Source organism: Jaculus jaculus, chromosome 9 (genome assembly GCF_020740685.1).
Source record: "Jaculus jaculus isolate mJacJac1 chromosome 9, mJacJac1.mat.Y.cur, whole genome shotgun sequence".
NCBI classification, from domain to species: Eukaryota; Metazoa; Chordata; class Mammalia; order Rodentia; family Dipodidae; genus Jaculus; species Jaculus jaculus.
In genome coordinates, this window is record NC_059110.1 from 34,209,004 (window position 1) to 34,281,092 (window position 72,089).

Consider the following 72,089-nt stretch of genomic DNA (forward strand, 5'->3'; position numbering starts at 1 on the left):
TGAGCTCAGACTGCTCTGCATACCTTTGATATGCAAATCAGATCTACCCTCAAACACACCTTAGGGTTGTACCCCAAGATCCACCCCCAATGACACTTCCTCCAGCCAGGAAGCTGGAGACCCACATTACAAGCTTTAATAAACCACCTGATTCCATGGGGGACATACATTCAAACTACAACACTGTATGTTACAATTTGTATATGTTCACTTCCTTCCCTCCCTCTGTCCTTCTTTCATTCTTTATTTTCTGAATGTACTTTGGTATACTGTTGATTATAAATTGAGTATAACAAAATAATTACAATACAATGGCAGTGTCAGACATTAATACTGATAGTCACTGTTTTACAAGCATGACGTGGGATTCTTGGAGTCTAGTTGAAGTGTTCTGTGCAAAATTATCTGTGCCATATCACCTACTCTATTTCTGAATACTTTGAATATTCAGACAGGCACCACTGAGTACTATAGAGATCCTCTCAGTGAAAATATTGCTCACATTTTGCTGTTTAGTTATGTCACTTTTATTAATTTTGCTTATAGACCTGTGACTAGAGAATAAGCTAGCACTTATTAAATAATATAATTTGTTAGGACTTCCACAGAGAACTGGTGGAAATTAAGCAAACAATCCAAAGTAAAAATGGACTAATTTAAATTTTTTCCACATCAGAAATCAATCTTATTTATGTTAACTACTAAGTGGCAGCATGCACATAGTGTCAAATTTAATGATTACATTTTGGTTTGTGACTCTTATTTTGTTTGTAATTTATAAGAAAAAAATCACCACCATGAGATTTACCACTGTTCTGTTTTCATTTATATATTAATGTATATTAAATTGGAAAGATTTAGTTTTTTAAAAATTCTCTGCATTTTCCTATAGTCTCATCCTTGATGTAACAAGCCAAACACAAGTATATGCCAGATTTCTTTGACCTTTTTCTTAAAGCATTCTGTATTATGCCTCATAAATTCTCTGCCACTCTTTTTTAGGGGCAGTGGTTGTAGTGGAGGTGGAGATAGAAATGAAAGTAGATGATAGGAAAGGGTTTGCCACTAAGCTCTGAAAATCTTATCCCTTTTACAAGCAGGTCACAGCTGGTTCATTCCGGGGACATGGACAGAGAGGTCATACTGATATAGGTTTTATGGGTTCAGGAGGAATCTCCCAAACTTACGAACTCCAATTTTAGGTCCTTATCTTATTTAGCAAGGAATTAATAAAATAGACTCATGAAGGAAAAAGTATGGATTATTAAGCTTACTTAAAGAGAAATCACAAATTGTAGGGCTTACTCAAGGGAAATTGGAATCTAGGAAATGGGTGGAGCAGAGGCATAAGCACATGGAAGATAGGATCTAGGAGCTTATGTAAAGGGACTTAGAAGAAACACACACTCTCATTGAAGGCACAGCATAGTTCATGAGGTTCATTTAAGAGAAATGGAGATCTAAGAAGTGGCTGAAGCAGGGCCACAAGCACATGGAAGATAGGACCTAGGAGCTTAGGTAGAGAGATTTAGAAGAAAGAAACACTTGTGTGGAAGACAGTATCCTCCTTGAGCCTTCATGTAGAAAAAAGTTAACAGTAAGTGGTGATGGTTTAAGAATAGCAGAGAGAAATTATCAAAGCAGAGATGAGGAAATTTAGATGATAAGTGGGTAGTAAAAGTTAGGCGAGGCATGGTGGCACATGCCTTTAATCCCAGCACTCAGAAGGCAGAGGTGATCATGGTGAATTTGAAGACACCCTGAGACCACATAGCGAATTCCAGGTCAGCCTTGGCTAACGCAAAACCCTACCTCAAAAGAACAAAATAAATAAATGGGTTACACCTATGACTACCCAAAATTTAGAGAAATTTCCCAGGTAGTTGGTCCAAGACACAAAATTAGGATACACTGGTGGGCCAGCAAGCTCCAGTGATCCTCCTTTCCCAGCTCCTCCAGTGTTGGATTGCAGCCATGCCTGGCATTTACACGGGTACTGAGAATTGAACTCAGCTTCTCATATATGAGAGGCAGACATTTTACCAACTGAGCTATCTCCCCAGTCCTTCCAACTGTATTTTAAATGTGAGATTTAGCCATATGAATATGCTTTCCTTGACTATTTCTGTCAATAGAGCTAATGAAACAAGGTTGAAAATAAGATGGGACAGCAGTATTTTAATAGTATTAGAAACATTCCTTACTTGGTATGCATTCATGTACAATTTTAAATTTTAATTTAAAATATTTATTAAGCACGTTTTATATTAAAGGGACTTCTAAAAGTAATGGCAATGATTTCTTTTTAAGAAGAAAGAAGGATTAAAGGCACTTTCTTGCCAAACCTGATGACCTGGGTTCAAATCCTCAGTACCCACAGTGGTTTGAGGCCCGGGTCCCTGCATTAGAAAGTTGTGCAGTCTATTGGTGCTCTGAAATGTTAGCATAATGTTGCTGTTATTGTCCTCAAACATAATATGTCATTGTGAAATGGTATGGTGAGAGCTAGTATGAAGCAGTGGTCATTTTTGTAGCTCAATCTAGAGTCACTGGGGTGAAGGAAAGTCAGACCATAAAGAGACACAGACGGTTTAGTGAGCTTCCCAAAGGCAATCTTGATCTGATCAAGAATGTAGAGTCACACGAAGAATAACACCAATTGATTACTTATCCAATAAACATGTATTAACTGCCCACAATGTATCACGGTGGGAGATGTGTGTTGGCCCTTGAGGAGTATGCATGTCACAATCCTTGAGTCCTAAGAAGCAAAACAGAGGAATCACTGGGGCACGTTGTGGTTATTTCCTGCCCCCTCTTCCAAGGTATTTTGAGTGAATCATACTGCTGATCTTTAACCAGTGGGAAGGTTAATGGACAATGCATTTCCTAATGTTAAGTGTTTCTTTTGTGAACTGATGTTTGTCTATTTGTAAGATAGACCACAAAGTGGTATAGTGGGAACTCTAAGCCGGTGCTGAAAACTTGCTACTGTGGAAAATAAAGCAAGCAAGTCAGTAACTTCATTAGACTATAATGAAAGTTAGAGAGAAGTGTCAAAAATGGCTGAGCAGAACAAAGGGATGGCTTTAGCAACAAAGAGGGACGGTACTTCTCTGGTGGCAGACAAGTAGGCACTGGGTTTGTTCAAGCTTTTCTAGAGACTTTGAGCATCAGGAGAATTTGGCTTCCTCCCCAACTCTAGGGGTGAAGCTTGGTTTGTCCAAGACAAATATGGTAATTCCTTCTCTCTGCCAAGTGATTCATTTTGGCATGGGCAAGTGACAGAACTGCAGAAAGTGAGATATGAAGGGACATCAGTTGGGTAACTTCCGGGACAGTTTTAGCTGCAGTTATTTAGGGATGCAGGTAAAAGAATGTGACCTCTTTTTGTTTTGGCTTTTAGATGTTTGGTAAAGGGAGTAACATGTGAAGCTGCTCCGCCCACTTGCTGCCACAGGACAAGCCTGAGAACACAGGTCTACGTTGTGATGACCCGAAATGCATGAACCACAGTCACGCAGGTGTAATGGGCTGACCACCTGCTAACGTCGTTCCTACCTGGCCAGAGCTCGGAACTCCTGCAGAACAGGAAATGCCTTGATTAAACCAATATTGTTTCAATTAGTTTTTTTTTTTTTAACTTGTTGAGGCTATAAGCACTGTAGGAAAGGAAAACCTTTCCTTTGTCCTTTTAGACTCAATATTCAAGGGTCCTGGAAATTAAATTGTCAAAGGGCAGATTGATGAGGAAAGGCATATATGCTCATTCTTTCCTTTTCATAATTACCTTCATTGAGGAATGGCTGCTATTCAAACAGGTGTGCATGTCGCATGTAGACAACTTGTTGGTTTGAAGTATATACTCATGAGACTTCATTCCTACAGTAAGTGTTTAGCAGCTGCTTTTGCAAAAAAGGAATTGACTTCTCAACAAGGAAACGAAAATCAAGATGAAAGCTTGCATCCCTGTCTGCAATTTGTATCTCTTGTCATTGAGACAGACTTGCTGAACACCGCCCACAGGTGCATGTTAATCACTCGACAAGTGTCTGTGTAAAAGCTGGCCAAACCTAGCCTACCTCATACCCTTCAAGGGCAATTCCTCTTTTGCAGTCATCCCTTTCCTTTCTCATCCTTTCCTTTCGTATCTCATCCTAAGCAGGCTTGCCCTGACATTTTGGGTCTGTTCCACTCTGATTTTCTCAATAAATCTTTGCCTTACTTATGCCTGTGTGTCTAATTTTTCAGTCACAAGACAAAAAACTTGGCAGGATGAAAATCTGCAATAATTCTTCCCAATAAATGTCTTTTTTTCCACATAGTTGTCAACACTTATCTTTTTTCTTTTTAAAAAATAATAGTCAACCTGACAAGTGATAGGTATTCTTTTATGGTGGCTGTGATTTGCATTTCCCAGACCATTCTTGTATTTCTACATCTTTATAGGAGAAATGTCCATTCAGGTCTTTTGCTCATTATGGTTTTGTGATTTTTCAAGGGCGGTTCTGAACTGACAGTGATCCTCCAACCTCTGCCTCCCAAATGCTGGGATTAAAAGTCTGCAAGTACAGCCTGCTTTTTGGCCATTTTTAATAGTTTGTGTGTATGTGTGTTGCTGTTGAGTTGTCTGGCAACATAAGCACCTAATATATTTCAGATCTAACGTATTTTGGACCTTAACCTGTGTAAGATGTGGTTTGCAAACACTTTGTTCTGGTCTGTGCCTCTGTGTCTCTGGTGCCATGCAGAAGCGTCTCTTTCTGCATTTGTTGCCTGGGCTGTTGCTGTCGTAGCTGAGAAGTCATTGCCAAGAGCAACGTCAAGGAGTTTATTCCGTTTCCCTCCAGGAGTGCTACAGATCCACGTCTTAGTTTCTTAACTCTAACCAACTTAGAGTTGAGTTCTTTGGTGTATCTATCCTTTTCTTCCTCCTTACTTTCTTCTCTCCCTCCCTCCTTCCTTTCTTGGCACATGGGTATCCAGGTTTTACACCATGGTTTATTGAAGCGGCGCTCCTTTCCTCATGGTACATTCTTGTCAGTCTTGCTAAAGATCCGTTGGCCATGTATATGTGGATTATATGACTCATTTCAGTGATCTATGTGACTGCTTTTATGTCATTATTATCTTTTTTGACCACTTACCTTTAGAGAACATATAAATGTATATATAAATGCAATTATATATTAAACATTGATATGTTTTGCAATGCTGCTAAATTAATTTGTTGTTTTTCTTTTTTTAATTTTTGCTTATTTGCGTATGTATTTGGAGCCTAGATTTTTCAATATGAGATCAAGTAGATAATTTTATTTCTTTATGTACAAACTGAATATATTTTGGTTCTTTTCCTTATCTAATTACTGTGCTCCAGAACTATGTTAAATGCCTGTGGAATAAGAGGATCATCCTTATCCTTGCCTTGTTCCAGATCATAGAGAGAAAGTTTACAGATTTTTACTACTGAGTATGTGCGTAAGCTGCGTGTTGTTTGGTAAGCACTTTTTTTTCTTTCTGAGACAGCCTCCCACATAGCTCAGGCTGGCTTTGAACATGCTTGACAGCTGAAGAAGCCCTTGAATTTCCCATCCTCCTGCCTGCAACTCCCAAGTCCTAGGATATAGGCATGTGTCACTGTGTCCTGTTTATACAATGCTAGACATGGAATCCAGGTTTGTGATGCCAGGCAAGCATTCTACCAACTGAACCACAACGTGTGCTTCTGTAAATATGTAGCCAGTACTGTATTTTGTTCATCTCACGGATTACTTGATTTTATATTGCATATTTTAACCAATTTTTGTTTAATATTATTTTTAATATTTTTGTTTAAATTCTGTGCTAAAGAATGACATAATCACCACCATTACTGTATCACCTTAGTCTGTGTTCCTATATACACTTACCTTTACATTTATAATCCTATGATTTCAGATTCCTTTGCAATATCTCTTAATTTCAAATGGAATACTTCACTTTTTCATCTTTTAAAAATATTTTTATTATTTAATTTTATTTATTTGCAAGCAGAGAGAGATAGAGAGGAGACACATAGAGAGAGAATGGCACGTCAGGGTTTCCAGCTACTGCAAATGAACTCCAGACTCATGTTCCCCTCGTGCATCTGGCTTTTGTGGGTCCTGAGGAACTGAACCTGGGTCCTTTGGCTTCACAGGCAAACACCTTAACTGCTGAGCCATCTCTCTAGCTCCACTGTATCATCTTTCGTATGACAGATCTAGGGGTGATGAACTTTTAGTTTTTGTCTAATTAAGTCTTTATCTGTAACTTAAAAATACTTATTTGGGGGCTGGAGAGATGGCTTAGTGGTTAAGCGCTTGCCTGTGAAGCCTAAGGACCCCGGTTCGAGGCTCGGTTCCCCAGGTCCCACGTTAGCCAGATGCACAAGGAGGCGCACGCGTCTGGAGTTCGTTTGCAGAGGCTGGAAGCCCTAGCGCGCCCATTCTCTCTCTCTCCCTCTATCTGTCTTTCTCTCTGTGTCTGTCACTCTTAAATAAATAAATAAAAAATGAACAAAAAAAAAATTAAAAAAAAATACTTATTTGGGATAGTCAGTTTTTATCTCTTATCAGTTTGACTTTACCATCCTACTTTCTTTCAGCCTTCAAGATTTTTCAGGGCAACATCTGTTGATAGTGCCACAGCGGTCCCTTTTAGATGATGAGTCCCATTCTTTTCCTGCATTTACTTTTTATTTATTTTACTTTGTGTCTTACTGTGAATGTCTTATGGATTTTCTGGGGCTTCTCAAATCTGGATATTTATTTCTTTTTCCATATTTGGGAAATACTTATTCCTAATTTCCCTAAAAAGCTTTCTGCCCTTTGAACTGTTTCTCAAACTCCCACAATGTGTAAACTGCTTCCCTCTGTGATTTTTCCTATGTCTCCTAGGTTTTCTTCATGGTTTTTCATTTTTATTCCCTTTGTTCCTCTGAATGGGCAATTTCAAATGACCCATCTTTAATCACATGTATTTATTCCTTCTTTTACTTGACAGAGCATGCTGCTGAAATTCTTTTTTTTTTTTTTTTTTTTGGTTTTTCGAGGTAGGGTCTCACTCTAGTCCAGGCTGACCTGGAATTAACTCTATAGTCTCAGGGTGGCCTTGAACTCACGGCGATCCTCCTACCTCTGCCTCCCGAGTGCTGGGATTAAAGGCGTGCGCCACCATGCCTGGCTCTGAAATTCTTTATTAATGTTTTTGGTTCAATCATTTATCAGCTTTCGAACTTCTACTTTGGTATTTCAATGGTTTATATATCTGTGTGTGTATGTGTAACTTATTATTTTTGTTCATGGATTAGTTTCCTGATCTGTTCACTTTTCTGTGTTCCCTTTTAACTCACTGGACTGTGTGTGTGTGTGTGCGTGTGTGTGTGTGTGCGTTTGATGTGTGGTATATGCATGTGTATGTGCTCTTGCTGCAACTTGCCTTGTGCTCTGAGCAGAACATTGGGTGACTGGCTCCATTGTTCTCCTGCCCATTTTTATTTTAGCCAGAATATCTTACTGATACCAGAGATTGTTGTTTTTCATGAGACTGAGTGATCTTTGGTCTCTGCTCTCCTTTGTGGGATGAGGTTACAGGTACAGTGTGGACATGTCCAGCAATTGGATCTATCTGGAGATTTGAACTTGGGCTCCCTCAGGCCCTTATCCTTGCAAGGGAAGTGCATTAAACAGGTGAGCCAACACTCCAGCCCTGTTTTGAAATCTTAAGAAGGGGCTAATGAGATGGCTGAGCTGTTAAAGACACTTGCTTGAAATCTCAAGCAGCTCATAAATCACTCTTCCATCAGTATCAATAACTAGAAGATAGCACATGTCCTTGATTGTTTAAGCCCCTTTGTATGTATGGCCATGCATTCAAAATGGAAATCATTTCAAGTCCTTACAGGCTTGTCTTGTCAGAGAAAATACTTCATCGGTTACTCCAGTCAGAGATTTTGGTGGGTGGTTGGATTGGTAGGGGACAGAATACTTGTTATCATACACAGATAGGTGTGCCTAACACCTGAGTCTATAAATGCAAGGTTGCTGTTGGTTTTCAGGGGAGTGGGGGTGGTGTCATCCATGGTGAACTTCAATATTCATTTTGCTCATTCTTTCTTCCAGGAGAACCTGTGGTCAAAGGAGATTTCAGGAAATTGGGAATGACAGTGTGGGTGGAGTAAAGCTGTCCTTCCTACTGTCATTGTCTTTCTCATTTCTGTGCTTTACCATGCATGTTCTGTCACCTGCCTTCTGGACTCTGGGCTCCTATTCAGGCACTTTTCTGTGGCGGGGTCAAATCAGTGTTTCTGTGTAGGGATGAGGGCCAGAAACTTCTGATCTACTACACTTCTGATATTGCATTCTCATATTTTATCTCACTTACATGTTTATGTATACTGCATCTCATAAGAAAAAAAAAAGCCCTAGAAGTACGTAGGTCCATGGTGGGAAATATATATGATCTATTTGAACAAAGGGCCATAAACTGTGAAGAAGGAGAGGGTACTTCCTAGTGATAGTAAATTGTAGGAATATAACAACTCATACCCTGAAATCATAGGCTGTTGTAGGCCAATATCAGTTCTAGGGATGAGTCACTCTCTTCTTCCCCCCAAAGAGCTGATGGACAGTGGTGTTTATGAAGCTCACATACTATTAATAATATTCTTTTTTACCCACTAGTCAGTAAGGTGGTTACAGGTGATTGAGAAATCAAGCTAAAACTGAGCTAGAACCCATCTACTTCCTGGACAGCTGCCACAGTACTAGAAGGTGTTAATATAGCTGCTAAGGATGAAAAGTCATCAACAGTCTAAACAAGAAGTGGACCCTACAAACTAACACAGTCAACCAGCCAGCAAAGTTGGGCTCATGGGTGTAATAGTGGCACATAAGTTATGGGGTTAATCTTCTCTCTGATGGGATTTAAGTCTGGCTTGTTTGCAGGAAATTCATACTTAGTATACAATACTAAAACCCGAGTCAAAAGCCTATGGTTTGGAACAACATGGACCCCAGAGGGAAGCTACCTTTGTTCTTTTACTAAATGGATATATTATGCTCATCAAAATGCCCACTGAATGTGTATATTTATGTTCTTTGATTATGCTGTTCTCACTTCTGGTTAGAGAAGCTTCTTTTTACAGATGGCAGTGAATACCAGGGAGATGTAAGACTCATCAAGATGATGATCAGAAGAGAAAGCTTGGTGCTTAGTACTGGTGTAGTATCTCTATCACACACACACCAGTGCTAAGGGAACACTGCAAAGGAAAATTTACAGAAAAATATCAGTACTGCCCTCACTGCTAGCCATAGAAGCTTCTCTATGAAAATAGCATTAGACACTGACGAGATTCAGAATTCATCAAAGCTGAAAATATGAGGCTGTCAAGAGCTCAACCCTTAATAAGACATCCCATGGATAGGCAGCTCATAGACTCCAGATAGAAGCCTTAACTGCTCTTTGGCTAAGAAGAGTGAGCACACACATCAAAAAGTCTCTATGCATTTTCCCATTCATGCAAGTTCCTTTACTTTTGGTTGGTGAGTATGTTTTATTTCACAGATGGCAGAGAGTATAGGAGAGATCCAAGATTGTCCATATGACAAGAAAAGATAGCTAGTTAACTGCCTGTTATGAGACAGGTCACCTCTACCACATCTGCTGAGGTTCAGGAGACAATGTAGAAGAAAGAGCGACATGAGTCCAGCTCTCCCTGCTAGCTTAACAATCACCTCCTGGGAGATGGAATAGACATTGTGGTCACTCAGAACTCATTAAAGTAGAAATCTAGAGGCTACAGACAACTCAGAAAACAAACATACCTGCAAAGACTCAGAGGACATTGCCTAAGAGAGGGCAGAAATCTGGTAAGCCACAGAATGAATAGGAATATTCTGAGGCATACCCACTGACCATTACAGAGATGGGCTGAGACCTTCATACCTCACAGTGAATACCAATAACCCCACTGAGGAGGGCCCTCAGTGGAATGAGAGTGGAGGAGAGGGGATATAAGAGTATAATCTTTAAATTTTTAAAAAAATTTTATTTGAGAGAAAGAGAATGGTGGAGGGCGGGGAATGAACACATCAGGGCTTCTAGCCACTGCAAACGAACTCCAGAAACATGTGCTACCTTGTGCATCTGGCTTATGTGGGTACTGGGGAATTGAACCAGAGTCCTTCATATAAGGAAGCTCTGGGTAAAAAGAGCCCTTCCTTCTTTCCACATTGCTGCTGGAACTGCTTGCTGCCTTCCAGTGTGGATTGACGACCAGTGTGGACTGAAGACCTACGTGGATCGAAACCCAGCCGCTCCTAAAGAAGCTCCAGGTCTTCTGGCACCATCTGCAGTGCCAGATTGGGACTTCTGAGGCATCAGGCCATGTGGGCTGAGCAGCTACCAGGTTCCTTGATTCTCAGGCCTGTAACTGCTTTGTAATTTCTCTGTTGTTGCAGTCAGGTTTGCACTGCTGACAGTAATCATGTAACTAAGAGCAGCTTGTGGGGGGAAAATATGGCTTATTTTGGCTTACAGATGAAGGGAAGTTCCATGATGGCAGAGGAAAATGGTGGCATGAACAGAGGGTTGACATCACTGCCTGGCCAACATCAGGTAGACAACAGCAATAGGAGAGTAACACTGGCAAGGGGAAACTGGCTACAATACCCATAAGCCCACCCCCAAAACACACAGCCTCCAGTAGGCACTAATTACCAAACTCTATCACCTTGGGACCTAGCATTCAGAATACCTAAGTTTATGGGGGACACTACCACAATCCATCCCTGGCCCCAATAACTGATAACCATCCATGATATAAAATGCAATGCATTCAGTCAAACTTTAAAAGTCCCCAAAGTTTTTATCAATCCTAATGATGTTCAGACATCTCCACCCCTAAAAAACCTTATTGGCAAAGAATAAACACTCATATTGCAAATGATGGCATTGGGTATAGCAAAGAAATATTCAAGAAATACAAGATTTTTATTTTTATTTTTTATTTTATTTATCTGACAGCGACAGACACAGAATGAAAGACAGATAGAGGGAGAGAGAGAGAATGGGCACGCCAGGGCTTCCAGCCTCTGCAAACGAACTCCAGATGCATGCGCCCCCTTGTGCATCTGGCTAATGTGGGACCTGGGGAACCGAGCCTCGAACCGGGGTCCTTAGGCTTCACAGGCAAGCGCTTAACCGCTAAGCCATCTCTCCAGCCCAAGCAATACAAGATTTGAACAGGGCAAACATCACACTCTGTAGCTCCAAGTCCAAACACTCTAGCCAGTAACATATCTCCAAGTTCGATAATTCTAACCACTTAATGTGTGCTCTTCACCTACTTCCTGGTTTACCCCTCCCCCACCTCCTGTGGGCTCATCATCTACTTCCTGATTTGCCCCTCCCCCACCTCCTGTGGGCTCATCACCCACTTCCTGCTCTACCCCTCCCCCCCCAAGCCACCCTATTGGTCAAAGTACCAGCAGGACATCACAAAGACCAATGTGTCCTAAGTGCCAAGAGACCCTCCTGAGCCTCAGGGCTTCTCTGGAGCCACAACCTAGAGAAGCCTGGCATGAGCTCACCTGAGACTCACTGCTGTGGATATTTACTTAACTACTAAAATTATTCAGTATGGATCGCTTTCTGAAGCAGCATGGCCATCTACCCTGCCACCAGCCCTCAATGGATCGTCCTTCTCAAGTCCCCTAGATGGTCAGGCTGCCGCCCTGTCTGGCAAACATAGCCCAGGTAGTCCTGCCAGAGTCAAGCTGGATGGTTCCCCTCAAAGAACCTTTGATGGTCACCCTGCTGCCTGCCGCACAATGCCCCAGTACACCTGCAAGAGTCAAGCTGGATCACCCCCCTCCAAGTCCCCTGGATGGTCAGCCCACCCCACCTGCCACAAAATGCCCTGGTATGTCAGCAAGAGTCAAGAAGGATCATCCCCCTCCAAGGCCCCTGGATGATCAGCCTGCCCTGCTTGCCACACAATGCCCGGGTATGCCTTCGAGAGTCAGGTTGGATCATCCCCCTCCAAGTCCCCTGGATGGTCAGACTGCCTGGCAAACATAGCCCAGGTATTCCTGACAGTGACAAACTGGACCATCCCCCTCCAAGACCCCTGCATGGCCACCCTGCCCTGCCTGCCGCACAATGCCCATGTACACCTGCAAGTCAAACTGGATTGTCCCTTCCAAGGCCCCTAGATGATCAGCTTGCTCTGCCTACTGCACAATGCCCAGGTACACCTGCAAGAGTCAAGCTGTATTGTCCCCCTCCCAGAGCAGCTTGTGGGGGAAAAAAAGAGTTTTATTTTGCCTTACAGATTTGAGGGGAAGCTCTATGATGGCAGGGGAAAACGATGGCATGAACAGAGGGTGCACATCACTTTCTTGCCAACATCAGGTAGACAACAGCAATAGGAGTGTGTGCCAAACACTGGCAAAGGGAAACTGGCTATAATACCCACAGCCTGCCCCCAAAACACACAGCCTCCAGGAGGCCCTAATTCCCAAATCTCTATTACCTGGGGACCTAACATTCAGAACACCTAAGTTTATGGGGGACACTACCACAATCCATCCCTGGCCCCCATAAACTGATAACCATCCATGGCATAAACTGCAATGCATTCAGTCCAACATTAAATGTCCCCTAATTTTTATCAATCCTAATGATGTTCAAACATCCCCATAATCCAAGGTCCTTTAAGTGAGCCATAAAACCCACCAGTAAAAAACCATAATGGCAAAGAACACTCATGCTGTAAAAATGGCATTGAGTATGGCAAAGAAACATTCAAGCAATACAAGATTTGAACAGCGCAAACATCAAACTCTGTAGCTCCAAGTCTTAAAACTCTAGCCAGTAACACCTCTCCAAGCTCGATAATTCTAACCACTTAATGTGTGCTCTTCACCCACTTCCTGTTTTACCCCTCCCCCACCTCCTGTGGGCTCATCACCTACTTCCTGCTGTACCCCTCCCCCCACAGAAGCACCCTATTGGTCAAAGTCCCAGCAGGACATCACAAAGGCCAACGTGTTGTGTCATAAGTGCCAAGAGACCCTCACGAGCCTCATTGCTTCTCTGGAGCCACAAGCTAGAGAAGCCTGGCATGAGCTCTCCTGAGACTCACTGCTGCGAATCTTTATGTAACTGCAAAATTATTTAGTATGGCTGGCTTTCTGAGGTGTCGTGGCCATCCACCCTGCCACCAGCCCTTGCTGGGTTGTCTCCCTCCAAGACCCCTGAATGGTCAGCCGGCTCTGCCTTGCAAACATAGCCCAAGTAGTCCTGCCAGTGACAAACTCGATCATCCCCCTCCAAGACTCATGGAGGGTGAACGTGCCCTGCCTGTGCCACACAATGCCCTGGTACACCTGCAAGAGTCAATCTGAATAGTACCCTCCAAGTCTGCTGGATGGTCAGCCTAAACTGCCTGCTGCACAACACCTGAGTACACCTGCAAGCGTCAAGCTGGATCCCCCCACCCCCCAAGTCCTCAGGATTGTCAGCCTACCCTGCCTGGAAAACACAGCCCAGGTACTCCTGCCAGGGACAAGCTGAATCATCCCCCTCCAAGACCCCTGGATGGTTGGTCTGCCCTTCCTGCTGCCCAATACCCTAGTACACCTGCAAGGGTCAAGCTGGATTGTCCCCTCCAAGACCCCTGGATGGTCAGCCTGCCCTGCCTCCTGCACAATGCTCAGGTACTCCTGCAAGATTCAAGCTGTATTGTCCCCTTCCAAGTACTCCTTTCAGGGACAAGCTGGATCATCCCCCTCCAAGACCCCTGGATGATTAGCCTTCCCTGCCTGCTGCACAATACCCCAGTATACCTGGAAGAGTCAAGCTGGATCGCCCCCCCTCCTAGTCCCCAGGATGGTCAGCTACCCCTGCCTGGAAAACATAGCCCAGGTACTCCTGGCAGGGACAAGCTGGACCATCCCCCTCCAAGACCCCTGGATGGTCATCCTGCCTTACCTGTCACACAATGCCCGAGTATAAATGTAAGAATCAACCTGGATCATCCCCATCCAAGTCCCCTGGATGGTCAGCCTTCCACACAATACCCGAATACACCTGCAAAAGTCAAGCTGGATTGTCCCCCTCCAAGAACCTTGGATGGTCAGCCTGCCCTGCCTAGCAAACATAGCCTAGGTACTCCTGCAAGGGACAAGCTGGATCATCCTCCTCTCAGTCCCCTGGATGGTCAGCCTCCATGCCTGACAAACATAGCCCAGGTACTCCTGGAAGGGTCAAGGTGCCAGGGTCTAGGCCTGATTTCCATCCTGCATTTCCACACACTGTCCTGGGTAGCCTCCAAGACACAGGTGCTATTCTCAGGGAACCAAGAGTCAAAGCTTATGATAACCATTAACAACTCTGGCCCCACTTTGCTTCATAGAACAGTGAGCATCCCTCCTCCTGGGCGAAAGGACACCTGGCCACCTTCCCTCACAGTGCACCTGGGACAAAAGGCTGAGGAGTCCATGACAGCAGGACATTGCCCAAGCCATCTTCAAAAGAACACAGAGGCAAGGGCCAGGGGGGATACAGAAAAAGGGGGGGGGAGAGATGAAGGACCACAGGAAGGAGGAAGTAGTGGGGATAGAAAAGGAGGAGGAAGATAATGGGGAGAAAGAGCATAAAGATGAACTAAAGGTGGGGAAAATGGGGAAGAAGAAGAAGGTACAAGAGACAGGTGTCCCAGATGGGAAGAAAAGTGGCTCATCTGGCCTTGGTGACATGCAAACCACAGATGGCCAAGGAAGAACCTGCTTCTGTTAGAGGGTGCGCTGGGCACAGCCCCACTGGAGTTGTTCAGACTCCTGGGCATTCTGCTGCTCATGCCCTGCAACGTCCTGACCCAGTGCCAGCCCGCCCTGCAGTCCACGAGGCAGTGGCCAGGGCAGCGCCTCAGCCGGCTCCACAGGCAGGCTGTGCAGTTTCTCATGGGCCAGGGAAGGACACGGAAAGTCCAGAACGTCGTGGAGGAGCTCGAGCGAGGTGTGCTGAGCCCAGAGACGCTCTTCAGAGAACCCTCAAGAGAAAGGCCAGTCCCCCCGCAACAGCGCTGCCTCCCCCGCTGCCGCTGCAGCTGCTCTGGGGCCGAGGGGCACTGCCAGTGCGGCCCAAGCTGCCCTGTTTGGACCTCAGGCAGTACCTGCTGACCTTGCCTAGGAAGCAAAATCAAGCCCGCCCTAGGGACATAAGGAGGGTGAAATTACGGGAGATGAGGAAAGAGTCAGTGGTTCACGGCAGCTCTCACTGCCCCTTGGTCTGCTGGGTCTGTCCTCTCTCCTGCTCTCTTTCTTTCCTTCTCCATTTCCACGCTGCCCACCCCAGCTCTTTCTGCTGCGCTCCCCATCTGTCCATCAGTCCCTATCCATGGTGCCTGTTCTCTGCCGCCTCCCATTTCCCACCTCTCTAACTCCCTCAACTTTACCCTTTGCTCTTGAAGCCCCCTCAAACCATCAGCAATGTCCAAACCTGATGCAAATAGATCCTGCTCCCTGTTTTCTTTCCCACCTCTCCTCTGGCCTCTTCCTGTAGCAACCATATAAACTGGAGGGCGAGGTGGCACCCTTACCACCGGCATGTCCCACAAAGGCATGCCAGTAGGCACTAGAGCCCTTCAAAATGGGTTTACCCACTGCCTTCCATGGACTGATGGCCAGCAAGGTTGTGTAAATGATGAAGGCAGTGGGCTGTACAAAAATAATATCAAAAGACAATGAACTGAATGGACTAATGCACCCTAATAATAACTCCACACAAAAAGTATCTAAGGACTTCCGGTTAAGATGGCGGCGTAAGTACCACGCCAAAGCAGCCTAGGGGGGAAAAAAGACCAAAAAAACTCAGCAAAATACACACTTTTACTAAAAAGTGAGGTGTATAGGAAATTGAAGTAGCAGCGGAGAAGTATAAGAGTTCCAGAGCATCCAGAGCCTGCACAGGCAGGAAAAGCAGCTCTGGCAGCTCGGCCAACTGCCGCGGCCATGGCGCACCAGAAAGCCGCCAGGCTTGGCTCCAGCCACAGGAAAAGCCAGGTGTGGGCGCTTCCCCTCACACCGCGCTCTCCGCAACTCAGGAAACGTGAGGGGAGAGCGGCAGTGAGCAGTGGAGGAGCAGACCGCGAGGTAGAAGAACGCTTGGAGCAGCGAGAGAACCAGAGCAGCTGTGGCTCCCTCCCCTCCCCCACCGCCTGAGCCCAGCTCCGGCGAACAGAGCAGCGGCCCGGGACCCGGCCACGCCAACTTGGGCTGACAACGGGACCCAAGCAGGAGCAGAGTTCAGCAGCAACATCAGCGGCTCCAGCACCGGTAACAGCGGCCCCAGCAGCAGCAGATCCAGGAGTGGCAGCAGCGGCAGACTCGGCAGCAGCAGCTTCAGGGGGAGCAGCGGCAGTGGACACAGCAGCATCAGCTTCAGCAGCAGTGGTGGCTCCAGCAGTGGCAGCTACAGCAGCAGCAGAGGCAGCAGCAGCGGTGGGTCCAGCAGCAACACCTTCAGCAGCAGTGGCTACAGCCCAGCAGGGGCAGCTTGAGCAGCAGCAGTTCCAGCAGCAGGGGTGCTGATCTGCAGGGCCACACTTGCCAGGCTCGGTTGGCCCCGCAGGAAAAGCAAGTGCCCAGCTCCAGAAATCAGAACAGCAGCCCGACCACCCAGGCAGCAACTTGACTGAGACCAAAATCATCCAAGGTAACTGGGATTGCACCAGGGAAGGGTCTCACTTGGTCACAAGCTGACTTGGATCCCTCAACAGACCAGAAATCTTAACCTTTTTGTTGATAGAGGATCTGGTCGTTATAATAACTACTCTTGCATACATACTCGGGGCTGTTTTTGATTGAATGTGTACAGTGATTAGTTAAATTTTAGAATCTACCTGTATTTTATTCCACTTAGCCTGCTTGAATACTCCTATAGCAGGGAAACTCAACCCCTAAGAACATCTTTGTAGATACTCTGAGAGTCTTAAGAGCCACACCTAACACCTTAAGGTTCTACCCTGAAAATATATTACATCAAATCAATTGATACAGCTAAGAATACACAGCTAGCTAGAAAATCCAAGCATTAACTTAATCCAAGATGCAAAAATATATACATTATAACACAAGAAACACTAAAAAGCAAGATGATATAAATCCACCTAAAAGTATTAATGCATCAGAAATGTCCTCCAGTGAGAAAGAGTTAGAGGAAATGCCTGAGAAAGAGTTCAAAAGAATGATTATAAATATGTTCAAAGAGGTCAAAAACACATCAAAACAATGAAGGAAGAAATCAAAGAGGAAATCAAAGGAATCAAAGAAGATGCAGGACACCAATTTAATGAAATAAAGAAGGCAATACAAGACATAAATAAGGAAATAGAAATAATAAAGAAAAACCAGTCAGAATTACTAGCAATGAAGAACACAGTTAATGAAATAAAAAACGCTGTAGAAAATCTCACCAGTAGGATGGATGAGGGAGAGGACAGAATATCTAAGCTAGAAGACCAGGTGGCAGACCTAATACAGTCCAACAAAGAGAAAGACAAACTTATAGAAAAGTATGAGTGGGAATTTCAAGATATTCGGGACACTATGAAAAGATCCAATATAAGAATTCAGGGAATAGTAGAAGGAGAAGAACTCCAATCCAAAGGCATAGTAGGCGTCTTCAACAAAATCATAGAAGAAAATTTCCCCCAAATTGGGAAAGAGGTGCCAAGGCAGATACAGGAAGCCTTTAGAACCCCAGCCAGACAAAACATGGAAAGAACCTCTCCTCGCCATATTATAATCAAACTTCCAAACACACACACAAAAGAAAAAATATTGAAAGCAGTTAGAGAGAAAAATCAAGTTACCTACAAAAGCAAGCCCATCAGGATTACAGCAGATTATTCAACACAAACTTTTAAAGCCAGAAGGGCTTGGAGTGATATATTCCAAGTTCTGAAAGATAACAACTGTCAACCAAGGTTACTTTATCCTGCAAAGTTAACCATTCAAATAGATGGAGAAATAAAGACATTCCATGACAAAAGCAGGTTAAAGGAGTATTTGAAGACAAAACCAGCTCTACAGAAAATACTTGATAGAATCCTCCAGGCTGAAGAAAAGGAAAAGCACACATATAAGGAACCTAGAAAAAACAAGCAATACTCAAATACTAGTTAACAGAAGAGAGTACAGGTAGAACCAGAAACACACACACACAAAAAATGACAAACATAAATACACACCTTTCAATAATATCTCTTAATATCAACGGCCTCAATGCCCCAACGAAAAGACATAGATTTGCAGACTGGGTTAAAAAGCAGGATCCTACAATTTGTTGTCTCCAAGAAACTCACCTTTCTACAAAGGATAGACATTATCTTAGGGTGAAAGGTTGGAAGACGGTGTTTCAAGCAAATGGGCCTAGAAAACAAGCAGGGGTGGCTATCCTAATATCAGACAGGGTAGACTTTAGTCTGACGTTAGTCAAGAAAGATAAGGAAGGTCACTTTATATTGATTAAGGGCACACTCCAACAGGAGGACATTACAATCCTAAACATATATGCACCTAACATGGGGGCTCCAAAATTCGTCAAACAAACACTATTAGAACTAAGGTCACAGGAAACACCAATGGTGGTGGGTGACTTTAACACCCCACTCTCATCAATTGACAGGTCATCCCGGGAAAAAATAAACAGAGAGGCATCTGGACTAAATGAGGTCATAGAAGGAATGGACTTAACAGATATATACAGGACATTTCATCCAAAGGCTGCAGAATATACCTTCTTTTCAGCAGCACATGGGACATGCTCTAAAATAGACCATATATTAGGACACAAAGCAAATCTTAACAAATTCAGGAAAATTGAAATAATTCCTTACATTCTATCTGACCACAATGGAATTAAACTACAAATCAGTAGCAAGAAAGGCTATAGAGCATACACAAAATCATGGAAACTAAACAATACATTACTAAATGATGAATGGGTCAATGAAGAAATCAAGAAGGAAATCAAAAAATTTATAGAGTCAAATGATAATGAGAACACAACATACCAAAATCTCTGGGACACAATGAAGGCAGTTCTAAGAGGTAAATTTATAGCCTTAAGTGCCTATATTAAGAAATTAGAAAGGTCGCAAGTAAATGACCTAATGCTTCGCCTTAAAACCTTGGAAAAAGAAGAACAAGGCAAGCCAAAAGTCAGTAGACAGGAAGAAATAATAAAGATTAGGGCAGAAATTAATGAGATAGAAACAAAAAGAACAATCCAAAGAATTAATGAAACAAAGAGTTGGTTCTTTGAAAGGATAAACAAGATTGATAAACCCTTAGCAAATCTGACCAAAAGAGAAAGAGAAGAGACACAAATTAATAAAATCAGAGATGAACAAGGTAACATCACAACAGATGCCAGAGAAATTCAAAAAATCATAGGGACATACTATAAAAGCATATACTCCACAAAGTATGTGTGATAGTTAAGGTGTTGTCAACTTGATCTGTTTAGTAATCCACAGGCTGCTTCTAGGAAGGATCAACTAAAGGAGGAGGTCTTTCTCCCAGGGTGAGCCCTTCCCCCAGAGTGGGCGGTCCCGCTCAGAGAGGGACTTGATATAAGGAAGCTCTGGGTAGAAGAGTTCCCTTTTTTCTTTCCTTCCTTCCACTTGGCTGCCGGAGCTGCTCCCTACCTTCTAGCGTGGATTGAAGACCAGTGCGGACTAAAGACCAACATCTACTGAAGACCCGCGTGGATCGAAACCCAGCGGCTCCTCAGGAAGCCTCCAGGCTTCCCCGCTCCTCAGGAGGCCTCCAGGCTTTCCGGCACCATCTGCAGTGCCAGGTCGGGACTGCTGAGGCATCTGGCCACGTGGACTGAGCAGCTACCAGGTTCGGTGATTCTCAGGCCTGCAACTGCTATTGGACTACTGTAAGCTAATCCAATAAATTCCCTTTATAAAATAATTCATTCTAGTAATTCTGTTCCTCTAGAGAACCCTGACTAATACAGATTTTGGTACCAGGAGTGGTTCTAGAGAAACAGAATTGTAAGGATGGATTTCTCTAATGGGCTTAGTGCTATCTGGGGTTGGTTCTCCAATTTCAGTGCTACCAAAGGCCCTACTGGTGATAAGGAGAGTGCCTGTACTGGAAATAAAGAGGGCACTAATAATCCATGGTGTGAACTTTTTAAAGAACTCCATGAGATAGATGTATTTGGTGACCCTGACTCATGTCTTGTGAGGAGCAAGGAATTTAGTGACTCTGTATTTAAAACATTTGAATATTTGTGGAAAAGTAAGACCAATGATGAGGCTGGTTGGTTGCTTTTAGCATCTCTAGACAAAGTACTGAGGGAACAGCAGAAGCTCAAAAAGGAAAATTCCAAGCTTAAGACCCACATACATGATCTCAAGGTTTCTAAAGGTGCCCTGGAGGAGAGTCTCCTCTCTAGCCAGAACAGGGCTCAAATTGCAGAAAACCAAACCCAAGCTCTCATTGTGAGATTAGCTAACTTGCAACGTAAGCTTAAATCCCAGCCTCACCAACTATCAGAAGTTAAAGTGAGGGCACTGATTGGAAAAGAGTGGGATCCTGTGACTTGGGATGGTGATGTGTGGGAAGACCCTGGAGAACCTGGGGACATTGAAGTGTTAGATTCTGAAGATGTTTTGGATGAAAATATGACCTGCCCTCCCTTAGCACCAGTTGTATCCCCACCCCCACATCCTGAAGGATTATCCTCCCCACCCTTGCCTGGGGGAATTCATTCCTCTTTGTCTGAGGAATCAGCAGAAAATGCTGGTGATTCTCAGTTCCCACCCATCTTTGCCTCTAGGCCTATAACCAGACGAAAGGCTAGGCAGGCTCCTAAAGGTGAGATAGAAAGTGTGACACAGGAGGAGGTGAGGTACACTCCTAAAGAACTTCAGGAGTTTTCTAACTTGTACAGGCAGAAGCATGGGGAATATGTGTGGGAATGGATTTTAAGGGTGTGGGATGATGGAGGAAGGAACATAAGATTAGATCAGGCTGAATTTACTGAAATGGGCCCATTGAGCAGAGATTTTAGATTTAATAATGCAGCTCGTGCAGTTGGAAGGGGTGCCAAGAGTTTATTTGATTGGTTGACTGAAGTATGGCTCCAAAGATGGCCTACTGTGAATGAGCTTGAGCTGCCTGATATCCCTTGGCTTAATGTCGATGAAGGGATTAAAAAGCTCAGAGAACTTGGAATGCTGGAGTGGATTTGCCATGTAAACTCATCTTTGCCCCCACAATGGGAGCGACCAGAAGATGTGCCCTTCACTAAGACCATAAGAAACAGATTTGTGAGGGGAGCGCCAGCATACTTAAAGTCCTCTATCATTGCTCTTTTATGTAAAGAAGACCTCACAGTGGGAGCTGCAGTTGCTGCATTAGGTGATTTAGATGCAATGGGCATAACTGGATCTCGGGGTAACAAGGGCCAAGTGGCAGCGCTGAATCGCCAAAGGCGGGGTGAACGTGTTTTTCATAATAGACAGCATAGGCAAAATTATGCACATAAAGGTATGACTCGTATGGACCTTTGGCGTTGGCTGATTAATCATGGTGTTCCCAGAAGTCAAATAGATAAGAAGCCTACTGAGTTTCTTCTTGATCTGTATAAGCAGAAAAGTTCCACAGCAAGGGGACATAAAGCCACTTTGAATTATAGCAACAGAGAATCAAGGCCTCTTAATCAGTTTCCAGACTTGAGCCAGTTTACAGATCCTGAGCCCCTTGATTGAAGGGTTGGCCGGGTTCCCTTGGGGAAGGACCCCCCTACAATTGCCAAAAGTTTCAATATTAAACTTACACCTATCCTTCCTCAGAGGGACCTGAGGCCTTTTGCTAGGGTAACTGTACACTGGGGGAAAGGAAATAATCAGACCTTTCGGGGCTTACTGGACACTGGCTCTGAATTGACATTGATTCCAGGAGACCCCAAAAAGCACCATGGCCCTTCAGTTAAAGTAGGTGCTTACGGAGGTCAGGTGATCAATGGAGTTTTGGCGAATGTTAGACTGACAGTGGGTCCACTGGGTCCCCGAACGCATCCTGTGGTTATTTCCCCAGTCCCAGAATGCATAATTGGGATAGATATACTTAGCAGTTGGCAGAACCCCCACATTGGTTCCCTGACTTGTGGAGTAAGGGCTATTATGGTTGGAAAGGCCAAATGGAAGCCATTGAGGCTCCCACCACCAGGGAAAATAGTGAATCAAAAACAATATCGCATCCCTGGAGGGATTTCAGAAATTAGTGCCACTATAAAGGACTTGAAGGATGCAGGGGTGGTGGTTCCCACCACATCTCCCTTTAACTCTCCTATTTGGCCTGTTCAGAAGACAGATGGATCCTGGAGAATGACAGTGGATTATCGGAAACTTAATCAGGTGGTGACTCCAATTGCAGCTGCTGTACCAGATGTGGTTTCTTTACTTGAGCAGATTAACACATCTCCTGGTACCTGGTATGCAGCTATTGATCTTGCAAATACTTTCTTCTCCATACCTGTCCATAAGGACCACCAGAAGCAATTTGCCTTCAGCTGGCCAGGTCAGCAGTACACCTTTACTGTTTTACCTCAAGGTTATATTAACTCTCCAGCCCTGTGTCATAGCTTAGTTCGCAGGGACCTTGATCGCCTGTCCCTTCCACAGGGTGTCACATTGGTCCATTATATTGATGACATAATGCTAATTGGATCAAATGAGCAGGAGGTGGCAACCACTCTGGAGTTGCTGGTACAGCATATGCGCATCAGGGGATGGGAAATAAATCCATCCAAAATTCAAGGACCTTCCACCTCAGTGAAATTTCTAGGAGTTCAGTGGTGTGGGGCATGCAGGGATATTCCTTCTAAGGTGAAGGACAAGTTGTTGCATTTGGCCCCTCCTACCACTAAGAAAGAAGCACAACGTCTAGTGGGCCTATTTGGATTTTGGAGACAGCACATTCCTCACTTGGGTGTCTTACTCCGTCCCATATACCAAGTGACTCGGAAAGCTTCTAGTTTTCATTGGGGCCCAGAACAAGAGAAGGCTCTCCAACAGGTGCAGGCTGCTGTGCAGGCTGCTCTACCCCTTGGGCCATATGATCCAGCAGATCCGATGGTACTTGAGGTTTCAGTGGCAGACAGGGACGCTGTTTGGAGCCTTTGGCAGGCCCCCATAGGTGAATCACAGCGGAGGCCCTTGGGATTTTGGAGCAAGGCCCTGCCATCATCTGCAGACAATTATTCTCCCTTTGAGAGACAGCTCTTGGCCTGCTATTGGGCCTTAGTGGAAACTGAACGTTTGACAATGGGCCATCAAGTTACTATGCGACCCGAGCTGCCCATTATGAGCTGGGTGTTGTCTGACCCACCAGGCCATAAAGTTGGACGTGCACAGCAGCAGTCCATCATCAAGTGGAAGTGGTATATACGTGATCGGGCTCGAGCAGGCCCTGAAGGTACGAGTAAGTTACATGAGGAAGTTGCCCAAATGCCTATGGTTGCTACTCCTGTTGCAATGCCTTCTGTCCCCAAGCATGCACCTATGGCATCATGGGGCGTGCCCTATGATCAACTGACTGAGGAGGAGAGATCTAGGGCATGGTTTACAGATGGTTCAGCACGTTATGTCGGCACTGCCCAGAAGTGGACAGCTGCAGCATTACAGCCCCTTTCTGGGACAACTCTGAAGGACTGTGGTGAAGGGAAGTCTTCACAATGGGCAGAACTTCGAGCAGTGCATATGGTTGTGCATTTTGCTTGGAAGAAAAAATGGCCAGATGTGCAGTTATACACTGACTCATGGGCTGTGGCCAATGGTTTGGCTGGATGGTCTGGGACTTGGAAGGAGCACAGTTGGAAAATTGGTGAAAAGGACATTTGGGGAAGGTGTATGTGGATAGACCTCTCTGAATGGGCAAAGGATATAAGGATACTTGTGTCCCATGTCAGTGCTCATCAGAAGGTGACCTCACTGGAGGATGACTTTAATAATCAAGTAGACAAGCTGACCCGTTCTGTGGATAGTGGTCAACCTCCTTCCTCAGCCACCCCTGTCATTGCCCAGTGGGCCCATGAACAAAGTGGCCATGGTGGCAGAGATGCAGGCTATGCATGGGCCCAACAACATGGACTTCCACTAACTAAGGCTGACCTGGCTACGGCTACTGCTGGGTGCCAAATTTGCCAACAGCAGAGGCCGACTCTGAGCCCCCGATATGGTAGTATTCCTCGGGGTGACCAGCCAGCAACCTGGTGGCAGGTTGACTACATTGGACCTCTTCCATCATGGAAAGGGCAGCGTTTTGTCCTTACTGGAATAGACACTTATTCTGGGTATGCATTTGCCTTTCCTGCACGTAGCGCTTCTGCCAAAACTACCATCCGTGGGCTTACAGAATGCCTTATCCACCGTCATGGCATTCCACACAGCATTGCTTCTGACCAAGGAACTCACTTCACTGCCAAGGAAGTACGGCAGTGGGCTCATGATCATGGAATTCACTGGTCTTACCATGTGCCCCACCATCCTGAAGCAGCTGGCTTGATAGAACGGTGGAACGGCCTTTTGAAGAAACAGCTACAGCGCCAACTGGGTGGCAACAGCTTGGAGGGCTGGGGGAGTGTCCCCCAGCAGGCTGTCTATGCTCTGAATCAGCGTCCTATATATGGTACTGTTTCTCCTATAGCCCGGATTCACGGGTCCAGGAATCAAGGGGTGGAAATGGGAATGGTCCCACTTGCCATCACCCCAAGTGACCCATTAGCTAGATTTTTGTTTCCTGGTCCCGCAACCTTACGCTCTGCTGGACTACAAGTCTTGGTCCCAGAGGGGGGAGTGCTTTTGCCAGGAGACACAAAGAACATTCTATTGAACTGGAAGCTAAGACTTCCCCCTGGTCACTTTGGGCTCCTAATGCCCTTGAGTGAACAGGCAGAGAAAGGAGTTACAGTGATTGCAGGGGTGATTGATCCAGATTACCAGGGGGAAATTGGGCTGCTCCTCCACAATGGCGGTAAGGAAGAGTATGCCTGGAGTGCAGGAGATCCTTTAGGGCATCTGTTAGTGTTACCATGTCCTGTTGTCAAAGTCAATGGACGACTGCAACAACCCAATAGAAGTAGTGTGATAAATGGCCCAGATCCATCAGGAATGAAGGTATGGGTTACCCCTCCAGGTAAAGAACCAAGACCTGCTGAGGTGCTTGCTGAAGGTGGAGGGAATACAGAATGGGTAGTAGAAGAAGGCAGTTACAAATATCAGCTAAGGCCACATGATCAGTTACAGAAACGAGGACTGTGATTGCAATGTTTCTGTCCTGCCTTGATAACAGAGTGTTATATCTACACCAATATTAAGATTGTATCATTAGCTAAACTGTTGAATTTATATTAGACCCATTGTATTAGAGACTAAGCTTGTGTTGGGGGGAAGATTTTGCGGTTCCGGTTGTACGTGGGATAGTTATGCGATGTTAGGCGGAATTATGAGCTTGTTACTGTTTTCATTTGGAAATTAAGTATGATGTAAGGAGACATGATTTGATGCCAAGTTGACAAGGGGTGGACTTGTGATAGTTAAGGTGTTGTCAACTTGATCTGTTTAGTAATCCACAGGCTGCTTCTAGGAAGGATCAACTAAAGGAGGAGGTCTTTCTCCCAGGGTGAGCCCTTCCCCCAGAGTGGGCGGTCCCGCTCAGAGAGGGACTTGATATAAGGAAGCTCTGGGTAGAAGAGTTCCCTTTTTTCCTTCCTTCCTTCCACTTGGCTGCCGGAGCTGCTCCCTACCTTCTAGCGTGGATTGAAGACCAGTGCGGACTAAAGACCAACATCTACTGAAGACCCTCGTGGATCGAAACCCAGCGGCTCCTCAGGAAGCCTCCAGGCTTCCTGGCTCCTCAGGAGGCCCCCAGGCTTTCCGGCACCATCTGCAGTGCCGGGTCGGGACTGCTGAGGCATCTGGCCACGTGGACTGAGCAGCTACCAGGTTCGGTGATTCTCAGGCCTGCAACTGCTATTGGACTACTGTAAGCTAATCCAATAAATTCCCTTTATAAAATAATTCATTCTAGTAATTCTGTTCCTCTAGAGAACCCTGACTAATACAGTATGAAAATCTGAAAGAAATGGATGATTTCCTTGATCTATATGACCTACCTAAATTAAATCAAAATGAGATTAATCACTTAAATAGACCTATAACAAACATGGAGATCCGAACAGTTATCAATAATCTCCCAACTAAAAAAAGCCCAGGCCCGGATGGATTCACTACTGAATTTTGCCAGACTTTTAAGGAAGAGCTAACACCACTGCTTCTTAAGCTTTTCCAGGAAATATAAAAAGAAGGAATTCTACCAAACTCCTTCTATGAGGCCAGCATCACCCTGATACCAAAACCAGGCAAAGATAGAACAAAAAAAGAAAATTACAGACCAATCTCCCTCATGAACATAGATGCAAAAATTCTCAACAAAATATTGGCAAACAGAATACAAGAGTATATCAAAAAGATCATTCACCCTGACCAAGTAGGCTTTATCCCAGAGATGCAGGGATGGTTCAACATACGCAAATCTATAAATGTAATACATTACATAAATGGGTTGAAGGACAAAAATCACATGATCATCTCATTAGACGCAGAGAAAGCATTTGACAAAATCCAACATCCCTTCATGATAAAAGTCCTACAGAGACTGGGAATAGAAGGAACATATCTCAATATAATAAAGGCTATTTATGACAAACCTACAGCCAACATATTACTAAATGGGGAAAAACTGGAAGCTTTTCCACTAAAATCAGGAACAAGACAAGGGTGTCCACTGTCCCCACTTTTATTTAATATAGTTTTGGAAGTCTTAGCCATAGCAATAAGGCAAGAGACACACATAAAAGGGATACAAATTGGAAAGGAAGAAATCAAGTTATCATTATTTGCAGATGATTCTATACATAAAGGACCCTAAAGACTCTACTAGCAAGCTGTTAGAGCTGATCAAAATCTACAGCAATGTAGCAGGATACAAAATAAATACACAGAAATCAGTAGCCTTCATATATGCTAACAACAAACACACAGAGGATGAAATCAGAGAATCACTCCCATTCACAATTGCATCAAAAAAAAAATAAAGTACCTTGGAATAAACCTAACAAAGGAAGTAAAGAATCTATACAATGAGAACTTTAAAACACTCAAGCGAGAAATTGCAGAAGACACTAGAAAGTGGAGAAACATCCCTTGTTCCTGGATTGGAAGAATCAATATTGTGAAAATGGCAATCTTACCTAAAGCAATCTACACATTTAATGCAATCCCTATCAAAATTCCAAAGGCTTTCTTCATGGAAATAGAAAAAACAATCCAAAAATTCATTTTGAATCACAAAAAACCTCGAATATCTAAAATAATATTGAGCAACAAAAAAGAGGCTGGTGGTATCACCATACCTGATTTTAACCTATACTACAGAGCCATAGTAACAAAAACAGCATGGTACTGGCACAAAAACAGACATGTAGATCAGTGGAACAGAATAGAGGACCCAGATGTAAGCCCAAGTAGCTATAGCCACCTGATATTCGATAAAAATGCCAAAAATACTCATTGGAGAAGAGACAGCCTCTTCAGCAAATGGTGTTTTGAAAACTGGATACATATCTGCAGAAGGATGAAAATAGATTCTTCTCTCTCGCCATGCACAAGAATTAAGTCCAAATGGATTAAAGACCTTAACATCAGACCGGAAACTCTGAAACTGCTAGAGGAAAAAGTAGGGGAAACCCTTCAACATATTGGTCTTGGCAAAGACTTTCTGAATACAACCCCAATTGCTCAGGCAATAAAACCACAGATTAACCACTGGGACCTAATGAAATTACAAAGATTTTGCACCACAAAGGACTCAGTGAAAAAAGCAGAGGCAACCTACAGAATGGGAAAAAATCTTCGCCAGCTATATATCTGATAGAGGACTAATATCTAGGATATACAAAGAACTCAAAAAGTTAAATAATAAGGAATCAAACAAGTCAATCAAAAAATGGGCTATGGAGCTAAATAGAGAGTTCTCAAAGGAAGAGATACGAATGGCATATAAGCATCTAAAAAAATGTTCTACGTCACTAGTCATCAGGGAAATGCAGATTAAAACTACATTGAGATTCCATTTCGCTCCTGTCAGATTGGCCACCATCATGAAAACAAATGATCATAAATGTTGGCGGGGATGTGGAAAAAAAGGAACCCTTCCGCACTGCTGGTGGGAATGCAATCTGGTCCAGCCATTGTGGAAAACAGTGTGGAGGTTCCTAAAACAGCTAGAGATTGATCTACCATATGACCCAGCTATAGCACTCCTAGGCATATATCCTAAGGACTGATCTCATTTCCTTAGAAGTACGTGCTCAACCATGTTTATTGCTGCTCAATTTATAATAGCTGGGAAATGGAACCAGCCTAGATATTCCTCAACTGATGAGTGGATAATGAAGATGTGGCACATTTATACAATGGAGTTCTACTCAGCGGTAAAGAAAAATGAAGTTATGAAATTTGCAGAAAAATGGATGGACCTGGAAAGTATTATACTAAGTGAGGTAACCCAGGCCCAGCAAGCCAAGCGCCACATGTTCTCTCTCATATGTGGATCCTAGCTACAGATGATTGGGCTTCTGCGTGAGAATGAAAATACTTAGTAGCAGAGGCCAGTAAGTTAAAAAGGAGACATAAAGGGTAGAGAAAGGAAGGGAAGAGGATACTTAATAGGTTGATATTGTACATATGTAATTACAATGAATGTAATGGGGAGGTAATATGATGGAGAATGGAATTTCAAATGGGAATTTGTGGGGGTGGGGAGGGAGGGAATTACCATGGGATATATTTTATAATCATGGAAAATGTTAATAAAAATTAAAAAAAAAAGTATCTAAGAAGTTACTGATCATTAGCAATGTAAAGACAAACAAGGACTCCCTTTGAAAGCAGGGAGAATTGGAAGGTGATGTATTCCATGGATTCAATACTGTAACAATTATTTTCTATAGTTCACCAAATCTACATTGTTCTGGTTTGCACAGTTAGGATCACTGTTCTCTTTTTCTGTCTTATACACATACATTCATTCTCTCTCCCTCCTTCCCTCCCTCCCTCTCTCTCTCTCTTTCTGATGGAAGATGGATGAGAGCAGAGAGTGAATTTTCACTTTAGGCACAAATAATAACCATGTGTTGATTGTATATTGGTTGATCAGTAGTGCCCTGTCTGCCCGAGCTGAATAATCTTCAAAGGGGAATTCCTTGCACCAGCCTGGGGGGAAGAGCTATAATGTGGGACAACACCCAGAAAGACAAGAAGAAACCCAGCAATTTTACATCTGCCAACTCATCCTCAAGTGGAAGTTAGAAATCTCAGACAAAATGTAATTGGGGAATGTGCAAAGTAGATGGGGATGGATGACAGAGGTGGTTGTTCCAGATTACATACAATCATTCAAATCAAGCCACTTCTTAAATATTTTTGAAAAGGTTCTGACTAAAGATTGTCATGAGTTATATAACATTGTATGAATGTGTTCATGTGTGCGTGTGCATGTGTGTGTGTTTGTGCATGCACATGCATGCTGGCATGTGTTGTGGTGCCTTTTCCTAAAAGAAAGAGGAAATGTTTGCATTTATGTAGAAGTTTCAACAAAGTACAATCAGTTTTACCTCTGATCTAGGTTAACTACAGCTGCATGTAACAATAGAGTCCAAGGAGACATGAATCTTAAGGACAGTGGCTTGCACATCACACTGTCCCACTACAGCAGTGACATTCTGTCCATCAGCAGGAGGAGAAAACATCAGTGTTTGACAACACTGAGGTGGTTCATAAATATCTATGAAATTAATTTCTGTTGGAACTTCACAGAACTGCAAAATCAGCCAGATTTGAGCAGGTCTGGTGGCCAGGGCCATGACAGGACATTTCCATATTAAATACAACCTCTGTCATTGTCCATCGCCAGCCATAGAAAAGGAAGCATATTATCTCAGTCCTCCTATGTTCTGATGATAAACATTCCTTATCTAGGAAAACTGAGATGTATATATACTAGAGCTCATGAAATATCCCATTCTGGGACAAGAGTTGGAGTAGGTCAGGGATAGGAAGTAGGTTCAGATTGTGCTGTGAGGAACCTGCTCCTTGACCTTAATAATTCAGTTGATTCTATCATAAAGTGGTACTTGCAATGGAAACAAAATAGTGAAAATCTTGTGTTTGCAGCAGATAAATGGCAATGTAGACAGGAGGAGTTTCAGAGAAAAACACCATTGATACTTTTAAAAAACAAAACAAGGACTGGAGAGATGGCTCAGTGGTTAAACACTTGCTTGCAAATCCTGATGAGCTGTGTCTGATTCTCCATGGTTTATATAAAGTCATATATACAAAATGTGTGTGAATTTGGAGTTAGTTTGCAGTGACAATAATAGGTGGGCAACCAATTTGTTAATCCACGGGGGGGAATAAAGCTGACTTTGTAGTACAGGTCACTCCTTGAGCATTCATCCCCTTCAAAAGAGTCTACATTCTTTCTCTTGTTCCATTACAGGTCAGCCAGCCCAATCTGAAAGGTTGTAATTGAGAAAGGGGCGGAGTTAGGGTGACTGGGCACCTGAAGGTAAAAAGCACAGGGAAGTTTGCACTTGCTACAAATCTAAGGTGATCTCACTTATTACCTCTTGCCTGCTACAAATCTAAGGTGATCTGACTTATTACCTCTTGCCTAGATCTCTATAGACCAGTTTTCCGACAAACAATCAGGACCCCTCAGGAGAGAGGTCTTTCACAGAATTTAAACATTGTGGTTGGTCAGCCCCCAAAACTTGGTGCCAGGGCTAACCTCTTCCTCTTCCTGAGAGAGCCCCTAGTCCTAAACAACCATCTGGCCTTCTGGTTCACCTAGGCCAAAAGACAGCCCTCTGCCCTAAGTTTGTAAATACCTTTGTAAGATGAGGGCTCTAATCTGATCAGCTAAGAACTTCCAGTTGTGGTTAAGTATTTCCCTTGGCTAGGCCTGGGCTTGCTCAGCCCAGGCTCAATCCCATGCCCAGCCAGGAGGGCCTCATAACCCTTACTCTGTTCTTTCTCCCCTCCAGCTTCCTACATGGCAGGAGCTCCTTCAACTGTCCTTTTTTTTTCTTTTGTTTCTATGCATTTTTTTTCCCCAATCTATATTTGGTCACATGGATTCCTGAGTTCCATGTGGCCCACATGGGTTTTGGGGCTCCACGTGGTGTACTTCTCTTGTCCCCACTTTATTTTCCCTTACCTTCCAGCCTTCCCCTTTCAGCACTCCTTTGTAAAATCTGAATATAATGTGGTATTTTAAAAATCATTCTCTTGAGTCTGGAATTGCCAATTCTTTGTTAGTTTGAAAATATGAACTCATGGCTTGGGGTTCCAGGAAGCACCCCAGAACCCAAAGTTCCCCATTACATAGTCTTTCAAACAATAGCAGCTGAATGGGCAGAAGTTTTGTCTCAAAGATTTCATTTTTAATGTGCCATATCCCTCTATTCATAAAAGTTCATTTCTATGCATTAAAACCCTACACAAGTTCTCAGGACATGGGTTCAACAACAAGCATCTCACACAAACCTCTTCTAGCCCAGTCCAGGCCAAGCTCTTTCTCGCCCTCATAAGCCAAAACCATGGTCCATTAAGCTGTATTTATAGCACCGCAAAGGTATCTCTTAGGCCATGATCTCAAGTTCATCTACATCTTCCTACAAGCCATTCCAAAAGGCCAAAGCCACAGAGGCTGGATTCTAGCAGCAACAATCCCACTCCTCTGGTACCAATTTTACTGTTGCAGTTAGGTTAGCATTGCTGGCAGAAAATACCTGAGGAAGGAGGGAGGAATAGAGGGAAAGAGGGAAGTTTCTGAGGAAGTGGTATAAAGTAGATGAGGCTTTAGCTGATGTTAAAGGTCAGAAGCAGATACTGAGAGAAGATGAGAATGCATATGGAGCAAGAAAGAACAGAGAAAAGTGAGGAGGAGGCAAGGATGGAGGAAGAGGGAGCCCTGATCCCAGACAGGCAAACTGGGAAGCCAAGATCTTAGCAGCTTCGTCTGTTCCTACAACCAACACTAATGAGTGACCTAATTGCTTTCCCTGGCCCAGTGCCTCCTGGGCCCCCAGCCACTTACAACAGCCACATATACATCTTCAGGCTGAGTCCTTCATAGGTGGATGTCTTGCCACTCTCAGGGCCAAAGAACAATGAGCTGGGTCACTGGCGGTTAGGGGCAAATACTGGAGGTGTGGGCAAACATTTTGGGTTTCAGTGTACCTGCCTCTAGGCCCAGCCTGCCTCTGATGCTTACCTGGTGACATAGGCGGTGGTAGAGGACACGCTGAGGGTGCTGACCATCTGCCGCAGTAGATGGATCTCCTGCAGGGAGGGAGGCACAGTGAGCTGGCACCCTCTAGCCTTCCCACCAAGAAGGGACAGTCCTATGCCTCCCTGTGCACCCTCCTTCCCACTAAGAAGGGATAGTCTGTGCCTCCATGTGCACCCTCCTGTGAGCAACTGCAAGGGGAGGTCTTTTCAGGAGGTCCCATATAAAAGTGAGGGGTGCTTAAGAGATTGCTCAATGGTGAAAGAAGCTTGCTGGCCAAGCCTGCTAGCCCAGGTTCAATTTCCTAGTACCCACATAAAGCCAAATACACAAAATGGCAAATGTACCTCAAGTTCAGTTGCAGTGGCCAGAGGTCCTGGCATACCTATTCTCTGTCAGTCTTTCTCAAAATTAATTAATTAATATTTAAAAACCTAGTGAGAGCTGGGTGTGGTGGCACATGCCTTTAATCCCAGCATTCAAGAGGTGGCGGTAACAGGATCACTGTGAGTTCGAGGTCACCCTGAGATTACGTAATTGAATTCCAAGTCTCCTTGGCCCAGACTGAGACAAAAAAAGAAAAAAAAAACAAAAAAACGACAAAAGGGGTAAGACTTGGAGCATGGGCAGAGCAAACTTCACAGTGGGGTTCAGCTCTCCCTGGCTTTTTACAATGTACTTCTAGTGGGTGGCTTTCTGTCCTTTTTCCCTCATTTTGATATCTTTTCAGAACCTATTTTATTATGTAAAGTAATATCTGAGTGTCTGTTATGAAAGTGGAATTGTTTTGTTTATATTTTATAAAAGAATAACTTTAGACTTCACTGACTTTGTAAATATAAACCCTCTTGTTTCATAGATAACTGGTTAAGAGAAGTTAATTTATGGTTCCCCAATTTAAATGTGTACTGTTATTATAGTTAGAATTTTTCATTTTCTTTGACTCTGGGAATTTCATCAGAATTGAATTATATAATAAAACAATGAATTAATTAAAAGGTGCTTCATTTTTAGCTTCTAGGTTCTCAAGAAAAATATAAACAAATTAGATTTAACATTCATAGTTAATATGAAGATTACCATGTAATTGTCACTATGTAAGTATTGAGAAATGTTGAAGGGAATGGAGAGAATTTTATGAGACTGTAACTTAGAGTTTATGCTATGAACTTATGGCAAAAATGAAGGAGTTGCTGAAGATGAAGGGATTTTTCATTTTCTTTGTAATGAGATTAAGAGATTTGATATCACATCAGCTCCCTAACAATGGTCACACTTGATTGAACACACAGTAGGACTCTTTCAATTAAGCTTAACGTAAAAATCAGAGATACTCCACCACAATGATTTATATATCTAATGAGTGTTAATAATAAGTACAGTTAAATCTTGTTTTCCCAGTGAAAAATCTGAATTAAAGCAGAATAAGGATGACATAGCTGAATTTGTTGTTGTTGTTTGTTTGAGACAAGGTTTCATAGGCCTGACTGGCCTCCAACTCACTATTTAGTTGAGGATGACCTTGAACATCTTTGATCTGCCTGTCTTCAACTTCTGAGTGACCACTGCAAATATGCTGCCACCTGGTTGTATGTGGTGCTGAGACCTCTTAATCCAAGGCTTTGTGCATAATACGCAAACAGTGTACCAGTTGAGCCATGGCCCCTTGCTCTCATTCTTTTTTGGGGAACAAAGAATCTCTAGGCCACACTGACCTCGAACTCAGTATGGAGCTGAGGATGGCCAGCACCACACCTGGGCAGAACCCAGGGCTCTGTGCATGCTAGGCAAGCCCTTTACCAACTGAGCCATGTCCCTAGCCTGCATGCGTCTTAATAAAACAGACGTGGTAGTCTTGAAGTTTTGAAAGTGAACTGTAATTTCTTGACCTCTGTCATTTAGTGTGGTGGGGTTTTTTTGTTTGTTTGGTTGGTTGATTGCTTTCTTTGGATTTCTTCAAGACAGGGTCTCAGTTGACCTGAACTCACCCTGTACTCTCAGGCTTCCCTTGAACTCACAGTGATCTTCCTACCTCTGCCATGCGAGTGTTGGATTCAAAGGCATTGACCACCATTTCCAGCTCAGTTAATGTTTTAAATACAAACATTTTTTGACTTTGTGTTCTTTGTTTTATTTATTTACTGGCAATCAGAGAGAGAATCAATCAGCATGCATAGGCCACTTTGTGCATCTGCCTTTATGTGGGCACTGGGAATTTAACCCTCTGCTTCTTAAAAAAATAGAAACTTTGGGGGAGAAGTATGCAATAAACTTTGCAGAACAGCATATAACAACACAGATTATCTATAAGTATACTCAATTTGCCTACTTCCCAAAGGTAAAAAAGTCATCTAGTAATAATATAATACATTTCTTCTAGTTATGCACTGAAGCTTTTAATTTGATGACATGAACATGTATAATGCTTAGATACAAATATATCACTGAGTACTAACTGGGTTGTGGTTCTATCCTTGAGAGACTAGCTATTAAAAAGGTCAAAAGAAACATAATTTAAATGACTTTACTTCCTAGAGAGTTTGTTTCCATTTGGTGACAGGTAAAGCCATGCAACCCGCTGCTCTGATGGCTGCATTCTCTTTTGAAGGCTGAAACTCAATTACACAATTGTCGATGAGCGTTGGGGAAGAATATGGGCCCATTTGCTATCAGCACCTTATGAGAACTGACACAAGAGAGAGATCAGCACATTGTTCTAAGTAAACCAGTATTCATGTAAGCCAGATGCACAAACTGGAAAATTTGTCTGGGGTTCAATTATACTGCCTGGAGGCCCTGGCACACCTATTCATTCTCTCTCTTCCAAAATTAATTAATTAACCACTGAGTCTTCTCTCCAGAAAAGGCTTTAGTTGCTTTATGTTTTTTTTTTATTTTTTTATTGAGGTATGGTTTCACTCTAGCCCAGGCTAACCTGGAATTCACTATGTGATCTCAGAGTGCCCTCAAACTCACAGTGACCCTCCTACCTCTGCCTTCCAAATGTTGGAATTAAAGGTATGTGAACCCACCTACCTTTTTTTTTTTTTTTTTGAGACAAGGTCTAACTCCATAGCTCAAGCAGGCCTGGAACATGCAATCCTCCTGCGTCAGCCTCTCAAATGCAGGGATAACAGGCATGAGCCACGACTGCATCCTTCTTCTGTTTATAAAGGAAATTAAGTCAATGAGAGGATGGGAAGTTGGCTCAGCCATTACAGGCATCGGGGAGATTGGAAGCCACCCCACAAGGTAAAGAGTCTCCCTGCAGACACTTACTCATCACAAAGAGGGAGGCTCCACCTTAGACAGCACAGCACAGCTCACCATGTGATCAAAGAGAGCTCTGCCTGGCCTGGGGAGAGACAGCTCAGCAGTTAAGGCACCTGCCCGCAAAGACTTGTGACCCTGGTTCAATTCTCTAGAACCCACGTAATGCCAGATGCACAAAATGGCTCATTCATCTGCATCTGTTTGCATGACTTTGCATGCCCATTCCCTCTCTCTCTCCTTGCAAACAAATATACTAAAAAAGCAGACATCAGACACTAACTGCTCAGATACCTACACACCAAAACACAGGCTTCTACATGAAGTGCCCAGCCGTGGGTATTTGTTACCTAACAGACTAAGGTGGATAAAGCAGTGACCTCCACACAGAGGAGCCAGCCTGCATACTTCCAAAATGCCAAGGTCATGGAAAGAGATAGCCAGGTGCTACTCCTGGTGAAGGGGGCCCAGGGTTCCAAAGGCCACCGAGATCCTGGATGACAGCAGGACAATCAAACCAGCTACAAAGGACACTGATGGAACATTAATGGTCAATGCAGCTGAAATGGGAATTGTTTAGGATGCGGGCAATGTTCAAGTCCCCATCCTGGACAACCACACTATGTTGTCTCAAAACACAGTACTGTTCTCAGAAAATGTACAGAGGATTTAGGAGCACAATGTAGATAAGGTGCGACAGTACAGCAAGTATAGTACTAAACCACGTCCAAAAGACAGGGATTTCAAAGATGAGAGGGAGGGAGGAGAGGTTGAGATAGAGACAGAGGCAAAGAGATAGACAGAAAGAAAGAGAGGCAGAGAGAACAGTGGTAGTCAGAGGCAAGGAAAAATGGAGAGAGAGAGAAAGAGATTGAGAGAGGAAAATTACTGATGCTAACCAGGCTTGGTAGTTTGGCCTATAATCCCAACAGTAGGACTCCTGATGCAGGAGGATGACCATGAGTTCAAACCCAGCCTATTAAATACAGTGAGACTGCCTCAAAAACCAAATAAAACTATACACACACACACACACACACTTTTTCAATAAAGTATATAATATATATATATATTTATAATATATATAATAAACAATAAGGCAGACCAGTTCGTTCAAGTTATGACCTTAAGGATTACCAATAAAGCCCCATGGCAGATTGTAGATAATAGAGATCAGCATATGACCTTAGGCAATGAAGATAGTACAGGCACCAATGTTGGGTTTTTGGCTTGGGCTTCTATCTCTCTCTTTCCAGTTGGACCTGGGAACGTGGGCCAGCTTCTTCTGTCATTATAAAACCTCCCCTGGATCTGTAAACTTCAATAAATCCCTTCCTTCATAACTGTGTCTGGCCTTTCATCTCAACAACTTAAAACTGTCTGCCACACACCATGAGACCTTGTAGTGGAGGCTGGACTCTAGCTTATAGCAATTCTCCTGCCTTAGCTTCCTCGGTGTTGGTTTACATGCTTGTGCCAGCACATCTTCTCTGGGTGGATGCATTCAGAGGTCCCATTACACAGATGAGAAAACCAAAGCACCCAGACGTTATGACAGGACCCCGAGGGAATCAGAAAGCCTTCTCACAGAACCCACCTGCTGGTCCAGGGCCCGGATCTGCTCTTGCACCATCTCCACCTCCACCTGCACCTGGGCCCTGCACTTGAGTAGGCGACCCAAGTCATCCAGATTCTTCCTGTCTCCCAGCCGCCTGACCTGGTTCTCGGCCACTCTGATCTGCTGCTGGAGATTGCTGTGAAACTCCTCCAGCTGTCTGATCTCCCCACTGCCCAGGAGGAGCAAGGAGGGGCAGGGTTCAGCACTCAGCTCCTTCCCTCCCCTTCCCCAGCCCTCCTTCCTCCCAGGACCAGGAGTTCCTCCCCAGCTCACAGCTGCTTGTTAAGACGCTGGTGAACCTCTTTGCTGTAGGCCCGCCGCTCCCTCTCCATCACCTTGCATTGCCACTGCAGTCGGCTGAGCTCCCATTCAACTGTGGGTGGGCCACACAGAGGACTTAACAGCAGTCTAGAATGTCAGTCCCTTCCTCCTTGAGACCTACGAATTCTGTCTCTTTAGTTCTCCAAACTGCAACTGCATTGCAAACCTAACCCCAGCACCCTGTGGGACTGCACCTCAGTCCGTATGTCCCTTCCACACCCAACGTCCTGCTTGCTCCATAAACCTGGTAACCAAGCTCACAGTTCAAATCCCCATGCGGCCTGCGCCTACCCATTTCTTCAGTCCTGCCCACCAGCTCCCCACCAGCCAGCCCCGAAGCAGAGCAGACCAGCCCAGGGTCCACAGTTCTCACGCTTAGAGACCCTGCCCTAGCCACACCGTTCAGCCTCCTTTCTTCTGTCCTGGGCAGCTCCTGAGAGGAGATCTGGGCCACGCAGACCTCTCCTCTGCCTGAGTTCTTCCTGGCCCCGAGTTCGGAGCGCACCTGCCCCATCTGCCCGGGCACCCCTCCACTGGCACGCGGCTCCACGCCCAGGAGAGGACGCTCATGGGGAAGCTAAGGGCAGGGAAGGACCTGCATGAGAGAAGAATGTTGAGTTTACCGACTCCCTCCTGGAAGAGCTCGCTTTCCTCGGAGCGGGTGGTCCGGCTGGTCATGCCCATAGACACCTGGGCTCCCCGTCGGAGCTGCCGTGGGATCCCGAGGTGAGCCTCAAGGTCAGCACTGGGTCACCGCTGGGCGCGCGCAACCGCGGACCGCGCACCTCCGGGCCCTGGCCGGCCACGCTCTCCTCCTGCTGTGCGGCCCGGCCTCTCCCGCGGCCCCAGCTCACCGTTGCTGTCCAGTTACTAGGGCGACCAAAGGCCAATGAGAGCCGATCCCGCGGCGGGGGACGGGACGCGACGGGCGAGGGGCGGGGCGAGACGAAGACCCCGGGGACCCTGTTGGACGGGGGTCTGCGCGGGGAGGGGCCGAGCACAGAGGAGCCAGGGAGGCGGGGACGAAGCGGGGGCGGCCACCCTGGGGCGGGGCCGGACATGAGAGGGAGGGCTCCGGGCGGCGAGGGGCGTGCGAGGGGAGGACCCGGAGCCCGAAGGACGTGGCGGGAGGAGCCAGGGTTGGGGGGCGGGACGGGTGCTTGCAGGGCGGGACTGCGCGGGGCAGGGTCTGCAGAGCCCGGTAGAGCCCTGATGCCAGTGCGAGGGGCACCCTGGAAGGAGGCGGGCTGCAAGGACGTGGGAGGCGGTGGACTGCGAGCAGGGACTCGGTTCCTCACGGATCTGCCGAAACCGTCTGCAGGGAAACGTCTAGAAGACTAGACTTTGGGCCTTTGGGAACGTTCATCGAAATGCGTGCCTTGAGTAGTCATTTTGGAGAGTTCACTGGGAGAGGGCACGGATGGCAGGAGTGGGGCTGTGCAAGCTCACCGTCCCTGGTCCCTCACACGATCAGCACGCATGCGCGCCCAACGGCTTCTGGGAGGCTCTGTGGGCCACGCCCCGTGCAGCAGGCCACGCCCCCGGGGAACAGGCCACGCCCCCAGCCCGCAGGACACGCCTCTGCACCCGTGGCTGTGCTCCTGGAAGTATTTGTTTGGGTAGAAAATACTCAACGTTCTGCAAAGCAACTACTAAATTAATACTGGAATCCAGCAAGGTCATAGGGTTCAAGGCCATCCAAGTACACAAGTGTCTGTATGTGGGAGGGGATGCCCACAGGCCAGGCATTAATGGAGGGGGGCAAGCAGTAATGCCACCTGTCTCCCTCTGAATGCTGGCTGAAGGCGGTGCAGGTGCTCACGACGTGGTCCCTTATCCTTTGCCGCCTCTCCCTCATCCTCCTCAAGTTCCAACTCTACTCTGTGCGTCCAGGAGGCATGGCCCAGTCTCTGTAGTCCTCAGAAAGAAACGACTTTACCAACACCTTCATGTAGAATTCGTGCCTCCTGAAATTTTAAAAAAATTTTTAGTTGTTACCTTTTATTATTTTACAATGTATTTCAAAAAATGCCATTATAGTTGCCTTGACTGCTTTACAAGAGCAGTAATGAAAGCACACTTAGAACACACAAACATCAAGCTGAAACACCTACGTGTACTGAACCATAATAGCAAAGGGTTAGTTTTTTAAATAAGCAGATGTGTGATAATGCAAAGTAGAACTAAAGCTTATTAAAACACAAAGTCAACTTTTCTTTAATGGCTGTAGAAAAGAGGTGGTTTTGTTTTTATTTTCCAGCACATCTGGTTCTGGCAACAAGTAGTCGTATGCACTTAAAGCAGCATGTGCCCTGAAAACTTGTATCTCCTGTTTGTGCGTTATCACTTGAACCAGAGACCAGACATAGGAAAAAATAATTGTTCTCAACATCCTCAGTACTTTTCCCTCCCCCAAATCAGAATGTTAACGAACAGAGCTCAAAACTCTTATTAGTGATGGTATTTTACAATTATTTTTCTCCAGTAACACTGGTGCTTTAACTTTTTTCTAAAAGTGAAGCAATGAAAATGAAAGGACATCCTCCAAGGTCTCATGTTCACTTCACATTCTCCAAGTCGTAAAATAGCAGCTCTACATGGTGACGATAATGAACTTCAGTTTCTTTCTATTAGTTTTTAATCATGTTAACATTAAAACAGATTTAGCTGGATTTCCAAAAAGAAAATCTTACTTGCCAAATATTACAGAACTTTTAAAAAGAATTACATACATGTAATTACATGCTTTTATCTACAAACACTTATGTGTATATGTTTATTTATATAACTTACTGCCAATGAAATCCCTTTTATCTGGCTAGATATAAGAAGCAAAATAAGTGACCAATGCTGGGTTTCTTTCTTTATAAGCAACATTTTGGATCTAAAAATAAAATTGAATATGACTGCTGCATTTTTAAAATAACCTCACAAAATAGAGTAAGAAGAAACCCCTATTGGATAGGCTTCAGCCAGGCAATTTATGTTAGGTTAGATGCTACCAAAGTGGCACTGTGGCATTATAGGCATTGAAATTTCTGTTTTCTTTCTTCAGGTTTGTCGGTTCTTTACTACAATTACCCCTTCCTAGCAGGACACAGTGTGCAATCACAGTAAGGCTGACAGACCATTTTCATTGCTCACAGTATCACGGTGGATCTAACTCTCAAGAGCTGATCAAAACCAAAGTGAACAGTAGTCAACTAGAGCCACATTTGGTCACATTCAAATATTTCCAAAAGCACTCTGCTACTACACATTTCTTTCTTAACTGATTTTGTGTTAACCTTATTAAATTGTAATTTTTTAAAGAATTGCATTTTAAGGGACTACTATATATTTCAGTTTGCAGAATGTCATTAGTAATGTCCTTTCTATAAACATGGTTGGCAAAATTAAAAAGGCACAAAAGAGGGCAAACAAGATATGTTTTCAACTTTTGGTGATGAGTACCAAAACATCTATCATGTATTGTTCATGAAGAAAAACTGACAAAGAATTCAGTAACTCATGCACAACTTGAGCTACGAAAAACTTCTCTTCAGAAAAATCCTGAGGCATGAGGTGAACGTTACTTTTCCTAATCACATGCTTCGTATAAAATACAATGAAAAGCTGCACATACATGTGGTTTTAACACTGGACCCATGCTTTTAAAATTGTGAGGCAAATAAGCAAAGGAAAACAATACCAAAATACCTTCATAAACAAACTCCACCTGTAGTCTCTGTTTACCACTCAGTGAGATAAATGTCCAATAAAATGTAAAATGCAGCATACGCAATCATGTAATCTAAAAACTTTCATGATAACTTATTGCAAATTGCACTTGGCAGTTCACTACAACAATGGGAAACTGGCCCCTTGTTGGTTGACATAGTCCTTGAGCCCCAAACTGAAGTTGAAGTCACCAGTAAAATGATCTGGATAAAAAGTTGGCGGCTGTGCTCAGCCAGCTCGCTGCACCCTCTGGGTGTGAGCCAACACGGGACACTGCCTTGTCCTGTCCCTGTGAGGGACTCTCATCCTCAGGCAGGTAATCATGCAGCTCTGTGTTCTCTTCTACTTCCACAGGAGTACCTTGGAACGGGACCAGCAGCTCTTCCCCACTTCCACGTTTCACAACTTGCTGAGCTTTCATAACCTAGGTTGATGCTATAGCTGATGCCAAGGCCTCTGCTTTCAAATCTGAATGAATTCACACCACACATCTTTGAACAGCCATTTGAAAAGTAAAGCTAATAACACCTTTAATTTTTTTTTAATTTTTTTGTTCATTTTTATTTATTTATTTGAGAGCGACAGAGAGAGAAAGAGGCAGATAGAGCGAGAGAGAGAATGGGCGCGCCAGGGCCTCCAGCCACTGCAAACGAACTCCAGACGCGTGCGCCCCCTTGTGCATCTGGCTAACATGGGTCCTGGAGAATCGAGCCTCGAACCGGGGTCCTCAGGCTTCACAGGCAAGTGTTTAACCGCTAAGCCATCTCTCCAGCCCCACCTTTAATTTTTAACAAAGCCTCTTCACATAGATTTCTTCAAGACATATCATCATGACCACCTATGTGCAAAACCACTGTTTTGGCATGCTTGTTCATAGTTCCCAGAAAAAACAGCTTTCCTTTGATGTGAATTCATTTCATTAAAACTATCACCATCTGCCATGTTGGAAGATTGAAGAATATCATAGACCTCAGAGGCCAGAAGTTTTGTCTCTCTTGGAGTTGTAGTCTTTTGTATAACGTTTTGCAAGCTTAGCATCATACCAAGTTCTCCTTTCATCTTGTCTCTGTGTGCACAACATTCTGCCAATTATCGAAGAGCAAGCAAAGCTGAGTGCACAAAAGGGGGGTTGGGATGGTCCACAAACAAAATCAGGCCAGGCAGACATTCCTGGTCTTGGAGGATGGCTCTTCTATTTAGTGGATCTGCCGCTAAATCCCGTAGCTGGTTAACTACTGACAGAGCGTCGGGTTCTGCATTCATGGTGGAGGAGGAAGAATTCCTGTTCTATCCCATGCACTTGTAATGCACTTAAAATCTTAAATTCCTCCAGAGCTCCAGGCGTCCAGGGCCCGCCGCACCATCAGGACTACTCTCACAGTTGAAGCAGAGGTCCCCCCGACACTCCAGCTGTGGCCTCCCGCACATCCCGGCCCAACTCCAGGGGCCTCCTGAAATTTCTCTTGTCTTAAACAGCTCAGTGTGTGTTGCTTTTTCATAATCATCCTACAAAATACACCACATTTGCACAGAGGTTTGTTACTGCTACCCAAATAGCATGGCCAACTCAGAATGAAGGTTTAAGCTGAGGTATCAAAAATCCCCCAGAGGCATGGTGGCACATGCCTTTAACCCCAGTACTTGGGAGGCAAGGGTTAGAGGATTGATGTGAGTTCAAGGCCAGCCTGAGACTACATAGTAAATTGCAGGTCTGCCTGGGCTAGAGTGAGACCCTACCTCAAAAACAAAATAAAACAAAACTTCCCCCAGAGAAGCCAGCTGTGGTATGTCATGCTTTTAGTCCTAGTACTCAAGAGGATGAAATAAGAGGATTGCTGTTGATGTGAGATTTGGGGGTTCATAAGGGGTGCCACAGGCCTGAAGCTCCAACATTTGGGCTCTTGGTTATTTTAACATAGAATTGAAAAGACAGACTCTAGGAAGGATAAATTATGGATTATTGAATTTATTGATGGAGAAATAATGAATTATGAGGTTCATTGTGGCGAGGGAATTACAATCCAGGGAGGAGGATAAGTCAGGGGTCTCTAGAGGATAGATGATTTGTAATAGAATGAATTGTATTAAAATGAAATTTATTAGCTGGGCATGATGGTGCACATCTTTAATCCAAGCACTCTGGAGGCCAGAGATAGGAGGATCACCATGAATTCAAGGCCACCATGAGGCTACATAGTGAATTCCAGGTCACTGTGGGCTAGAGTGAAATCCTCCCTTGAAAAACCAAAAACAAAGGCAGGGGCGGGGAGGAGAATTTATTGGATTAGTTTATGGAGTCCAACAATAGTAGTCTCTAGGCCTGAGAGACAAGGAACCTGGTAGCTGCTCAGTCCATGAGGCTGGATGCCTCAGCAGTCCCAATCCAGCAGTGAAGGCCTGAGGCAGCCTGGAGAGACACTGCTCTTCGTTCCAGCGCTGGTCTTCAGTCCATTTATCACACTGCCTTAATTGGGCTGTTGTAATTGTCCATTGACTTTGATAACAGGGCATGGCGACACCAAGAGACACCCTAAAGGATCTCCTGTTCTCCAGACATACAATTCCTTACCTCCATTGTGGAGGAGCAGTCCGATTTCCCCCTAGTAGTCCAGATCAGTCACCCCTGCTAACACTCTATAACTCCTTTCTCAGCCTGGTCACTCAAGGGTATCAGGTGGCCAGAGGGAAGTCTTAGCTTCCAATTCAATGGAATGTTCTTTGTGACTCCTGGTAAAAGGACTCCCCCTCTGGAACCAAGGCCTCTAGGACAGCAGAATGAGAACAGGAGGCAAAAATTTGGCTAATGGGTCACTTGGGGTCATAGCAAGCAGGACCATTCCCGTTTCCACCCTTTGATTCCTGAACCTGTGAATCTGGCTCTAGGAGAAACAGTACCTTATACAGGACACTGATTCAGCATATTCAGCCTGCTGGAGGACACTCCCCCAGCCCTCCAAGCTACTGCCATCTAGTTGGCACTGTAGCTGTTAAGAAATATGTTTGGCCAGGTGTGGTGGCCCACACCTTTAATCCCAGAATTCCAGAAGCTGAGGTAGTCAGATATCCATGTGTTCAGAGCCAGCTTGGATTACAGAGTGAGTTCCAGGTCAGCCTGGGTAGAGTGAGACTCAGTCTCAAAAACAATACAAAAAAGACAGACAGACATAGAAATTTGTTTACTTATTAATAATTCTATAATTTAGAAATCCATAAATTATATTTTTGAATATAAAAAGAAAAGCTAGGGGGCTGGAGAGATGGCTCACTGGTGAAGGTGATTGCCTGCAAAGCCTAAGGACACAGGTTCAATTCCCCAATACCCATGTGAAGCCAGATGCACAAGGTGGCACATGTGTCTGGAATTCATATGCAGAGGCTAGTGGTCCTGGCATTCACATTCATTCTCTCTCTCTTTCTCTCCTTCCCTCCCTCCCTCTTTGTCTTTCTCTCAAATAAATGAAAAAAAGTGTTTATAAAAAACAATTATTTCAAAAATACAGCAAAGTTTACAAAGCTCATGAATGTCATAAGAAATGAAAAAAGCTTTAGCTACTGAGCCATCATATGTAAGGAGCCAAACAGATTTTGGGGTGGGAAGGCCTAAGTGAGGTCAGGGGAAGAGATTAAGTAAAGGGTAGGGGAGGGCTCATCAAAAGCTTGGAGGGTATGATTAACTTGTATGGAAACCTATCTTTTTGGACAATGGCGCATCCAGAAGTCATAGATTGAATTTCAGTGTTAGGGACAGGATACTTTGCAGTGAGTTGTTGGCCAGGGAGGTCCTGATGCCCCTCCAACATTACAGGCTATTTCCAATGCTTTTGGTTTCCCACCAGGAATAAATGATAAGACCCTATTCATGAAGACTCCACATGCTTGGGCTGCAAGGTCACTGAGAAATCTTGTGGGAGCTGAGCTGAAAACCTCTTCCCTGTAAACCAGCTGACAGAAAGCTGAAAAAAGCTAACATGCAGCTCCATGGGAGAGAAAGAAGTCACCAGTAGAGATACTCAACAGTGGACACTGCAAGCCTTAAGCTTGGACAGCCAAGCCAAATGCACCAACAGGTGCAATATTGGCATGTCTGTTATGGGAGAAACCAACTGCTCTCTACTTGGACTGGAGGCCTACTCCATGGGAGAGAATACATGCCTGACACTGAAAACCTATGACAGAGGAAGCCCTGAGCCCTTAGGGATGTAATGCTTGCTGGTGTCTGGCTAAATGCATATAGTATGGTAGACAAACTGCTCATAAGCACTTTTCTTTTTTCTTTCTTTCTTTTATTTTTTTGAGGTAGGGTTTTGCTGTAGCCCAGACTGACCCGGAATTAGTCTCAGGGTAGTCTCTAACTCATGGCAATTCTCCTACCTCTGCCTCCCAAGTGCTGGGATTAAAGGAATGTGCTACCACACCTGGCTCAGTAAGCACTTTTCTTAATGTTCAAACTCATATATTAATGCTACTCTTACTTTTGGTTAGACAAGCTTCTCTTTTCAGATGGCAGTGACCTCTGGGATGACTCACAAGTCACCTTAGTGCTGAGAAGAAGTGACAGAGGAGTGCTCAGCATTGCGGAAGAGGTGGTGGAAAGAATGTAAGAGACAAAGGAAAGGTAGGACTGCTCACAATGCAATAGTCCAGACAGAAAATGGCCTCAATATCCATGACCTTGCAGGCCCTAGTGCTAGCTTCACAAGATCCTCATAATCGGAGGAAAAGAGACGACAAAGTGAAATGAAATAAAATAAAAGAGAGACTAATGGAGAGAGGGAAGGGATATGATGGAGAGTGGATTTGTGAAGGGAAAAGTGAGAGGGAGGAGGAAATTATCATGATTTATTGTACAAACACACATACATGCACACCTCACACACAGACACACAAATCTACTTTTGGATATGTAATGAGAATTACTCTGACAATGCATACAAACAATGAACACAGCTCTGATACCAAGCAGACTCGCTCAATGTAACCATTCGCCTTGCCCGATCTTACTGAATTTTGTTCATTGTACTCTGATGAAACTATACCCTACACTATGGAGAAAGGAAACCTTGTTGAACACATGATTACTGACATTTTTATATGCTCCTTACTGGTTTTTTTTCTTTTTGCTTTTTCTTTTTTTAAAGTTCTTTTTGTTCATTTTTATTTATTTATTTGAGAGTGACAGGACAGAAAGAGGCAGATAGAGAGAGAGAAAGAATGGACGCGCCAGGGTCTCCAGCCACTGCAAACGAACTCCAGACGTGTGCACCCCCTTGTGCATCTGGTAACGTGGGTCCTGGGGAATCGAGCCTCGAACCAGAGTCCTTAGGCTTCACAGGCAAGCGCTTAACGGCTGAGCCATCTCTCCAGCCCTTTTTTTGCTTTTTCGAGATAGGGTCTCACTCTAGCCCAGGCTGACCTTGAATTCACTATGGAGTCTCAGGGTGGCCTCGAACTCACGGCGATCCTCCTACCTCTGCTTCCCGAGTGCTGAGATTAAAGGCGTGCGCCACCACGCCCGGCACTCCTTACTATTTTATCTGTATTTCTTTACATTCTAAGATAATTGCAAACATGAACACAGCAAGAACTACATGAGAAGTCAGTGCATTCTCTGTGTATTATTCATGGCCTCCATTATCCAGGAAGTACTGGCCTAGTTTCTCATTTCCCCAGGGATAGTCTACACAGCCGAATTTGGTTTGACTATTAGCAGGCGTGGCGCGTGTTGTTGTTGTTGTTTCCCAGTCAAACACACACAGCTGTAATGTGATGAGAGAGCAGTAACCTCTCTTGAAACTGGTTTGAAAGAACTAAACATCCCCTTGGGCAGTCTGCCGTTCTGAAATGGATCTCTAAGGAATCTACGACGAGATTCACCTTAGGACAATGTGTAGGGGAGAGTTTCCCAGAAGAATGATGTTGCTTATCCTCTAACCATGGAGGTAGTGTTGCCGTTTCCTGCGAGGCAGCTTTACAAGAGGACAAGCAACGGGAATGCTGACCCAGCCCAGTGGTTCAGAATTTTCCATCTATATCAAAATCACTGGGGGCCTGGAGAGGTGGCTCAGCAGTTAAGGGTGCTTGCTTGCAAAGCCTGAAGGCCCAGGTTAAATTCTTCAGTACCCACTTAAATACAGATGCACAAAGTGGCTCTTGCATCTGGATTTCATTTGCAGTGGCAAGAGGCCTTGGCGTGCCCATATTCTGTGTGTGTGTGTGTGTGTGTGTGTGTGTGTGTGTGTGTGTCTGTTTCTCTCTCTCTCAAATACATAAATGAAAATGTTTTAAAAATCACAGGGGAAGTTTGGGAAAACACAGAACCTAGGCTTCTCCATTCTCACCCCTGCCCTACACAAACTAGCTCATTGCACTAAGGGAGCAGAGTGTGCTAGGATTATGCCTTTGCAACTTGTACACCAGGAACTTGCGGCGGGCGCAGTTCTGAGAAGCACTTCTGGGTGCAGTCAGTGTTCGGTCACTGAGAATCAGTGCACGCACAGGGAAAGCCACCACCATGCGCTGACATGAACACATGCAGTGCAGCAGAAACAGTGCAGCATGACACCATCATGCAGTTCTGTGGTGGTGGACAGTTGTCAACACATGCGCTCTGCAGCCACCACATGTGAGAGGTGAGGAAGTGGTTGCTGTGCCCATTCATTAAAAAACAAAACAAACAAACAAAAAACCCCAGAAAAATTGTGTGGCAATTATCTTTATTCCCAGCATTTGGGAGGCCAAGGCAGGAGGATCACTGTGAGTTCAAGGCCAGCCTGAGATGACATAAAGAATTCCAGGTCAGCCTGGGCTAGAGTGAGACTCTACCTCAAAAAATAAATAAACAAACAAACAAATAAATAAAAGAATAAAAATAACAGAGAAGTCACTGCTCCCCACACCATACGAGCAATTAGGTCATGATAGTATTTTTCAAACAAAATTTGTTTTTGTTGCCTCCTTCTCTTCTCCCCACCCTCCTTTTCCCTTTGTGTCCTTTCCACTTCCATGACAAGATCTACATCTTCAAAAAACAACCAAGGAACCCTTTTCAGGTAATCTACAGCAAGTACCATCAAGTTGACATTTTATTAAGTTTTTTTTTTCCAAAATTGAGCATCATTCCTCTTTCAACCAATCATTGTATGCTTCTCTCCTGTGTAAAGACAAGACACAAAGATGACAAGACAAAACAAAGTCTTCCCCCTAGAGAAGCTAATAGTTTTAACCTTTATTTTTCACCTGCAGTGAATTCTGCTCAGGGTAAAAGAAGTTTAGAAGCCTTTCTGAAAAGATTGACTTTTAGCTGGCCATGGAGGGCACACACCTTTTATCCCAGAACTCAGGAATCAGAGGTAGAAAGGTCTCCATGAGTTCAAGGCCACCCTGAGAATATGTAGTGAATTCTAGGTCAGCCTAAGATAGAGTGAAACCCTACCTCAAAAAACAAGAAAATATGGACCTTTCCTTGCAAAATGACACTGTCATAAAGAGACTAGGGTACTTAGGGGCTGGTTTATTATTATTATTTTAAATTTCATTTATATGTGCACGTGTGAGTGTGTCTGTGTCTGTGTTTAGATATGCCAAGACTCTTGCTACTGCAAAAAAATGTCAGATGCATATACCATTGTGAATCTGGGTTTAAGTGGGTACTGGGAAGTTGAACCCCACCCAACATGCTTTTACAAGGAAGCACCTTTAACCACGGAACTATCTCCCCAGCCCTAGTTTATTATTTTGAAGAGTGAAAGCCAGGTACAGTGGCATACACCTGTCATCCAAGCTTTTGGAATTTGGAGGCAAGAGAATCAGGAGATCAAAGCCAGCCAAGATCTTTCCCCCTGGGAGATGTGAACACATCGCCCCACATACAGCACCACCAGCCATAGACCAAAGGACCATTTCACCAAGCCAGTTTGGGTGAATCAATGTGTTTATTGGGGTTGCCTACAGAGCAGGGTGAGGGGTGCTGGCAGATGCACAGATGACTCAAGTGCCGAGGTCTCATCCCATCCTGGGTGATGACCCCTCCCACAGCTGCTTCCACTCAAAGGCAGCTGCATGTCCAGAAAGCTCGCCACAGCTGCGGTTCTTGAGCACAGCACCCCGCTTGCAGGCAGCTCCCTCAGAAAGTCCCTCCTTTAAACAGCTGTTTCCCTTCTACACAGCCTTAGGGTGGGGTCCTACAGCCCTTTCCCAGACTGGTTGACCTCGCGACTCTCTGGAACTTCCTTCCCACCCTGACCTCAGGAAGGGATGTTTCGGTTTCTAGAGAGCATAATAACCTCGGGGAGTGGTCGTGTGACCTTTAAGTTTCCCGTCTCCCAGACTTACCTTCCTGAATCTCCAGAGCCTCCTTTCTCTCTTCAGTTTGCAGGAAGCTGTGCACAACACCTGGGCTACTAGTCCCTGTTTCCAAACAAAGCAAAGCAAAGTGAGGGCTGGCGAGATGGTTCAGTGGTTAAGCCGCTTTTTTGCTTCCACAGCCTAATGGCCCTGGGTTCAATTCCCTGGTACCCACATAAAGCCAGACGCACAGAGTGGCACATGCATCTGGAGCTTGTTTGCAGCATCAGGAGGCCCTGATGTGTCCCTTCTGTCTTCTTGCAAATTAACAAAAATATATATTTTTTAAAATGAAATGCTCTCTGTTACTGATTGTCAGTACTGACTCTTTGGAGGAGGCCTGTGCTTGACAACATAGATTTTTTCCCCCCTTTACTTATATGATGACAGAAGCATAGAGGCAAATGGCATTGAACACTGAATTCCCATGGAAGTGTTTTGATTGACCTCTGGGTACAACTGCTGGTAGAGAGTCAATATGTAAGTATGAACAGTGATCCTACTGAATAGCTCAAGACAGAATTCTCAGAACAAAAAACCAAAAATCATACGCTAGTGTTACTAATGCTACTATTGGTTGGTAAGGGCACTGTTGGAATTTTTGTGTTACTGTCATTTATATATTGTGAACCCAGAAGTAAGAAGTTATGTAAATGTTACTAAGACCCAGGATCACTAGTGCGGGAAATATGGAGCCAGACAAAAACCAGTCATTCGGAGCATCCCTCATACCCACAGTCTGGTCCCTTCAAAACAGAAAGGAACTTGAGCTTGTGGGTGGTGGACCACACTACCACTTACATGGAGACTTCCTGACAATCAGATCTACCTGACTGCAATGCTGTGGTCAGTAAGTTCCCAGCTTTCAAAACAATCATGTATGGGCTGGAAAGATGGCATAGTGGTTAAGTGCTTGCCTGTGAAGCTTAAGGACCCTGGTTTGAGGCCCGATTCCCCAGGATCCATGTTAGCCAGATGCACAAGGGGAAGCACACATCTGGAGTTTGTTTGCAGTGGCTGAGGCCCTGGCTCACCCATTCTCTCTCCCTCCCTCCCTCCCTCTCTCTCTCTCTCTCTCTCTCTCTCTCTCTCTCTCTCTCTGCCTCTGTCTGTTGCTCTCAAATAAATACATAGAAATAAATAAATGAAAATAATTCATGTTTGCCTCATTTTCAGTTTGGGACCAAAAACAAGGAATACTAAAAGCAAGTAAAATTACCCAGACAGCTGGAGTTTGTATCAAAAGGGCTCAGAAGTCAGCTTGAAGGCTTTCCATGGGCTGAAGACAAGAACATTAACAACAGTGCATTTGAACAAATCAAAATGAGGCTGAATCTGTGATAGCCACCACTAAGCCAGCACAACCCAAGAAACCACCAACAGAAAAAGCTCCATTACTTATTTTAGAAAATAATATGGAGGACTGGAGAGATGCCTTAGCTGTTAAGGTGCTGGCATGCAAAGCCTAAGGACCCAGGTTCCATTCCCCAGCACCCACATAAGCCAGGTACACAAGGTGGCACACACATCTGAAGTTCATTTGCCGTGGCTAGAGGCACTGGTGCACCCATTCTTATTCTCTCTCTCCACCTCTCTCTCTCCCTTTCTCCCTCATTCAAATAAACAAATGAATAAAATATATAAAAAATTAAAAACAAGAAGATAGAATGGAGATAACATTCTAAAAACTGATAAAATCAAAAGTAGAAAAATTTGACATGAAGCATTTAGCCTGCTTTTCCTGTGCAGATTTTATCTCCAAGTAGTATAGTTGTGTGAGACAAAGTTGTTCTTCATAAAAGTATTCTAGCTAATAAATAAAAAGAAAGGATTTAGAATACACCATCACCACTTTTACAATCCCTGAAGAATTAATGGTCCTGGCCAGTGGCCCTCAAGAAGCGCTCAGCACAGAAAGAAAAGTGGCAGCCAGATGCCCTGGGCTGGCAGCAGCAACAGGAAAACATCACCCACAGGTGACCCCAGTGCTGTGGAAGGGGCAATTCCTCGCCTTCCCTAGGGGAAGACAGGGCAGTGTCTGGTGACACTGACTGCTTGCCCTGTTCCCACCTTGTGGGAAACCGAGGTAAGCCTGCCACAGTTTCAGTCCTTCTCAGATTTCTACCACACCACATACCCAAACTTTCTTCCCACTGACTCAGCATTCCCTAACATGCTCCCATCCCTACCATATTTTCTGAGTATCTCTAAGCATTAATATTTTTTTCTTTTAAAATTCCTTTGGAAGCCAGGCGTAGTGGCATACACCATTAATCCCAGCAGAGGTCGGAGGATTGCCTTGAGTTCAATGCCAGCCTGAGACTACATAGTGAATTTCAGGTCAGCCTGGGCTAGTGTGAGACCCTACCTCAAAAAAATATATATATATTTGGAAACAGTCTGCAGTCTGTTTCTCTGAGCACTGTGTCTGTTCTTCCCAGATCTCCAGACATACTGAATTTTGTTCATCACCACCTCCACCCTGTCACTGAGTGACTGCATCCATTTATGTCACTTAACCTTTGGTCACCAGTATAGTATACACATGTCATCTTCTTGTGGTTGCTGTTTTGAGGTAGGATCTCACTCTAGCTCAGACTGACCTGGATGTCACTCTGTAGTCCCAGACTGTCCTTGAACTCACAGCAGTCCTCTTACCTCTGCCTCCCAAGTGCACTTCGCTTTTTAAAAAATATTTTATTTGACAGAGAAAGAGGGAGAGAGAGAGAGAATGGGTGTGCCAGGGCCTCCAGCCACTACAAACGAACTCCAGACACGTGCACCCATTGTGCATGTGGCTTACGTGTGTACTTGGGAGTCAAACCTGGGTCCTTTGTCTTTGCAGGCAAATGCCTTAACCGCTAAGCCATCCCTCCAAATGTGCACTTCACATTTTATTCATCACCTGTCTCACTCTGTACTGGAAATGTGGCCCAGAGGCATGTGCAAGGCCTTGCATTAATCTATAGCACAGACATTAATTAATTAATCAATTAGTTGATTAGTAAATTAATGGATTAGAATGAGGACTGCATTCAGCACTTAGATGCATGTGTGGCACATAGCACATGCATGATGAACAGGCCCTGGCTGAAGCGTAAGTCTCATAAGGGAACACGTCTCTTAGACGACGTGTTTGGTACGTTTGTGGAACACTGGCCACTAGCTCCACCATGTCCCAACACACACAGAGCTGTGTGAACTTAACCCTGGTGCCAGGCATTGTATAGTGACACATACTGGTAATTAACTGCAGCATTTCAGAGATGGGGGCAAGTTGAGTTCAGCTTGGACCACAGAGTGAGTTTCAGGACAGCCTGGACTATACTTTGAGATGCTATCTTTCCATAAATAAATTAAAAAATAGCTGGGTATGGTGGTGCATGCTTTTAATCCCAGCACTTGGGAGGCAGAGATAGGAGGACCGCCATGAGTTCAAGGCCACCCTGAGACTACAGAGTGAATTCAAGGTCAGCCTGGGCTAGAGTAAGACCCTACCTCAAAAACCAAAAATTAAAAATAAAATAAACAAATTAGTTAATTAAAAAATAAATGAATAAAACGGACTTGACTCTCATGTAACCAGGGAACCAAAGTGACAGAATATAGATCAAGCTCTGCTCCTGGAGGGAAAATGACCAGCTGTGAAAGGTTAGACCAGCTGTCACCATCCTCATCTAGTGACCAACCTCAGCATCCCCTAATGGTCAGGTAGCCACATATTATTTCTCCTAATACTATGTAATATGTTACTCAAATATTTCCCTTGGGACCATAGAAATAACTTGTGCCCCATGTATCGACCCCTTGAAACATAAAGGAGCAAGATAAACGGCACAGTGAAATAACTGCACACACATCCGGAAGGCAGAACTTCAGTAGGAGTAACATGGAATCTTCAATCACTCGGTGACATGAAGAAAAGAGTATAGAGTTCCAACCTGCGATGGTTGAGGGCATAGCAGGATGAAATGTGCACACCTGGGATTCTGCCTTGTCCTACAAAAGACATGCTTGGACATGGAAAAAAGGAAGTTTAAATCAGATCAAAATGCATTGTCATGACTGCTGGAGAATGGACCAGGTTTCAAAATAGAATATACCATTCAATCACATGCCAGTAAAAATGCCTCCTTATCTATCTGCAGAGAAAAATACTTCCACACAAAGGCATTAACAGCACCAACCTCTGAGGGCTCTTGAGGTGTGCAAATATGATGCTATTCCTCATTTCTAGAATTCTCAATCATATAGATTCAGCATTTTCTTAGACAAAAAGTTGTTTTAAAATTAATCATTTACCTTTTAGATTAGGAAATTAAGTTTAACTTTGGAATGCTGAGAAAGTTTTTTGCCTTTCACGTTCAAAAGCAAATAGTTCTTGGTTTGGTTTAACTGGGTAACTTGGGAAGATTTATACTGGGGTCTTTGCAGTACCACAGATTTTGGTCTGAAAGCCTGACTAGCTGCACATGCAGCCCAGGCCGGAGACATTACGGAAGAAAGTCTAAGCCATTCCAGTCATTGCTGGATGGACACCAAGCAGCCCCCAAACCAAGCAGTGGAGCTACAGGCTTTGCCAGTGTCAGCCATCTCTCCTATCTGGTAAGGCAGCTTCATCAAACTACCACAGAGTCCACACTCACGCCACCTCCTCCCAGACCTTAACTGTCCTGGATTCTGCTGTGGTGGAGCATGCCTTTAGTCCCAGCACTTGGAATGCAGAGGCAGGGGATTGCCAGAAGTTCAAAACCAGCCTGGAACTATAGAGTGAGTTTCAGGTCATCCTGGGCCAGAATGAGACCCTACCTGAAAAAAACAAAATACATAAATAAAAATGAAACATTATGGTCTCTATCACACCCTCCAAGGCTCAGGGACCATTGTGAAAGAGGAGGGGGAAAGAACGTAAGAGCCAAGGGAAGGGGGGATGGCTTACAATGCTGTTTTCTACACACAAAGTGACTGTGGCACTCATGACCTCATAATGGCTGGTACTTCCTACACGAGACCTGCATAATGGGAGGGAAAACATGATGGCATCAAATAGAAGAAAGACTAGTTGGAAAGAATAAGGGATTGAGAGGAGGGTGAAGAGAGAGGGGGTTGGGAGGGGATTATGATCATGGTACATTGTCTATATGCATGAAAGTTGTCAATAAAAAGCTTAAAAAACAGGGCTGGAGAGAAGACTTAGTGGTTAATGCACTTGCCTGGGAAGCCTAACAACCCGAGTTTGATTCCCCAATACCCATATAAACCCAGATGCTCAAAGTCACACATGCATCTGGAATTTGTTTGTAGTGACAGGAGGTCTTAGCATACCAATTCTCTCTCTCTCTCTCTGTCATCTGCTTGCAAATAAATGAAAATATTACTTATACTCCTGCCAAGTGAAAATCAGTAAATTATGGGATAACAGTTAAGGCACTTGCCTGTGAAGCCTAAGAACCAGAGTTCAGTTCCTTAGTACCCATATAAGCCAGATGCACAAGGTGGCACATGCATCTGAAATTCATTTTCAGTGGCTAGAGGCTGTGGTGCACCCATTCTCTCTTTCTTTCTCTCTCTCCCTTTCTCTTCTCAAATAAATAATAAAATATGAATTTTAAAAAATTCTTTTAAAAATCAGTAAACTAGGGCTGGAGAGATGGCTCAGCAGCTAAAGGCACTTGATTGTAAAGCCTGATGGCTTGGGTTTTATTCTCTAGACCCACAAAAAAGCTAGTTGCCCAAAGTGACACATGCATCTAGAGTTTGTTTCCAGTGGTAGGAAGCCCTTGCATGGCCATGCCCACATTCTCTCTTCCTCTATTTTTTTCTGTCTCTCTCTGTCAGCCTGTTTTTGCTCTCCTTCAAAAAAATAAAATTGTTACAGTCAGGTTCATATTGCTTGTAGAAATCACCCAACCAAGAGCAAACTGTGGGAAAAAAGTGGTTTATTTTGGCTTACAGGCTCAAGGGGAAGCTCTACGATGGCAGGGGAAAACGATGGCATGAGCAGAGGATGTACATCACCCCCTGGCCCACATAAGGTGGACAATAGCAACAGGAGAGTGTGCCAAACACTGGCAAATGGAAACTGGCTATAACACCCATAAGCCACTGCCTCCCCCTCCCCCACACCATACATTCCCTCTAGGAGGTGTTAATTTCCAAATCTCCATCAGCTGGGAACCTAGAATCCAGAACACCTAAGTTTATGGAAACACCTGAATCAAACCACCACATTCCGCCCCTGGCCCCCATAAACTGATAACCATCCATGATGTAAAATACAATGCATTCAGCCCAACTTTAAAAGCCCACATAATTTTATCAATCCCATTGATGTTCATACATCCCCATATCCAAGGTCTTTTAACTGAGCCATAATAGAAAAAAAAAAAGCCTCAAAAAACCCACAATGGTACAGAATAAACATTCACACTGCAAAAGATGATATTGGGCATAGCAAAGAAACATTCAACCAATACAAGATTTAAAACAACCAGGGCAAACATCAAACTCTGTAGCTTCAAGTCCAACAATTCTAGCCAGTGACAAATGTCCAAGTCCAATTATTCTAACCAGCAATAAGTCTTTGGCATTCTAATTCCACCCTTACAGCTAGGCTACTCACAGTCCTGGAAAACTTCATCAGGCCAGCAGCTTTCCTTGGCAGCCATCTCATGGTCCTGGCATCTCCACTGGGTCTCCACTGCAATCCATGGCTCATCCTCATGGCTCCATCAGGTCTCCATGTAGGCATCCAGCAAACCTGCTTCATACTGCCTATGGCCATTTCCAAAACATAAGACAGTGCTGCAAACTCAATGACCCTCTCCTTCCTGCCTTCTTTATACTCCACAACACCAGGTAGGGTGCCAGTTTGTTAATCCAAGGGGGAACAAAGCAGACTTTGAAGAACAGGACACTCCTTGAGTGCTCAGGCCTCTTCAAAAGACTCTACATTCTTTCTGTTGTCCCGGTACAGGTCAGCCGGCCCAATCTCAAATGTTATCTCTTAATTGCAGCTGAATAGGCAGCAGTTCCCCCAAAGATTTTTTTTTCTGTGTCATATATCCCCCTGCTCACACCAGTTCATTTCTATGCAAAGCAACTCTGCACAACTTCTCAGGACCTGGGCATAACAGCAAGCTTCTCACACCAACTGCTAGACCAGTCCAAGCCAAACTCTTTCTTGCCCTCATAAGGCAAACCTCAGTTACCAGAGAGACTTCACCAGAGAAGGCACACGGTTGGCAATGATGTCACTGGGGAATTGTAAGTCAGATGTGATGTCAGGACATCCATGCTGAAAGTCCTAGCAGAAGCACTGAGTACATATGGGGAGATGTGAAGCAGCAGCAGCTCTGGCTGTCGATGACAAGTCACGGTGGTACAACGACCACATGCAGCCTGGTTTCTTCCAGCTCGAGGTCCTCTTCCCATGCGACCCTCCTTGGCTGTCTCACTCCTTGATTCCTAGGAAACCAAGCTGCAAACCCAACATTCTGAGTCCTGGGGTATGTGCCTACTAGGGATCAAACCTGGGTCTTTAGGCTTCTCAGGCCAAGTGTCTAAACTGCTAAGCTGTCTCTCCAATGCTCAAGATGTTTTTTAAACAACATACAATATATACATACATATATATATATATATATATACACACACACACATATATATACATATATATATATATATATATATATATATATATATATATATATGGAGATTTGTTTACTTCTTTGACAGAGAAGGAGGGAAAGGGAGAGGGAGAGAGAGAATGGGCACACCAGGGCCTCCAGCCACTGCAAACAAACTCCAGATGCATATACCCCCTTGTGCATCTGGTTTACATGGGTCCTGGGGAATCAAACCTGGGTCCTTTGGCTTTGCAGCAAATGCCTTAACTGCTAAGCCATCCCTCCAGCCCTCTCAAGATGTTTTTAATGAAAGCCATATGGACATAGCTAAAGAATTATTATTGTTAAGAGAGTAAATCTCACTTCCCATTATTTTCATCAGTTTGATGTACAGTTTTGTTTATATTCTTGCTGTGTCAGGGTTTCTGATTGATCATCACAAGGGCGCCTGCCCTCCAATGATGGCAAACATCGAAAGCACAAAACACTAGTTCGCACACTCTACCCTGTCTTCCAGCTCTTGTTATCTTCAGGAAAACATACACATACACGTGTGTGTGTGTGTGTGTATGTGTTTGTGTTGAGAACTAAGCATTGGAATGTTATGTCATAATAGCAGTATAGATTGTAGCAATGACCACGTACTGCAAAATGACACAAGCTTTTTAAATGAAAAGGGCCTGGCTCCAGAGAAGGCAATGACTCGGGTTGGTGGGCAAAAAACATCATATACATCTAAGTAGTTAATGTTCTGTATGACTTTTTGTTTATTTTTATTTGTTTTCAAGGAGAGAGAGAGAGAGAGAGAGAGAGAGGGAGAGAGAGGGAGGGAGGGAGGGAGAGAGAAAAGGCATACCAGGGTCTCCTGGCATCGCAAATTAACTCCAGATGCATGTATCACTGCATGCATATGGCTCTATGTGGGTACTGGGGAATCAAACTCAAGCCATCAGGCTTTGCAAGCAAGGGACTTTAACTACCAAGCCATTTTTCCAGCACTGTATGTGTTTATAAAACTTGGTTAGCATTGGTTACACTTGTCTGGTTACATACACACAGTAATATTGCCGATGTGCACACACATTCCCTGCTCACACTATAAACAGATTTTACCTTGTAACACTACCTACTACCTTTCTGTTCGTCTGTAAGGACTTGAGGCATAACAGGAAGTTCCTTGTATCTGTGTGCTTTGGAGCTCTGACAGTAAAATTGCCCAGGGCCTTTACTTATATTCATGTATGCAGAGTCCATGTCTGGCAACTAAACAAAGCGAGTGACTCCCCACCATGCAGGACACTGCTCACACTCACATGACTGGTGGGTAACAGGGATCACCTGGTATTTAGGGACAAATCCAGCCTGGCAGAAAAGGCAGCCAAGAGTGCATCTGTCAGTCGGGTCCTATGGGAGGTATGGCCACGAACAGGTCCCATGCAACCAGCTTGCCTTGCAGGAAAGCAGAATGCCTGTGTGAAAAGGGAATGTTTGGGTTTCCTGTCCATTCATTTTTGCAATCTGAAAGACACCATTGTAGCTTTCAGGGTCAGCTGGATATCTCACATGATATACGCAGTGATGACTGTTTCATTCTGCCTTTCTGGGCACAATACATACAAATGCCTATGTTTAACCACCTGAGCTAACCTGTCACAAATAATGGTATATGAGCCAGGTCTTGTTGATGTGATTTAATACAACTACCAAGGGTGTGTGTGTGTGTGTGTGTGTGTGTGTGTGTGTGTGTGTTGTAATTTATAAGCAGTGTCCCATCCTGCGGGACCTGAGAAATGACCCAGGTAAGGAGGGGAATAGCCTGTGAAGGAATGGGCGAGAAAGAGAACGGGACCAAGCAAATGGTTGTCAAGGTCCAATTTTATTGAAGTGGTAGAGGCTTTTTATAAGCTAAAAAGTGGGAGGAAGCAAGAGAGCACAATAGGGCTTCCAGCAGGGGAACATTTTGTGGTTTTCCCCGGAATAGTCCGTTGGGGCGGAACGTTCCGGAACGCCCTGCTTAATCAGGTATTTAGGGTAAGGGTCAGGGCAGCTAGTAATTTTCCATAGCAGCAAGCGCGGGGAGGGGAGGCCCCTGACATCTCCCCCTTCCCTGTATCTAAAAGGAGGGGGTAAGAAATGGGTAACGGTGGAGAGCTTACTGTATATTAGGTACCACTTGCATCTAGCATCACTGGGACCTCCATGCGGAGGGGCAAGGCCTCTGTCTTAGGCTATGTGGTGTGCTCCCATATCCAGAATCGCTTGTGAATGCCCTGTCTTAGGCTATGTGGCATGCCTCCGTATCCTGTACTGCAAATAGACGCTCTTCTTGGGCCAAGTGGGTGTCCCCTATCCTTATCAGCTTATTCCTAAGGTAAGGAAGGCCAAAGGTGGTTTTGGGGTGCCCGTCAACGAGTCGCTCTATGTGTAGCATGCCTCAGGCTTAAGGTGCCACAATAATCCCGTCATTGGGACGCTTCACAGCAAATAATATTAATCTGGCGCATGGCACCACAATAATCCCGTCATTGAGTTACCTTGCAGCATGCCAATGGCTTAGTTTTGCTTGTGGCATTTATGATATTTTATTAATAGCATCTCCACCCTCAGTGGGCCTTAAACCTTTGGGCTCTCATTGTTAGGGTTTGCGAAGCCAAGGAAATTTCCATCCAGAGGAGGGCAGGGTGAAGTTCAAGGCAGAATTAGGTTGTGTATCATGGTAGATGTCTTCATACGCACACGTGGGGTTATCTTCTCCAGACATCTGTAGCTGATGGTAGTGAACCTGTAAGGTCGCCACAGAGGTCATCTGCTGTTTAACAAACTGAGTCAAGCGATTAAAGGCCTGGGGCCCAAAAGAGATTAGAAGGAGGAAGCCTATAAGGGGTCCAAGGATACTGGGTAACAGAGTGGAAAGCCTAGGGGAAGTGGAGAACCAATTTTTATACCAAGATTCCTGTTGTTCCCGTTTTCGTTTTCTTCCAAATTAGTTTTAATCCTCTCAATTCTGTCTTGGACTAGACTAGTTTTATCAGCATAGAAACAGCATTCTTTTAGGGCGGCACATAATCCCCCTCCTTTAAAAAGAGGAGGTCTAAGCCTCGTCTGTTTTGGAGAACCACTTCTGATAATGAGACTACTGATTCTTTTAGTGCTTCTAGACCATTTTGTAGTTCTTTGATATCTCGGTCTATGGCTATACTTAATTGATTATAATGGTTTTCTGAAGTAATTAAAGAGGCAATGCCTGTGCCAGCTCCAGTAGCCGCCAATCCAAGGATAACTGAAAGCGTAATAGCAGTAAGAGGTTCCCTCCTAAAGTGGGGAAGGGTGGCACCATGCTCCCAAAAGGAAAGAAGGTCGTCTGGCTGGTGAATGGTCAATTTAGGTAAAAGGAAGACAAGAACACAGTATTCCTGACTGTCTAATAAAAGGGAAGTCACTGCATAGGTAGTAAGACCAGAGGAGCAGGCCCAATAAGTGTTATTAGGGGCTCCGATGTACAAGAAGGAGGAATTAGCGACTATAGTTTGATTACAGAGTTTTTCAATTTGTGGGGGGAGCCGAATACGTGGGCCTCTTAAACAGAGTCCAAGACCAGAAATACTCTCAACTGTAAGATGTGCTTCTGTGGGGGACCATCTAAGAGTATCTGTGAGGTTGGTAAAAAGGGGGTAGGAGGGGGTTGCTACTCCTTCATAAAAGGGGGGTTGAGGTGAAAAGAATACCCAACATTCCTCATATGGCTTTGAAGATGTGTTAGTAGAGCGGAGAGTGGAAATTGAGGCATTAACCAGGTGTAGAATAGTCTCCATGGAAGTAGAGCGTTTAGGGGGCAACATTAGTTGGACCTGGGCTGTCCAAAGGGGGGGGGTGTTTTTTGAGTAACGGTTTGGTGAAAGGAGTGGTGTTGTCCGGTAAGGACAGGATTAGGTCCAATGGCAATGCCTTGAGTGTTGGGCAGTTTTTTAGTCAGTTTGATCTTAAAGGTTAGCCCAAAATCTTTGCCATCTTTCTACCACCTGAGACCCCACTCAAAGCCCCGAGGGGCGGAATCACATGAGACCTGTTTGCCCTTGTCTGTCCTTAAGGGGTTGCACCAGCCGCGAAGATTGGAGTCTGACCCACAGACCGCATTTAGGGGTTTGGGGTCTGTTTGTGAATAAACCTTTTTTCTGGGATGCGTTCGATGAACTGTTATATAACTCCAGCTAGAGGTGGGCTGCCAATAAGTGTCTCCGGTTGTTTTGCAGCCCCATTTTGCACAAAAGAAGTCTGACTGATAGCCACAGGTGTGGGCTGTTTCTCTTTTTCTATGGTCCCCAGGGCAAATATAGAAGCCATAAGAAGACAGGGCTAAGGTAGCCCTGTGGCAGGAATTACTGCATCCGCCTTCTGTGGTAGAGTCAGTCATCTCCGGGGCCTGTTGTTGGGGCCAGAAAGTGTCTGGAGTGCCCCAGTCTGGGTCCCCTCCAAGGGCTAACTGACAAAGATCAACATAAAGGTCAGGCCATTGTGGGCTTAATCCTATATGGCTAGTAGAGTTAACCGTATCACCGGCCCCATTTATAATTGACCAAGTATAATTATATAGCTGGTGGTTGGAAGCGGTCAGGGAGATGTGAGAGAATGGCAGGAACATCAGGAAGGGCAGAAGGGCCACCATCTGAAAGACAAAAAGGAGGGTTTTTCTCAGGACTAGTCCTGGAAGGGTTATCTAATTTTATTAGCCGATCTGGCAACCATCTGGCACTTTGGGCCTCTGTGTCATAAACGCAGGCATGGCCTTTGCCCCAAATAAGCACAGGATTTGGTCCCTTCCATTGATGGGTAAGGGGGTCCTTCCAAAGGACCTGTTAGTAGTTGTTAGATGTTTGTGGATGCCAGAGGCGATCAGCGGCTGACTGTCCCTGAATGTCCAAAGTCAGAAAATTTAAAACAAACAATGTGTGATTGAGGGAATTTTTACAGTTACCTAATTTTGTGAATAAGACCTCAGGACCATCTTTGAGTTTAAATTACATATTTTTGAGTGTTTGATGTGCCCGTTCTATAATCCCTTGTCCCTGAGGGTTGTAAGGGATGCCAGTAATATGTTTTATCTGTAGTTGGGCACAGAATTGTCTAAACTGCTGGCTAGTATATCCTGTCCCATTGTCAGTCTTAATGATCTTGGGTTGTCCGATCCTTAGTTGCGAAGCACTGAAGCATATGGGCGATTTCGTGCTTGGTGGCTTCGCCTGCTTGAGGCGTCGCGTGGAGAAATCCACTGAAGGTATCTATTGTGACATGAACAAATTTAAGCTTCCCAAAGGACGGGATATGGGTAACATCCATTTGCCAAAGTTCCCCTGGGATTAAGCCTCGTGGGTTGACGCCCAAGTGAGGTTCAGGGAGAAGGGTGAGACAGTTTTTGCAATCTTTGACAATCTGTCTGGCCTGTTCTCTGGTGATTTTATATTTAGGGCGAAGAGTTTGGGCATTGAGGTGATGTAATTGGTGTGCTTGTATTGCCGCTCAAAGAGGGTTAACATCTAAATCTAAGGTCGCAAGCTGGGTGGCTCTGTCGACCAAATCATTGCCTGCCGCAAGGGGACCAGGGAACCCCGAATGGGCTCGAATATGGCCAATGAAGAAGGGCATATCACGCAAAAGAATTAATTGCTGTAACTGGGAAAAGAGGGGAGAGGCATTGGTAGAGGGACGGATATAAGGCACCGTCTCAAGCAATGGTACAGACAAGGCAATATAAGCACTGTCTGTATAAAGATTAAAGGGTAAATTGGGTAGAAGTAAAAACACTTGAAGAACAGCAACAAGTTCTACGAGTTGAGCCGAGGCAGACTGTGTTTGGACTCGGGAAACTTGTCCATTAATACTGAAGGCGGCCATACCAGAGGAGGAACCATCTGTGAATACTAAGCTGGCTCCCGAAATGGGTTGGCACTTTGTCCTTTTTGGGAAGATTACAGGTGTCTTATATAGGGATTGGACTAGTTTATCCGCTGGGAAATGATTATCCATCTGGCCTTGGAAGGAGACGCAATTTACAGCCCACTCATCTGAGGTTTGTAGGAGCCACTGGATCTGAGTGGCGCTATAGGGGACAGCTATTTTATCAGGATCTTTGCCAAATAGTTTAAGAGAACTTTCCCTAACAAGCTTTAGAACGTCCGCCACCAGGACAGGGTAAGTAGGCAATATTTTCGAAGGAGAAGCAGGCAAATGAAGCCAAAAGAGTGGCTGAGTCTGCCAGAGGAGACCCGTAGGCGAGAAGGGAGTAGGGAATATGAGCAGCCAAAGTGGGGAAGTAGGAGAGTAGTAACCAATGTTCTGGGACTGGATTGCCTTTTCTACCTTAATTAGAGAGGCACTGGTTTCTGGTGTCAGGGAGCGCGGAGAAGAAGGGTCTGGGTCTCCACGGAGAATGTCAAATAGGGGCTTGAGTTCACCTGTGGTTAGTGTAAGGTAGGGCCGGAGCCAATTGATACCCCCCAGGAGACGTTGAAAATCATTTAGGGATCGAAGGGAGTCTGTTCTGAGGGCTACTTTTTGAGAAAGCAATTTATTAGGGTGTAATTCAAATCCTAAAAAAAACTGGGTGGGGGGGACAGATTTGAATTTTTTCCGGGGAAACCTGAAGCCCCAGGATTTGTAAAGAATTAATTAACTGTTGGCTGAGAGTAAGTAATTGGTCTTTATTTGGTCCTGCAAGAAGGATATCATCCATGTAGTGGATAATGTGAGTGTTAGGATACTTAATGCGGAATGGATCGACGGCTTGGGCCACATACTTTTGACAGAGGGTTGGGCTATTAGTCATGCCTTTTAGCAGAACCTTCCACTGAAACCTGGGGGAAGGTCCTATGCAGTTAGTTATAGGAATGCTAAAGGCAAAGGGGAATGGAGAAAAAGCAATCTTTTAAATCAATAATTATCCTATGATACTCTCTGGGAATTGCCACAGGGGAAGGAAGCCCAGGTTGTAAAGCTCCCATAGGGACCATAGTTTTATTAATAGCCCTTAGGTCTTGTAGCAGTCGCCATTTGTTTTTTTTTCTTATGGATGACAAAAATAGGGGTGTTCCAAGGGGAAGTAGAGGGCTCTATGTGTCCTGCCTGTAACTGTTCCTCCACCAACTCCATGGCAGCGACTAATTTTTCAGAGGGAAGGGGCCATTGATCAATCCAGACAGGAGTGTCATCTTTCCAAGTGATTCTGTCTGCCTGGTGTGCAGGGCGAGCAATGGCCCTTAGGAAAAATTTTCATTATAACCAAGGCCTGTACCATCAGTTTTTGGCAGGGGTAGGATGGGTTCAGGGCGGCCCTGATTGTATTTGCCTAGACCCAGGCCAGGGATAAACCCCTGGGAATACATTTGTTTAGCCACAACCTCATTAGGGGCCGTACACATATAAATTCTCATATGACTGAGGATGTCTCGACCCCAGAGATTAAAGGGAAGGCCTGGTACTATGAAGGGCTGAATTGTACCCAAATTTCCCTCTGAGTCTTCCCATTTTAAAATTTTGGAGTTTTGTAGAGTGTTGGAGGATTGGCCTATACCTTGGAGGTGGGTCATAGAGGGTTGTAGGGGCCATGATGATGGCCAAACATGGAGATAGGACAGTGGAGTCTGCCCCTGAGTCTAAAATTCCTTCAAAGGTCTTGCCATTAATTTTGAGTCTCAAAATAGGATGGTTTTTAGAGAGCTGTTGGACCCAAAAAATGTCAGAAGAGCCAGGTTCGGAAGGGCCTCGAGAGGGGCCCAAAGACGGATGGGCAGTCGATAGCGGTAGGGGGAGTGCTTGGGCTAGGCAATATCCAGCGGGGATGGAAGCAGGCCCATAGGGGGCGCTGACCAAGACTTTAATTTCCCCAGTGTAGTCATCGTCAACATGGAGGGATGTACCATTAGCCCCCGGAGAGTGGAAGATACTCGGCCGAGGAGCAGAAAAAAGGTGTTTGACGGTGGTGGACCCCGTATGCCAGTGGGGAGGACCTGGACCCCATCTTCGGGTGTTAATAAGATGTTGGAGGGGGTACACAGGTCCAATCCTGCGCTGCCTGGGGTGGCTCTCCGCAGGGTGTCTGTTGGAGGGAGAGGGGTGAATTGTGGGGAAGGGAAGCAGGAGGCTGTGGGCTGTTCCCCGAGGCCGACAGGAATTTGATGGGTTGTGGGGCCCGGGGCTGGCCCCTCATTCCGTTTCCCTGTAGTGGCGGGAGCGGATTTCCCAAATGATCAGTTTTAGATCTGCACGTATTAGCCCAATGTTTGCCCCTCTTACAACGGGGACAGAGAGCGGCAGGCTGCGGGGGCCGGCAGGCTATGCCCGCCGACGGGGCAGTATTTTCGCTAATTTTGGACACTGTCTTGCGAAGTGGCCAGATTGGCCGCATTTAAAACAATTTTTAAGGCCTGTGGGCGCCTGCAGTGCCGCCCCGACCGCCAGGTGGACTGCCTGAGAAAGCTTATGAGTGAAAGGATCGACCTCGTTGCAAAATGCGGACCATGTCATCAAGAGATAAGGATTTAGGACTGGAGAGATGGCTTAGCGGTTAAGCGCTTGCCTGTGAAGCCTAAGGACCCCGGTTCGAGGCTCGGTTCCCCAGGTCCCACGTTAGCCAGATGCACGAGGGGGCGCACGCGTCTGGAGTTCATTTGCAGAGGCTGGAAGCCCTGGCGCGCCCATTCTCTCTCTCTCCCTCTATCTGTCTTTCTCTCTGAGTCTGTCGCTCTCAAATAAATAAATAAATAAATAAATAAAAGAGAGATAAGGATTTAATTTTTCCGCGGAGGGCTGCACGGCAGGCAGTATTAGCATTCTCATAGGCCAACTGTTTAACAAGTTTAGAGTCTACTCCCTCAGGGCCGAAGATGCGTTCGGCTGTTTCTGTGAGGCGGCCTACAAAGTCAGGGTAGCCTTCTTGAGTTCCCTGGATGACCTGGTCCAGGGGGAGGTAATGGAGCCCTGGGTAGGAATAGCGCGCAGGCCGCAAGGGCAGCAGACGCCGTCCGCCCAGCAGGCCTTGGGGAAGGCGCTGTGGTCTGGATTCCTTAGCATATGGACCCTGGCCAGAGAGCTTGTCAAGGGACCATGAAGCGGTAGGTGAGTTGGGGGTCCTTTTTGATTGTGACTGGCGAAAGTTTGACATCTATCATTGAAGTCTGCCTCCCATGTGAGGAATTTTCCCCGGGTAAGCACTGACTGAACAATTTTAACCCATTCGCCAGGCAACAAATATCCACCCAAAGACAAGGTTTCTAAAAGAGAGACAGTGAAGGGAGCGCTAGGCCCATGAGCTTTGACTGCGGGATGGAGATCCTTGAGATTTTTAAATTTAAGAGGCTTGAACCCACGGGGGCTCTGGGCCTCCCTGGGGGGCAGGGGTAGGGGTGGGATGAGGGGGCATTATTATGGGATGAAGAGGCAGGGGGAGGGTGTCCATCATCTCCAGAGGAGGTGGCCCCCGCGGCTGACCGAGTTAGGATGGGGAGAAGACTTGGTTTTAGGTCCCGTGTTTATGGGGGGGGGGGTGTATGAGCTTGACCAAGAATGGTTGTCCCGATAGAATAATTCTGAAGTGAGGCTAGCTCAGTAGACGAGGTGGCACCTTGTTGTTGGAGAGAGAGGACATCTTTCAAGTCCTTCACTTTGGTCTCTAGGTCTGCTTTAGCCTGGGTAAGAGTGGGCTGGGGACACCCAGCGGGCAGTAGCGCGGGTGTACAGGGATGGGGAAAGTGCGGGGGAGGAACACGCGGCGGAGCAGAAGCAGAGGCTAATGGTGGGAAATCGGGATTATGGTACCGAGCACCTTCCTCCTCCAAGGTAGAAGCGTCTCCCTGATCGAGGGGTTCGGGGCCAGAGTTAGATTTGTCTATAAAGACAGGATGAATGAGTTGGACCTTTGGAATCTCTTCCTGAGAGGGAAAGGGGGGGGGTAGATATGTGAAGAAAAAGCTTGAGCCCCGGGAGGGGCAGGATCTTTATTGATGTCTATAATAACGGACGGGCAGGGCGACGTTTTGGTTGGAGACGAAAGTGAAACCGAAGATGCGCTTCGGGAAAGCGGTTTGAGGCAATATTCGGCTACAGAGAGAAGGTGGCGCTTGCGTGGATCAGCATTGGCTCCTTCCACCGCGTCTCTCATGAGACCCCAATAGGAAAAAGCAGAATTAGGAACAGCCTCAGGGCCTTTTGTCTTTAGGAGAAGGTTTAAGTGTTTACTGACTTTTTGCCATTTGTCTGGGTGTATTTCGGGTCCTGAGATAATGAACCAAGGGCAAACCTCATCGATAAAAAGAATCTTATAAGGTCCTTTTTTTTTTTTTTTTTAAACTCTGACTCCTCTTTCTCTGAGTGAAGCCTTCAAATCTTTTATAAAAAATAGCTTCTTGGGCTGGAGAGATGGCTTAGCGGTTAAGCGCTTGCCTGTGAAGCCTAAGGACCCCGGTTCGATTCGAGGCTCGGTTCCCCAGGTCCCACGTTAGCCAGATGCACAAGGGGGTGCACGCGTCTGGAGTTCGTTTGCAGAGGCTGGAAGCCCTGGCGCGCCCATTCTCTGTCTCTGCCTCTATCTGTCTTTCTCTCTGTGTCTGTCGCTCTCAAATAAATAAATAAATAAATAAATTAAAAAAATAGCTTCTTTACTAAGTTTATGGCCCATCCTGAAATCGGACAAAATGAAAAAAATGAGGATCCTCAAAACACCGTATCTCGGCGGCCGTCCGGCATCCGATGAAGTTGGTCCCCGCATCCCGCTGGGAAGGTCTGTCGTCCGGCTTTCACCCGCGCCGCGAGCCCCACGCCGGGCGCCAGGTGTCCCGTCCCGCGGGGCCTGAGAAACGACCCGGGCGCGGAGGGCGGTAGCCTGAGAAGGAATGGGCGAGAAGGAGAACCGGACCAAGCAAATGGTTGTCAAGGTCCAATTCTATTGAAGCGGTAGAGGCTTTTTATAAGCTATAAATGGGGAGGAAGCAAGAGAGCACAACGGGACTTTCCAGCAGGGGAACATTTTGTGGTTTTCCCCCCGGAATGGTCCTTTGGGGCGGAATGTTCCGGAACGCCCTGCTTAATCAGGTATTTAGGGTAAGGGTCCGGGCAGCTAGTAATTTTCCACAGCAGCAAGCGCGGGGAGGGGCGGCCCCTGACAAAGCAGAGACAGAGAGAGAAGGATGGAGATGGATTGGGCAGAAGGGCCTCTTGCCATTACAATCATACTCCAGACACACATGCCACTTTGAGAGCTGGCTTTACGTGAGTGCTGGGGAACTGAACCCAGGACAACAAGCTTTGCAAACTAGCAACCACCCTTAACTGCTGGGCCATCCCCGCTGCCCAGGGCTTTGTGTTCATAGGCACTTTGTCATGGTTTCTTTCTATTAATTCATCTTGATGAGGGCAAGGCCCCATTGACTTGGGGAACATTATACAAAATTACTCTAATTTTGTAGTAAGAGGGGCAAAAAATATTTTGAGACATACTGACCTCACCAGAGAGAGGGATTTCACCCTATACCCAATAGTTTGATCTTTTGTGGAGTACTGTAGTCACTGTCCGCTGCAGGAAGTGGCTTCCCTTAGTCACATCAGGAATCCAGAGCATGAGACTATGGCCATACCATAAATATTTATAGGATAATTTAGGGATACATTACATTTATTTAACACAACAATGGTGTGCCTCCCCACTCGAACCTATAACCACTTTTAGCCATTGGTTTATGATGGTCTGGTTTACATGTTTATTTCTTACTCTTAAATTTATTCATTTATCTATTTTTTAATGTTTATTTTTATTAATTTTTTAGTGGTAGGGTTTCCCTGTAGCCCAGGCTGACCTGAAATTCACTATGTAGTCTCAGGCTGGCCTCAAACTCACAGCAGTTTTTATATCTCTGCCTCCAAATTGCTGGGATTAAAGGCATGAGCCCTGCCTTTTAAAAAAATAATCATTTATTTATTATTTATGAGAGCCAGAAAGAAAGAGAAAGAGGGCGAGAGAAAGAGAGTAGGCCCACCAGGACCTCTTATCACTGTGAATAAACTTCTGATGCATGCATCATGTTGGATATCTGGCTTTACATGGATGGGTACTGGTAATTGATTCTGGCCCAGAAGACTTTGCAAGCAAGCACCCCTAACCACTGAATAATCTCCCTAGCCCATGGCTTGCCGTTCTAGACATGGGCTTCTCTTGTGGAGCAGGGCCAGGTACTTGGTCAGCAAGATGGCTGTCTACAGACTAACTGAACCATCCCTAACCTGTTCCCAGTTTCTATTGTAGTAAATAAGTGGAGCACTGAGGCCCATCGCCACTGGAGGCTGCTGATGGTAGGAAGTGACTGGAGTAGCTTTTTAAGTCTCTGGGCAGCAAGCAGGGAAGAAAGTTCCGAGATTAACAATTTCTGCATGAGGGCAGGAATGCAGTGCTGACAGTCTTACCCACTATCAGTCACCCCGTCAGTTTGGTGTATAACATCTTTGTTTTATGCTCTTTATATTCTCCACCTGGCTGAATTCCAGAATCACTAGATGATCATCATGGCAGCTCTTGACCCAAAATGGTGACAGTCATGTCAAACCCAGAAGACCATTTTTCCTACAACTTCTAATATATGTAAGCAAGCATTTCTCTCTACCAATTGTTCAGTTGCAAACAAGTCCAAAAAGTAACTTCAAGGGTAAATGGGAAATACATTTTATTATCTACTTGATGATTATGTTTATTTTCATCTGTTTATTTAGTCCTACAAGTTAGAATATTATCTTCAAAGTAGCTTACTTCTCATCAGTTTTGCTTTAGCTTTCAATACCCCTTTCATAACTATATGCTTACATAAAAATTCACCGGAATTTTCATCTATTCTTTACATGTGTCACTAAAGAGTTTCATTGCCTTGATGTTTGAGTAAACACTTGGAAGTATGGGAACATAAAACGAATTTCTTTATGTTGGGCTGTGCCAAAAGTCAAGCCATCCCATGGGACATTCATGGTTAAGGGCTGATTGTGAAATGCACAAATTAGCATTAAGCAACTTACAATTAATTAGCATCATCATTACAGTCTATATTATAAATTATTGGGCCCAGTGGCCCCATGCACTCACAGGATTGCAGACATTAATGCTGTATGGGGAAGGGTGGTTGGAGGCTGACTGATGCCTGCAATAATCCATGCCGTGCAGGTCACTTTAGAAAACATTTGAGAAGAGCGTCCTTTAGAACCTATAACGTCTGAACTCTGTTTCACCGCATTCGGCTTTATCACCAGAACAAAAGCAGATGAGAAAAACCTTGAAGAAATGTACCTTTACACAGGTGAGAGAGAATCATATTTTGAGATCAGAAATTTATTTTTTCTCTTTTCTTTGAACGTGCTGTTTTCTTTCCTCATCCAGGAAAATTCAGATGCAGGTTGCTGGGCAGGGATCTTGACAAAGTCACAATTCTTCCTGGTGTTCATGTTCTGAGAGCCTGGAGTGGAGACAGGATTTGGGGTTCATGGAGTTGAAATAAAGACTTGGGTAGAGAGACAAAGTATTTTGGTGAGAAATGAAAAATGAAAACAACTTCTCCAGGAAAAACATTCTAGAGAGTCTGCTGAAACACAGGGGCCATAAGAATCAGGGCTGGAGAGATGGCTCAGCAGTTAAGTGCTTGCCTGTGAAGCTTAAGGACCCTGGTTCGAGGCTCAACTCCCCAGGACTCACGTTAGGCAGATGCACAAGGGGGCGCACTCTGGAGTTCATTTGCAGTGGCTCTCACTCTCTCTATCTGCCTCTTTCTGTCCCTCTCTGTCTTTCTCAAATAAATAAATAAAAATAACAAAAAAAAATTTTTTTAAAAAAGAATCAGGGGCTGGAGAGATGGCTTAGCGGTTAAGCGCTTGCCTGTGAAGCCTAAGGACCCCGGTTCGAGGCTCGGTTCCCCAGGTCCCACGTTAGCCAGATGCACAAGGGGGCGCACGCGTCTGGAGTTTGTTTGCAGAGGCTGGAAGCTCTGCCGCGCCCATTCTCTCTCTCTCCCTCTATCTGTCTTTCTGTCTGTCTGTCACTCTCAAATAAATAAATAAAAATTTAAAAAAAAAAAAAAAAGAATCAGGCTCTGCTCCTAAGGACAGAGGTGTGGAAATCTTGACTCTCAGATAACCTTGTCTTTTCTGGTGACAGGGAAACAGGGTGATGTCTATTGTCCAAGAGACAGGCAAGCAGCCAGAGAAAATTTCCTGTCACAACTGACAATAGCAAGAAACCACAGAAGTCAACTGACTTTACTGATTCACACACCTCCATGGCACCAGCTAGGGGCCACAACTAGACAGGGACAGCTGGCTTTGGGTAGACTTTGGGAAAAGAATGAGGCATCAGAGAGATCTGTAAATGACTGAGGGAGTTTCTTGCCAGGGAACTGAAAGGCATTTAAGAGTTTTTTCTTATTATTTTTACAATATTTTTTTGTTTGTTTTACAAAATAAGGGAAGTTCTATTTTTGCAAATTTGCTACAGTAAATTATCACACTGATTATGATATTTATATACTTAGAAAACAAAACATTTACTGAATTATCTCGACTGTAAATAAGTAGAATAAGAGCTATCCCAAAATAGACTTACTATTAAGGTCCTTGGGAATTCTGCTATCATATGCTGATTTATCAACCAACTTCTGACATGCTTAGATGGCAGTCTCTCTCAAAGTCAAAGCTGTGTGAAGG

At 44.8% G+C, this 72,089-nt stretch overlaps 1 protein-coding gene and 1 pseudogene across 2 annotated transcripts; both read right to left on the bottom strand.

The window, feature by feature from the left end:
* Positions 1-7,236: 7,236 nt before the first annotated feature.
* LOC123463452 (outer dynein arm-docking complex subunit 1-like) lies at positions 7,237-38,654 on the bottom strand. 2 transcript variants are annotated; one of them, XM_045159148.1, is made up of 5 exons: positions 38,304-38,654; positions 37,633-37,732; positions 37,339-37,528; positions 32,457-32,524; positions 7,237-8,147 (listed from the first exon to the last, which is right to left on the bottom strand). In XM_045159148.1, exons 1-5 carry the CDS (start codon positions 38,362-38,364, stop codon positions 8,126-8,128), a joined length of 441 nt encoding a protein of 146 aa, XP_045015083.1. In that variant the 5' UTR covers positions 38,365-38,654; the 3' UTR covers positions 7,237-8,125. The 2 variants fall into 2 exon arrangements, 1 of the variants encoding a protein (XP_045015083.1); XR_006638948.1 differs by lacking the exons at positions 7,237-8,147; positions 32,457-32,524 and adding exons at positions 35,509-35,634; positions 35,751-35,826 and having other exon boundaries at positions 38,304-38,653.
* A 2,891-nt stretch (positions 38,655-41,545) lies between these two features.
* Positions 41,546-42,568, bottom strand: LOC101607495 (annotated as a pseudogene).
* Between the last annotated feature and the right edge of the window lie 29,521 nt (positions 42,569-72,089).

What these genes read in the sequence shown, in the direction of transcription:
- LOC123463452 (XM_045159148.1), bottom strand. Translation starts at nt 38,364, where the DNA reads ATGGGCATGACCAGCCGGACCACCCGCTCCGAGGAAAGCGAGCTCTTC. An exon ending in GCTCTTCCAGGAGGGAGTCG is followed by an intron (nt 37,733 to 38,303) that starts GTAAACTCAACA and finishes GCCCACCCACAG; the next exon opens with TTGAATGGGAGCTCAGCCGA. An exon ending in ACCACCGCCTATGTCACCAG is followed by an intron (nt 8,148 to 32,456) that starts GTAAGCATCAGA and finishes CTTTGACCACAG; the next exon opens with GTTCTCCTGGAAGAAAGAAT.